General features: G+C 42.5%; 1 protein-coding gene across 9 annotated transcripts; it reads right to left on the bottom strand.

The window, feature by feature from the left end:
• Positions 1 to 24,075: 24,075 nt before the first annotated feature.
• Positions 24,076 to 46,691, bottom strand: LOC147798816 (uncharacterized). 9 transcript variants are annotated; one of them, XM_087138250.1, is made up of 15 exons: positions 46,190 to 46,691; positions 45,519 to 45,931; positions 44,923 to 44,975; positions 44,014 to 44,426; positions 42,786 to 42,838; positions 41,045 to 41,228; positions 36,155 to 36,575; positions 34,949 to 35,001; positions 34,037 to 34,457; positions 32,836 to 32,888; positions 31,925 to 32,345; positions 30,706 to 30,758; positions 28,975 to 29,158; positions 24,944 to 25,079; positions 24,076 to 24,496 (listed from the first exon to the last, which is right to left on the bottom strand). In XM_087138250.1, exons 13-15 carry the CDS (start codon positions 29,081 to 29,083, stop codon positions 24,334 to 24,336), a joined length of 408 nt encoding a protein of 135 aa, XP_086994376.1. In that variant the 5' UTR covers positions 29,084 to 29,158; positions 30,706 to 30,758; positions 31,925 to 32,345; positions 32,836 to 32,888; positions 34,037 to 34,457; positions 34,949 to 35,001; positions 36,155 to 36,575; positions 41,045 to 41,228; positions 42,786 to 42,838; positions 44,014 to 44,426; positions 44,923 to 44,975; positions 45,519 to 45,931; positions 46,190 to 46,691; the 3' UTR covers positions 24,076 to 24,333. The 9 variants fall into 9 exon arrangements, 3 of the variants coding, with proteins under 3 accessions (XP_086994376.1, XP_086994377.1, XP_086994378.1); XR_015425687.1 differs by lacking the exon at positions 24,944 to 25,079 and having other exon boundaries at positions 46,190 to 46,686; XR_015425690.1 differs by lacking the exons at positions 24,076 to 24,496; positions 24,944 to 25,079 and adding an exon at positions 27,740 to 28,827 and having other exon boundaries at positions 46,190 to 46,686.
• Positions 46,692 to 71,378: the final 24,687 nt, after the last annotated feature.

The raw sequence follows: 71,378 nt of genomic DNA, 5'->3' as shown, positions 1-71,378 counted from the left end.
TTGCAAAACAGACAGATTTTCTCTTTTCCAACCAAACGCCACGGCTGCTCAAGCAAAAGTGACCGGAAGTATCTCTCTCCAGTGTGCTAACATTTTTAAGGTCACGCCAGTAACTAGTTCGAGGCATTAAATCACCGTGCCAGCAACCGCAAGTGAACACTACTGACCCACTTAGTGACAAGAGCCTCCAATGTCCCGCGGGGATAAATTATTTGAAGCTGCAATTTGTTTTGCCTCAAATTGATTACTGTGGCGTAAGCGTGTTAGATTTATCCAAAACTTTAATGTATGATTTCTATTATAATACATTAAAGGATGATTTCGGTGCAGATGTGTGTTTTTTATATACTGACACGGATTCTTTATTAGTTCAAATTCAAACCGACAATTTAAACAAGTACTTACGCAAAAAGCGTAAGTTGTTTGACTTTAGTAATTACCCACCCGATCATAAACTTTATGATTCAAAAACTAAAAAGTTCATCGGCAAAATGAAAGATGAATTTGGTGGTCAAACAATTTTGGAGGTCGTTTGCATTAGACCAAAAATGTATTCGATCTTAACGGAAGATCAAAATTTAAAGAAGGCAAAAGGCGTTACTAAAAAGTCGTAACCGAGAAACATTTATTATATGCCGCCTATAAAAGTTGCCTATTTGAGCGGGTGCAACATTTAAAAAAACAGCAGTTATTTAGATCAGATAAACATCAAATGTACACCATCACGCAAAATAAACTAAGCCTGTCACCGCTAGACACAAAGCGTTGTATTGAACCAAACGGCATTAAAACTTTAGCCCACGGACATTACTTAGCGGGTGGTAATTCCGTGTCATCGGGTAGTACTTGAAGCTCTTCTTTGACGAAACTTCTATATTGCCCGTTTAATAAGTAATGTAAGGTGGAGCCCGTTTTTACCCGCTTGCCATTGACTCGTTTGAGTTGACTAGTGCGTTTGTCAATTTGATAAGCGTCTACGGACATGACGGGATCGGTCGATTTTTCTGAAGATAACGCCCTCTTGCTCACCCGGGTAATAAAAATATCTAACTAATACATCCGGAGGTAATTCACGCGACGCGCTTTTAACAGGTGCACTCGGCGCTTGTTTCACTCGGTCTAATTTGACAGCTTCTGCGGGCTCTTTTCAATTAAACGCGTTTTTTCCTCGTTTAACGATTTTATTACTTGAGGCAAACGTTCTACCCATTCCACGTTACGAACGCCTACGTTTAACATTTCTTGAGCATATTGATGAACAAATAAACGCTTGGCCACTGAACGGCTAAACCTTTCGACGATCCCCTGCGACCAATGAATGCCTAGCTCACCCACTTGGATTGTAATTCCGTGTTTTGTCATCAACTTTTTAAACTCACCTTTAAATTCCGAGCCCGAGTCTACCATTATAAATTGAGGCCAAGTCAAGGGCGATCGCTCGTAAATTTTCTTCACGGCTACAGACGTTTGATTGGCGGTTTTACTGGTCAACGGGTCTGCCTCTTTACACCGCGAACCGACGTCTACTATGGTTAAAGCGTATTTAAACCTTTTTCTTTTAACGCGATTTCAGGGTAATTATTATATACCCACTTGATGTGCGTAATTGGGTTTGACCGATTCTGATTGTAACGTCATTGGCCGTGGTACGTAATTTGGTGCGGGTAAATATATTTGCGAAACGGCTTGCTTTTTTAGCCAGTTTTTAATAACTGACTTGTCCGCACCGGTATTTTCGTGTAAATGATCGACGGCGCTTTCACCTTTCCAATATATAATAATTTTGAAAATTCTTGCTCCTTTCCTTCCATTTTTTAAAAGTGAAAGCTTTTTAAAATAAACTTACTTTAAAATAAAATGGCCAGCGCTTTAATGATGGTAGGAGGAGCGATAGTAAACGCTCTGGCATTAACAGGTTCAAAATTTTTGTTTGGTAGTCTGGCAAAAAAGAAAGTAGACAAGGAACGTAAACGTCACGACTTAGCCAAGCACAACTGGCGCAAGTAAAACAAGAGTGGGAGCAAAATCGCCTACATATATTAAACCTTCTAAACGAGCGAATGCACCAAGAGTGCGCGAGTCAACATACATTTGTAAATGTGGACGAAGCATTACGAGCTTACAGTGAATTGACGGATAAACAGTTACCGCCGTTGCCTCCTGAGCCAAAGTTATCCGATTACTACGTACCTTCGGAAGATCAAAAGGTGAGAGAATTGGTGTGGATTTTAGGCGGAACTGCTTTGGTGTTTTTTGTTTTGTTTTTTTTTTGGTGTACCGGTACAGTTTAGTTCATTTTATTTTAAAAGAACTCAAACTCAAAAATGAACCAAGGAAAGGGAGAAGAAATTAAAGATAAGTTGGCCGATATGCAAGCTGACGTAAGTAACATCGTGCAAATGCTTGGTGACATGCGTGCCGACGTAGATCACATTGGTGACATGGTTTTAGAAATCCAGAACGAGACGTTTAGAAAGCGAAATAAATTAATGGAATACGAAGACCTATTTTTTTTGGCGGCGGGTATATCGTTGATCGCGTTTTCTTTCCTAAAAATCGTATATATTAAGAAAAATGTCTCAGCAAAACACTAAAAAACTAAACGCGAGTCGCAGGCTCAAAGTACCTCGCGCGATCAAAGGCGAAAGAGGGGAGGTAGCATCACCCATAATCCGAGTACCATAGCTGCAGGTTACACGTTAAACGTAAAATTCCCAGCGTTGGGCATGGATGACGTAATAGTACCCGGCACGGCAAAGTTGGCTTTTAAACTCGATTTAGACGGAGCATCAGACAATAATCGTACCGTGTATAATAACGTGGCGCGAAATTTAATTTCTAAAATCAACGTCAGCTTACAGGGCAATAAAATCGTGAGTTACCGAGACACGGACGTATTTCATATTTTTAAGGACAATTTGGCTACCTCTGTCACAGACTAAAAATATGGCATACTTCGGTACAGAACGGGAAAACGTGGCCAAGTTATGACTTCGGTGCGGGCGATAAAAACGAAGCTGGGAACAATGGTAACTATAAAGCAATTGCAGAGGTTTTTAAAAATCGATAAGCGATACCATTAGATACGCCGATGTTAACTGATCACGGGCCTTTTTATCCGTCGGGTTTTAAAGAACCTTTGACATATCAATTGACTTTTAAAGGTCACGACAAAGTGATTAACTCGTCAGACACGGCCGCGGAATATGTAATTTCAGATTTGACTTTAGAATATGAAGTCGTCACTAATCGAAATCTGGCTCAAAGTTTGAGACAAAAACATAAAGGCCCCGTTTATTGTAAATTTGACCGAATTCATTCTTGGGAAAAACAAGCGGTCAATAAGTCGGAACGTTATGGAATATCAACATCGATCAAACGATCAAGGCGTTGAAGGCATTTTGATTTTGTTCAAAGATCCAGCAGTTAAAAATCCTCAGCGATTTTATAGCCTGCACGTCACAAAGACGGTCGTCACGGTTGAGGGTAAGCCAAATCAGCTGTATTCGCAGGGACTATTTGAATATCAAAATTGGCTAGAAATTAACAAGTAGTTCGGCGATCATATGTAGCAAGGTATGAGACGGATAGCACCCCCCTGTTTTGTGTTGGTCATTGTCTCGCAGGAATGTGGGGAATTCCTTTCAGACATCTTGGGGGGGATGTGCTAAGTATCAATAGTATGGAATGTGTATAGGGATGGGACATGTTGAGGGGGTACCCCTCGGTCTCATTTCTTGCTGGGTATATCGGGGATTCGGACACCCAGTCGGCTCGCGCGGTGGTGAAAGATTTAATTTTAACCGGGATTGACATGGCTGACTATTTGAAAGATAAATACGGGCTCTGGCTTCATTTCCGGAGCTCTAATGATAACTCAGCCCACGGGTCGGGTCGACCTCTGGGAGGTGGGGGTGATATATCTATACAAATGGAACGTCATGCAGAAACCGCGGGGCCTTTGACGATGTACGTCTTTCTGGTAATGGTTCACAATTAACGGTTGAAGACGGAAATTTCAAGAGCTTGGTGTGTTAGGTTGAGTTTAAAATAAATGAACCAGACGTTTAAATCACTGCATTGTGCCTTGATCGTTGCCGATACTGGCAGCGGTAAGACAAATTGGATATTGGACCTTTTAGGGACAGAGTATAAATTTACTTTTGAAGCGATCGTAATTATTTGACCGACTTTGTCTAAAAATAAGACTTATTTGGAACGTTAATGGATTTGCGCCGACGACGACGTTTATTTATGTGACTTAGACCGGGAGAAGCTCGAATTAAATGAAGCGATCGATTTATATCAGAAAATTTTGGATGGAATAAATACGCAATTTATTATTGACGACTGCGCCTCAGATCCAACTATTAAATATAGGAAAAAATCTAGGAAAAGTAACAGGTGTGCGTTAAGTAAGATGACCTTCAGCGGGCGTCATTATTTACACTCGTGCTGGCTTTTGACACAAAAGTATACTGCCGTTTTAAAAGTCTTCAGGAGTAATACGGCTTGCACAGCTATTTTCTATTGTAAAGATCAATCGTCATTCGATCAAAATGTTGGATGAAAATGACGTGGTGCCCTATGACGACCCCGATCGATTGAAATGGCATTTACGAAATTTTGAAGTTAGTGAGTTAGTCGTGAATACCCGACCGCCCGTGTCGTTGTTTTTGACGTGAATAAAATTTCTAAAATATTTAAAAAAAATTACAATAATTGAAATGGAGAGTAAAATGTGTACCAACTGTAAGAAATTGAAAGAAATTTCTGATTTTTGAGTAAAGATAAATGGCGAAACAAATTTGCTGTGTAATAAGTGTAACGATAGACGCATGGAGAGTCATAATAAAATTAGATGCATTCACGGGCGATTTAGATATCAGTGCAGAATTTGTAACGATCCCATAAAAGTAACAATTTGAGAAACAGACAAAAAATAATCGATTTGACCCCAATCATTTTATAGATACCAATTTTTGCCGTGGATTAATTAAAGATTATCCACTTTGCCCATATGAAGATTGTCAGATTCATATGCAGTTTTAGAACATAAAAATGATCTAGGTACTATAGAGCCGCTAGATAACTCTAAAGGTCACATTAAATCTAATTGCGTAATTTGCTGTCTAAGTTGTAATATCAGAAGAAGATCAAATAAGACTCGCTTTGCAGATAATTTAGATTACTTATTAGTTACTTACCCTTTGCCTAAGCTATGCTAATGCAGCTTAGCTTAAGCATATTTTTATTTTTGTATAAGTAAAACATACTAATGCTACAAATCATTTAACTAGTTATTCAATGAGTTATTGCAGCTAATTTAACTTATTATCCCCGCATGCACAGGACCAGAGAGCTGAACTCAGGGACAGGTGGACACTCGCATTCCAACTTTTGTGTCGATTAGCCTGAGCAGCCGTTTATTGAACTTGACACAGTTCAGGTTGTTCTCGCCCGCAGCTGGTGACGTGAACTGCAAAAATTACATTGCGCACAATCAAAGTATAGCGACTCAGCAATATATGGAAATAGTTCCCGCCCGAAGCTGGTGACGCGGAACTGCAAGCATATCTTACATTGCGTTTCAAGCAAAGTGTAGCTATTCAGCAAAAATTACAGAGATTGTTCCCGCCCGAGCCTGGGGACGCGGAACAGCGGCACATATCAGCAAAAGTACCGGTACTATGGCAATCAGCAAATGTCAGCAATTGTTCCCGCCCGAGCCTGGTGACGCGGAACAGCAACTCATATCAGCAAATGCATAGAGCTATCAGCAAAAACGTATGAAAAGCAATTATCATATCAGCATTTGTTTCCGCCCAAAGCACATGGAGCGGTAAATTAATACTGGAATGTACCTGCTCGGTACAAAGCCTTCGATATGCAAATTCAAACAGCAATACATCTGGCAGAATGCAAAATTACCCAACTTTCATGAACAGATTAGCAAGGATTTACTCCAGCATACAAAAACTTTGGGCCAACCATCAAACGCTGGGATCGGACAGCAATTTCTACGAGATGCGGCCCGACTTGGGCATTGAACTAATGAGCATTTTCAACCACCACTTACAGCTAATTATGTCAAACGGCAGAAATTAGTAGCTGCGAAATGGCTTTTCTTAATTTGGCCCTTCATAATCTAGTGACTCCCCCAACAAAGGAAGGGATCAGGCCTTTCCTTTCGGCACATTCCCATAAGTGTCGTAAATAAGAATACAGTGCCTTTAGAAGTTGTCAAGAATGAGCGAACAACTATCATCAGTCAAATGAAATTCGTCCGCATGAAATAACGCCGCGGACGACCACTGGATCTGGGGGTGCCAAATAAGACGCCCATGAGCGTTTCGAAATAATGAATGAACGTACGCGTTCAGCGAGCGTCGCGAACGCTCGAGGGAACTCTGCTTTAGGGCGTGAGGGTCAGTATGCGGCAGTGCTTCTCTGGTCAAATTGATGCACTACCGTGCTAAAATACTCAGTAAATGTTTGTGTACAAGCCCCAGGTCGTTGGCGCCAAACTGCAGCATGATGACGTCAGGTAAGATCGGAACTGCCGACCACGCTTCCAACAGGAAATCGGAGAACTGGAACATCTGGAGTCTTCGCCGTCCCATCCAGTGGATATAGTCCAGCCGATTAAGACGCTCTCCCCAGGGCGATGACCCCGCCAGCCGAGCACACCAGCACACAGAGACGTCCCCAATGACCCACACAGTTGGCTTGGCAGGGGCCAATTCTCGCAAGAAAAATGAAAAGAAAATCGGAACAAAACACGAGCAAAGTACGTAAGCTAGTACAACATGTAGCGTTCAATGGAAAATAGCTGGGGGAATCCGAATGTAACGTCGGTAAGCCCCAGACTTCCAACGCCCCCAAATTTTAACATCATCCTCAGACACACCTGCCATAGCTGCAGACGTAGCTTCCCCTATGCGAAAAGATTGACAGGTAAATCTGGCGTCATAAAGCCCTATAAACTCAAGGGCACGATGGAGTACCGCGACAAACTGGTAACGCGTGACAGGACGCCCATCGAAATGTGACAAAAACGGGCCACGGGGGGATGTGGAGCAGGCAAGATAGGACAAAGTCGCCCGGACGGGGCACATAATGTTTTGCCGGTTATGCGCTGCTGGGATGGAAACTACATAACCATGGCCATATTGATCTGTTTTCGAGTGACGTAGGATAAGTTCGACCATTAAAGGGGAGTCTTTGACGGTAACATCAGACCGACGCAACGGGCTAGAAGATTGGTGGGATTGGGCAGTAAATTCCCCAAGAGGAAGGAGCCCAAAAAACGCAAGTAAGAAAGCCACTCGGAAAAGGTGAGCCTCGAAATTACTCGAGCAAACGGCCTGCAAGGCTGGGACCATACGACATAAAATATCATAAGTGATAGGGCGCCGTCTGTCGCGACAACTACTACGCCTACGACATCCCTCCAGTAAACGTTTGACCAAAAAATGCTTAGTTAAATCAGGAGAACTCATTAACTGCAAATTGGAGGAGACCCCCGAGACGTAAGAGGTAATCGTTGTGGGGGCATACCCAGATACCGACAGAAATGCAATAAATTGAACCATCTGAAGCAGGGAGGGGGAGTGCGCGGCGTCGAAACCATGGGTTTGACTAAACCATTGAAAAAGATGCCAAGCCCTATGATAAGACAAGTTCGTGCGGCGGGCCACCGCGTCATGCAAAAGACTCTGGACCTCTAACTGAAGACACTCCACAGGTTGTCGGGCAAGGGGGGGTCATATCGCGGTCTGCAGCGGGAGCGAGATGACGAAATCTGGTCACCTGAAAACGTGAAAGAGCATCAGCAATGCCATTATCCAGGCCTGGAACGTGCTGAGATCGAAACTGAATATTGTATGTGAGACATGTCACCAGGAGGCGGCGCACCAAACGCATCATTAAGTGACATTTAGACGTTGGTCTGTTGATGACACGAACTACAGCCTGATTGTCACACCAAAATATCACACGTGTATTATGCAATGGGACAGCCCACTGCTGGACTTTTTACAAGCTCGGGCCATTTCCCTTGACACCAGTGCGCAGCAAAGTACGCCCCAAAACCAATTTCAGCAAAAGAATCAGTGTACATGTACAATTGGTCACTATTGTACGATACCAAATCCGGAAACATTATCGTTCCGCTGAAATGTGACAAAAACTGCTGCCCCGCCAGCGAGTCTGCTCGTGCACCTGAAGTGATGCGAATTTTGTGATGAGGTTTGGAGATACCCCTAGCTAGATCATGCAAACGCCGGAGAAAGGCCCTACCAGGTCTTACCGCCTTACAAACAAAATTGAGATGACCTAGCAGGGACTGAAGATTGCGCAGCGTGATTTTCTTCAGATCGAGCACACTCACAATCGTATTTTGTAAAGCAACTTGCTAATCAGTCGGGATTTGGATCTGTCGAGCAACCGTATCGATCGCTAAACCCAGGAAAGTAAGGTTCGTAGCTGGACCGTCGGTTTCCAACCAAACGCCACGGCTGCTCAAGCAAAAGTGACCGGGAGTAACTCTCTTCAGTGCTACTACCATTTTAAGGTCACGCCAGTGACTAGTTCGAGGCATTAAATCACCTTGCCAGCAACCGCAAGTAAACACTACTGACCCACTTAGTGACAAGAGCCTCCAATGTTCCGCAGTGATAAATTATTTGAAGCTGCAACTTATTTTGCCTCAAATTGATTACACACTTATTTATACTTTAAATATACGTTTAACAAATTTAGTATATTAAAATGGATGACATCAAAAGTATACCCACTGAAAAGTTAAAATAGAATCCACAGAATCAAAACCAAACTTCAAAGACAGACTTTGTTTGATCATAGCATCGGGCGAATCCAAAAAATATTTAGGCAAGGAATATTCCGTCAAAGATATAGAATCGCTAAGTCCCAAGAACAGGAAAAATATTTAATTTATACGAAGTACGTTTTGGGAAAGAAATAGTAGACACGCTTGGTCATGCGATTCTAAGCTTATACGCGCGTCTTTTAGGCATCGATACGCCAGTAGATTTCCTTGGTTTCAATATCGATTTGAACTCAGAAGAAGATTTGACAAAAGATTTAAATAACGATCCAATTATAAGTCAAACCATGGGGCACCTACTAAGCGAACTTTTCTATAAATACGGGGTCTATTTATCGCCACTGACAGCTACGTTAATAACTACAAAACATCTATCAATAAATAAAAACGCTTCTATAATAAAATATGTCGACGGAAGAAGTAACGCCGACTCCAGCACCCAGTAGGTAAAGACACAATTCCAAACAGTAACAAAATTAAAAACCGCAACACGTGCAAAAAGGTAAAAAATTTAGCCGAGCATAACAGAAAGATGAAGCAGCAGCTTGCAAAGATGAAATTAGGCGAAGCGAACGAAGCGAATCCCCCGAGCTCGGGAATAAAATTTCTGAAAAGGTTTCGGAAAATAGAAATTTAATCCTGCGCGGTTTAGCGATTGGCGCAGTAGCGTTATATTTAATTTTTAAAAATAAATCGACGCCTTCAAAAGTTCAAGCACCGCCTTTACAAACTGTTCAACCAAAAATCAAACACCTGAAATTTTAGACATGGAATTAAATTAAAAATGCCTTATATTAAAAATAAGTAACGCTAAATCAATCCGTAGTCTCAGCCATTTCCATGGGTTACGCCATGCTATCGAGTAAGCTTTTTAAAATTAAACCGCCAGATCTAAATAGATTATCCGTCGAAGACGCGTTAAAATTGACCGCGGTGTCAAGCGGTGCGTTGGCTACCCAAGGATGGCTCGTGTCACAGGGCATATTGCCCGCGAGTTTACCAACCGCTTAAAAAAACGTATATTATAAACGTATATTATAAAAAGGGCTAAAGGAGGATTTGATCAAGAGGAATTTGAACCAAACGATATCTCCCCAGAAGAACAAGAAGACGATAAAGAAGATGATACCTTTGGTACAACCTCATTAAATGAACCAAAACCGACATCAGTTAGACCGAAATTGTATATAAGTCCTCGGCCGGTGTATGCCCAAAGGAAACTTATCCGAAAGTCGATAACATTTACAAAAATTACCGTCAAATGGGTAGACTGGAAGTACCAAACAGACTTAATTACAAATTATTTGAATATCAGCCACACAAAGGACTATTTTTCAAAGGCGGGGAAAGATAGACAACAAAGGAAGTGCTATTAACGAGTAAATAGAAAGTTGGTCAATTTGTAACTCTTTAAACGGTAGCCAAACACGCGAGGGAGGCTTGATATTCCGGTACGGCTTTCGTTCAAAATATTTTAGGATTTCAAGATTACGGCAAAAAGATAGAAGGAGCTAGCCAGAGTTTAAAAAAGATTAAACCGTAACAAATCGAGCTAGAGAAATTACCTGCAGCTGCAGATCGAGTTATTGACACAGATCTCACGAGCAATACACAGTCACAAACGGATTTCATGGGAGAAAATAAACAGATACAAACGGATTTCATCGGAGAAAATGAACAGATACAAACGGAAGGATTAATCTATCGCGAGTTAGCTGCTTTAGACGAATCGTTACAAACCGTCAAAAGGGCACTCATTTTGAATCAGGGCAATTAAGATCAGTTAGACGATAAGATTCAACAGATTAAAAATGAATTAGAAGAAGCGACGACGGGTGCGGAAAGAGCTGAACTTACGGAGCAATTAGACGATTTACAAATCGAGAGAAGGAGTTTATTTTGGGTGGGTTTTAAGTTAATCCATTTCACTGTCAAACCAGTCCATGTTATAATAGCGGAAGATACAACGATTCTTCCTCTTTGACCCTCGGGTAATGGCTGAGATGAGCTTCGAGAATGAAGTCTATCGTATATAGGTTCTGTTAGCCCCGTCAAAAAAGTCTTTTAGTTAATTCCCTTCTGGGTCTTGTGGGTTGTACGCAGGAGTGTTTGTTGTCGGTCGAGTTGGGGGATTCCCTTCATAAATTTCATCCAAGGCTTGTCTCTGCCCCTCGAGCAAAGAAACTGATTAGACTTTTTTTTATCGTTGATATCAAAAGCTAAACGATCCCGCATTTCTAATGGTTGTCTTTGGTTTAACTGTGCTTCTAAAGTGATGTTTGAACTAATTCTAAATTGGGAGATACTTCCGTTCTTTCCTCTGAAGGTATTCCACGCGGTCGTTCGGCACGGACCCCGCGTGCCAACCGCCCAAGTTTGTATCCCACTCGATTTCAGTCGCGTTCGTTACGTTAAAATATCCAGCTTCAAACTGAATATTCTTTACTCGGACGGCTTTGTCGCCTTTGATGTTTTTCATGACATCTCTCAATTTAAACGTCTGCTCGCTGTCTGTTAAATAAAAAGTGTGAGTCGCCATTTTATTATATACGTTTTGAAAAAACTTGTTTGGCAAGAGTTAAGTTTTCAAAGGCGTCGTTCCAGTGCTTATCCGACACTTGAAATAAGTCGACTATATAGTGCTGGCACGTATTTTCTGGTTGTGGTGGTGGATTGGCCATTTAGGCAAAGAGCCGGTTAAATGATAAATCTCTTGGTCTGTCATTGTTATTTAGCCCATTTATATAAGGAACGAGTGGCGTGAAAATAACCTCAGTTATTCCGAGGAATAACCGAGGTTCAATTGATTCATAAGTTAATTATTCAAATTTAATCGACTTTTAGTTTCACGCGAGATTCAGACTCAGATCCAGATTCAGATATGTTAAACGCTTGCAACGCCGACTTATTTGAAATTAGTCCGTCGTTTCTAATTTTTAACATTGCCGCCGACACTTTATACCTAACACTGGTACCGCACGACAGTGAACCGTGAGTAGCGTAATATACGTCTTTTGAACAAATAAATGATTGTGCATCGCATCTCTTATTGATAAATTTATCGATATTTGACGAGTCAATGGGGCGCTTTCGGTGATCAAATAGAGAGGATGAGGGATCTATTTTAACGTACATCCGGTGCTTGTCTGTGTAAGGTGGTTTAATCAAGTGATTAATTTATATCAATATAAAAATGCACCATGTGGCATTAAATCGTTTATTAGCGTCGATGACATCTATTATGGAACGAATGGTGCAAGGCCTTATGGAGCGAGCGTCAGATTTAAAGTCGCATGGGCTCATTCAGAGAAAGAAGAAAGTTTTATTATTTCAAACGAAACGGAAGCGCCAGCAGCGACAGTGACACTGACGAAATGGAAAAATATTTGCAACACACTCTACATCCTTATGAGCTAAGGCATTAAAACGCTTAAGATAATGTAAAATTACATGCCGTGCATTGGTACGGAAAAGGACAAATTTGTCTTAAATAAATAGTTACATATCAATAAAGTAAAAACGTATATATACAAAGATGAACAAAGTAGTAATACTCTATAAGCTTAGATCGTGGTTTCAAGACAGTCTCAAGCAATGCATCAAAGATTTCAACGGAAACTTACCACCTCCCAGAAATCGAAATACGCGTCAATATTCCAAAAAAGACTACATCAAAGCGATTCAAGATCACTTCAAAAATGAAACAAATATTACGAGGCGTAAAAAAGAAGACCTCAAACGACTCTTTGAAACGCACGGCTTACAGGACACACCCACTGGGCGAAACAATTGATTTAAAAGACCCGATTATATACGTGCGATCAAGTCTTATTTAGATAATGCCCAAGATTTCACACGAGTCGATCTGACTACAACATCAAGATTTAAAAATAATAGTGTCAATTTTGAATTTAAACCGAGACAAATCGTCGCAGACGTTATGACATTTTACAACTATGACAACAAACTGAATCGCGACAAAATCATATCAAAGTGGAAAGAAATCGGCGCGCGTCGTCAAATTAAAGTTCAATCAACGATGGTTGTAGAGTGTTTTAATCCAGAACGAGGACCCGATGACGACCGAGACAAAAGTTTATAATAGGGCCTATATATTTAATACAGAGTACACCACTGTATCGAGAGTTACCTCGTTAAACCAAATTATGCTTGAGCACAAAGACAACTTTATTGAACAAATTGAGCGTTTTGTTAATAAAGGTTCGGGGTATATCGTTGAAGAAATAAACAGAATTTACATCAACATTATTAGGTATGGAGACATTGGTGGAAGCTGTTTTATCGGACTAGACAAATTTGTTAAAGCCAAAAAGGACAACGACTTATATCAAGCACGACGGTCTTGATTTTACGGGTATCGATTTTCTCACACCGTTGTCGCAGATATCACGCATTGAAAAACAACACGACATCACGATTAATGTGTTTGGATACGAATACCCCGACCCGAAGAAAAATTAGGAATTCGAAGTGAAGAACCTAAAAAGATTAAACAAAGAGAAGGAAAATTTTTAATTGTTTAAAGAATTTGCACCTGGGGAAGCGAGCAAACCTGGCGTGAACATGCTTTATACCACGGGAGAAACGCAAACTGTTGTTGTTGTTGACCCACAATGCTTGCCAAAACCAGTCGTTAAAAGTCACTATTTTGGGGGGTCAAAGACAAATCGAGACTTTTGGGAGCACAAGTCAACAATCATCAAGATAACAAATACATTTTCGATCGTTGCAATTCACACTTTTATAAGCAAGCTGACCTTACCAAACATTTAAAGAGTGTAAAGGCGAAGGAAGTCCCGCTTGTTTGGTTGAAATACCAGAAGCAATGTTATATGAAGAATCTCCCACGGTAGTTTTTAAAAAATTTAGACACAAACCAAAAAACGCCGTTTGTGATTGACGCAGAATTTGAATCGATCTTAGTTAAAACGAGCGACAAATCAAAGCCGCAAAAACACACCCCTTGCGGGTTTTATTACGCGGAAATACGATGCAACAGCCGTAAAACCGCTGAAAAGCTTTCTCGAGGACCAAACGTGAGTCAAGTATTTGTTCAAAGTCTCATGGAAGAAGTCACAAAATTTACGACGTTTGTGCAAATCCCGAGCCTCTCAAACACACCCCCGAACAAGAATGAGAATATCGTTATGCCACAGAGTGTTGGGTATGCAAAAAACACAAAAGTTGCAACAAATACGAATGTTGGTGTAACGAGCCGAGTAAAGTCAACGGTGATGATCGGTGTCTAATAGGTAATAAACGTTTTGCAAAAAAATCCCAATATCAGAGATCACTGTTACGTTACGGTTGTCTTTAGAGGCGCGGCTTATTGCAATTTACAACTCCTAGTGGTACCCGACGAAACGCCGATTCCTGTGATATTCCATAATCTGAAAAACTATGACGCACATTTCATTATACAGGGAGCGGCCACAGTTGCAGGCAATCTTTGCATAAACTTGATTACGTGTATCCCGAAAAAAACAGCGAAAAATGCATTTCGTTTAGCCTTGGTAAACTTCAATTTATAGGCTCGTATCACGTTATGGCATCCTCGTTGGATAACAATATCAAAGCGCGTCCAAAAGACAAACTTTATCATATCAATAAACTCGATAAAAAAGTTTACGTTTACAAAAAGGCATTTATCCTTATGAATACATGGACTCTTTTGAAAAGTTTAACAAAACGCAACTTACACCTCAAGAATCATTTTATAGCTCACTCAAACGGGCGAGCGTTACTGTTGAACAATACTTCCGCGCTCAACAAGTATGAACAACGTTTGGATGTAAAACATTAGGTGATTATCACGATCTGTACATCAAAACAGACACTTTGCTTTTAGAAATTAATGCTCGACAGCAAAGCCATAAAGGTTGAAAAGCTCATTACTACGTTGGCGCCTAAAAAGGAATACGTTGTACGCTATCGATTGCTACAGTTGTATTTACGACTCGGATTAAAGTCAACCAAAGTACACCCTGTGATGCAATTTAGAAAACGGCCTTGGTTACGCATACGTAGTTACATCAAAAAAGAATACAGACCTTCGTAAACGGGCAAAACATCGTATCGATCAAGACTTTTTTTAACTCGCTAATAATGCGGTGTATGGTAAAACAGTGGCAAATGTTCGCAAACGTTGTAACTTTGCAAACGTTTTAATTTAGCTGTAAATAAAAGTCAATAAAAATAATGTTGTAGAAATATGTTCAGGTAGTTATGGAGCTAGTTATAGCACTTCATTTGATGTATTATACCTATGAGTACTGTTGCTTGAAATAAAGTTTAAACAAAATGACGCAAAAAGGGAACAACAAAACGAGGGTCTCAAAACGATACTTGCGCAGCCAACACCAACCCAGGCATCAAACGCGAACCAAGTTGACTTCAAATCTCGACTTTGTTCAATTGTAGCCTCGGGAGATTCTAAAAAGTATTTAGGCAAGGATTTCACCGTTATAGAAATGGAATCTCTACCACCGTCATAACAAGAAAAAATGTATCAACATTATTCAGCTAAATTTGGCAAGGAAGTCGTATCCACAGATGGAGAAAGTTTGTTGTCGTTGTATTTTCGACTTTTGGGGCTTTCGCTTCCGATCGAATTTATGGGTTTAGACGTTACGTTGGATTCGGAAGACACATTAACACCAAATCTGGAACGAGACCCCATAGTTTGAGCATGGGGCAATTTCTCACGGAAGTTTGTTAAAAGTATGGAAGTTACCTTAGTCCGCGAGTTGGCGCATTAATTACAAATAAATCTTTCTTTCAACAAAAAATCGGAACAAAACCTTTCTTGCTTTGTAACAAATAGCAACAAAGATGAGCGAAGCGAAGCAAGCGACAAAGCAAACAAATCGAAGTGAACAAAACGACGAGCGAAGTGATAGCTTTGACCCAAGTGACAGGCAAAACCAAAATTAAAAACCCTAAACAAATTGTGCAAGGTAAAAAACTCGCAGAACACAATCGTAAAATGAAAGAGCAACTTGCCTTGATAAACATATGTCTCTCCTTAGCACATCTCCGTCGAAGGGGGAGCTATAGAATAAAACCAACAAATAGGCTGCATCCAAATTGGTTGTCTAGGGCTAGGTCTAGGTCTTCACTCCATTGGAAATGCGTGGAGACGCGCAAACCCAGCTATAGCTCTGGAGGCCCTTTTCGGGCGAGGCTGAATTTCAATGCATTGCATCACACAGATGAATTGCACAATCACTGACGAAAGCTTAATAATTTAGTTCCTGCCAACTGTTTTTCGAGGTGAGACGTAGCTCATCAAATTTTCTCACCACCCTAACTTCACAGTAAGGGTACGAGGCCGCTGGGCCAACTCAATACTCACCTTTTTCTATTTTTTCTTTTTAAATTCTTTTTTTCATATAAAACTTCTCTTACTTCTCTCATGTTAGCGATCGTGAAATACTGCTCTAACATTTTGTTTGTTCGGAAAATTCATCATACACGAAAATGCGGTCTTGAATTATTACACCAATAGGCCTTTTTATCCCTCCAATGTAATTCTGTTTTTTAAACTGAAGAGGATATATACTTTTCCCTTTTCATGCCAGCCGATCTGTGGGTAATAAATATAAAATTATGGCAAGTTACATGCACCGTAGGAATAATTACTGATTGTTACAATAAATTACGATAGATCAGAGTATCAGTTGAGTAGGAGAGCGCTATCAATCAGTAGTTTAATTTTTCCCAGTGCAAAGACAATGCGCTGATTAAAATCTTTTCCAATTGAATATGCTTGTGAGATAAATCAGAAATTAGTTCATTTTAATAAGTATCATGCAAAACTTGGAATGTTACCATTTATTATCCAATCCTGCCCATCGGATGCATCCCCAACCAAACTGAAGGCTCCAAAATAATATATGCATTTGAAAAAATAAAAAAATTCAACAATTATGATTCTGACAGTACCGAAATGGCACTTTTTGCAAACTGGAAATTCAGTTGTGCGTAAGAAAAAGTTCTCACGACCCAGAAACAGACTTTGGTATTAACATGTCTCTCATTGGCATATCTCCGTCGTACGATGGCGCTACAGAATAAAACACACATATAGGCTTCATCTGAATTTGTTGTCTAGCTATAGCTCTGGATGCCGTTTCGGACGCAGCTGAATTTCAAAGCATTGCATCACACTGATGAATTGCACCATCACTGACGAACGTTTAATAATCTAATTCCTGCCAACTGTTTTTCGAGGTGAGCCGTAGCTCAGTGGATCGAATATGAGACTAAAGCAAATTCTCTCACCACCCTAACTTCCCAGTAAGGGTAAGAGACCGCTGGGCCAACTCGATACTCACCTTTTTCCGTTTTGGTTCTTTTTTAATCTGAAACTTCATATTTATTTTTCTCTTGTTCCAATCGTTTCAAACGACTTAAGCGTTTTCTTTGTAGTGAAAAATTCAAAATACCCTAAAAGGGTATGTTTAAGTTACATCAGTGGCCTTTTTTAACTCTCTGTGTAATTCATTTGTTTAAACTGAAGCGGAATATATACTTTTCACTTTTCATGCCATCCGATCTGTGAATGATAAATGTATAATTATGGCCAGTTACATCCATCCATACTCCTCCAAGTTCAATGCATCTTATCAACAAGTGCTGATTGTTATAATAAATTGCTCTATAGATCAGACCACGAGTAAAGTAGGAAGGCACCATCAATCAGTAGTTTAATTTATCCCAGTCCGAGACAATACACTGATCAACGTCTTGTCCGAGTACAATGCTTGTGAGCAGAATCAGCAATCGGTTGTTCATTTGAATTATAATGGTGCATAACCTTGGAATCTCACCGTTTCATGATTTTCCAACCCTGCCCGCCTCTACCTCCATTGGATCAATCCCCAGCCCTATTTGATGGGTTTCTTTCCAAAATGGCATAACAATTTGAAAAACATGCAAAATTTACACAATTATGAAGGATTGAAGAGCTTTAGCCGTGTACAACGTGTGCCTAAAATTCTTTTCACTATTTTGGCTCATGAAAAATATGTTTTGCTGTCATAACACTGTAGAAACTGACTGCAGGAAACTGAGAGTGGGGAAGCATTTTGAAAAGTACCGAAATGGCACTTATCGCATATTGAAAATTCAGTTGTATGTAGGGAAAAGTTCTCACAACCCAGAAACGGACTTTAATATTAACATGTCTCTCATTGGCACATCTCCGCCGCACGATGGCGCTACAGAATAAAACTCACACATAGGCTGCATCCGAATTTGTTGTCTAGGGCTAGGTCTAGGTATTCACTCCATTGGAAATGCGCGGAGAGGCGCAGACCTAGCTATAGCTCTGGATGCCCGTTTCGGACGCAGCTGAATTTCAAAGCATTGCATCACACTGATGAATTGCACCATCACTGACGAACGTTTAATAATCTAATTCCTGCCAACTGTTTTTCGAGGTGAGCCGTAGCTCAGTGGATCGAATATGAGACTAAAGCAAATTCTCTCACCACCCTAACTTCCCAGTAAGGGTAAGAGACCGCTGGGCCAACTCGATACTCACCTTTTTCCGTTTTGGTTCTTTTTTAATCTGAAACTTCATATTTATTTTTCTCTTGTTCCAATCGTTTCAAACGACTTAAGCGTTTTCTTTGTAGTGAAAAATTCAAAATACCCTAAAAGGGTATGTTTAAGTTACATCAGTGGCCTTTTTTAACTCTCTGTGTAATTCATTTGTTTAAACTGAAGCGGAATATATACTTTTCACTTTTCATGCCATCCGATCTGTGAATGATAAATGTATAATTATGGCCAGTTACATCCATCCATACTCCTCCAAGTTCAATGCATCGTATCAACAAGTGCTGATTGTTATAATAAATTGCTCTATAGATCAGACCACGAGTAAAGTAGGAACGCGCCATCAATCAGTAGTTTAATTTATCCCAGTCCGAGACAATACACTGATCAACGTCTTGTCCGAGTACAATGCTTGTGAGCAGAATCAGCAATCGGTTGTTCATTTGAATTATAATGGTGCATAACCTTGGAATCTCACCGTTTCATGATTTTCCAACCCTGCCCGCCTCTACTTCCATTGGATCAATCTCCAGGCCTATTTGATGGGTTTCTTTCCAAAATGGCATAACAATTTGAAAAACATGCAAAATTTACACAATTATGAAGGATTGAAAAGCTTTAGCCGTGTACAACGTGTGCCTAAAATTCTTTTCACTATTTTGGCTCATGAAAAATATGTTTTGCTGTCATAAAACTGTAGAAACTGACTGCAGGAAACTGAGAGTGGGGAAGCATTTTGAAAAGTACCGAAATGGCACTTATCGCATATTGAAAATTCAGTTGTATGTAGGGAAAAGTTCTCACAACCCAGAAACGGACTTTAATATTAACATGTCTCTCATTGGCACATCTCCGCCGCACGATGGCGCTACAGAATAAAACTCACACATAGGCTGCATCCGAATTTGTTGTCTAGGGCTAGGTCTAGGTATTCACTCCATTGGAAATGCGCGGAGAGGCGCAGACCTAGCTATAGCTCTGGATGCCCGTTTCGGACGCAGCTGAATTTCAAAGCATTGCATCACACTGATGAATTGCACCATCACTGACGAACGTTTAATAATCTAATTCCTGCCAACTGTTTTTCGAGGTGAGCCGTAGCTCAGTGGATCGAATATGAGACTAAAGCAAATTCTCTCACCACCCTAACTTCCCAGTAAGGGTAAGAGACCGCTGGGCCAACTCGATACTCACCTTTTTCCGTTTTGGTTCTTTTTTAATCTGAAACTTCATATTTATTTTTCTCTTGTTCCAATCGTTTCAAACGACTTAAGCGTTTTCTTTGTAGTGAAAAATTCAAAATACCCTAAAAGGGTATGTTTAAGTTACATCAGTGGCCTTTTTTAACTCTCTGTGTAATTCATTTGTTTAAACTGAAGCGGAATATATACTTTTCACTTTTCATGCCATCCGATCTGTGAATGATAAATGTATAATTATGGCCAGTTACATCCATCCATACTCCTCCAAGTTCAATGCATCGTATCAACAAGTGCTGATTGTTATAATAAATTGCTCTATAGATCAGACCACGAGTAAAGTAGGAACGCGCCATCAATCAGTAGTTTAATTTATCCCAGTCCGAGACAATACACTGATCAACGTCTTGTCCGAGTACAATGCTTGTGAGCAGAATCAGCAATCGGTTGTTCATTTGAATTATAATGGTGCATAACCTTGGAATCTCACCGTTTCATGATTTTCCAACCCTGCCCGCCTCTACTTCCATTGGATCAATCTCCAGGCCTATTTGATGGGTTTCTTTCCAAAATGGCATAACAATTTGAAAAACATGCAAAATTTACACAATTATGAAGGATTGAAAAGCTTTAGCCGTGTACAACGTGTGCCTAAAATTCTTTTCACTATTTTGGCTCATGAAAAATATGTTTTGCTGTCATAAAACTGTAGAAACTGACTGCAGGAAACTGAGAGTGGGGAAGCATTTTGAAAAGTACCGAAATGGCACTTATCGCATATTGAAAATTCAGTTGTATGTAGGGAAAAGTTCTCACAACCCAGAAACGGACTTTAATATTAACATGTCTCTCATTGGCACATCTCCGCCGCACGATGGCGCTACAGAATAAAACTCACACATAGGCTGCATCCGAATTTGTTGTCTAGGGCTAGGTCTAGGTATTCACTCCATTGGAAATGCGCGGAGAGGCGCAGACCTAGCTATAGCTCTGGATGCCCGTTTCGGACGCAGCTGAATTTCAAAGCATTGCATCACACTGATGAATTGCACCATCACTGACGAACGTTTAATAATCTAATTCCTGCCAACTGTTTTTCGAGGTGAGCCGTAGCTCAGTGGATCGAATATGAGACTAAAGCAAATTCTCTCACCACCCTAACTTCCCAGTAAGGGTAAGAGACCGCTGGGCCAACTCGATACTCACCTTTTTCCGTTTTGGTTCTTTTTTAATCTGAAACTTCATATTTATTTTTCTCTTGTTCCAATCGTTTCAAACGACTTAAGCGTTTTCTTTGTAGTGAAAAATTCAAAATACCCTAAAAGGGTATGTTTAAGTTACATCAGTGGCCTTTTTTAACTCTCTGTGTAATTCATTTGTTTAAACTGAAGCGGAATATATACTTTTCACTTTTCATGCCATCCGATCTGTGAATGATAAATGTATAATTATGGCCAGTTACATCCATCCATACTCCTCCAAGTTCAATGCATCGTATCAACAAGTGCTGATTGTTATAATAAATTGCTCTATAGATCAGACCACGAGTAAAGTAGGAACGCGCCATCAATCAGTAGTTTAATTTATCCCAGTCCGAGACAATACACTGATCAACGTCTTGTCCGAGTACAATGCTTGTGAGCAGAATCAGCAATCGGTTGTTCATTTGAATTATAATGGTGCATAACCTTGGAATCTCACCGTTTCATGATTTTCCAACCCTGCCCGCCTCTACTTCCATTGGATCAATCCCCAGCCCTATTTGATGGGTTTCTTTCCAAAATGGCATAACAATTTGAAAAACATGCAAAATTTACACAATTATGAAGGATTGAAGAGCTTTAGCCGTGTACAACGTGTGCCTAAAATTCTTTTCACTATTTTGGCTCATGAAAAATATGTTTTGCTGTCATAAAACTGTAGAAACTGACTGCAGGAAACTGAGAGTGGGGAAGCATTTTGAAAAGTACCGAAATGGCACTTATCGCATATTGAAAATTCAGTCGTATGTAGGGAAAAGTTCTCACAACCAAGAAACGGACATTGATATTAACATGTCTCTCATTGGCACATCTCCGTCGCACGATGGCGCTACAGAGTAAAACTCACACATAGGCTGCATCCGAATTTGTTGTCTAGGTCTAGGTCTTCATTCCGTTGGAAATGCGCGGAGACGCGCAGACCTAGCTATAGCTCCGGAGGCCCGTTTCGGACGCGGCTGAATGTCAATGCATTGCATCACCGTGAATTTGCACCATCACTGACGAACGTTTAATAATCTAATTCCTGCCAAGTGTTTGTCGAGGTGAGCCGTAGCTCAGTGGATCGAATATGAGACTAAAGCAAATTCTCTCACCACCCTAACTTCACAGTAAGGGTACGAGACCGCTGGGCCAACTCGATACTCACCTGTTTCTTTTAATAATTTTTCCTTTTTATCAATTTCCGACAAACTTATTATTCGATCTTTCGTGTTTCCAATTTTGAAAAACTGCTTTTTCTCTGTAGTAAAATTCACAAATCTCCAACACTAAATTTGTACACCAGTAGCCTTTTTTTGTACCTCCTTCAGTGTCATTTATTTATCCTATTGAAATAGGCTAAATGCTTTTCAATTTTCATCACATCCGATCCGTAAATTATGATTGTAGATTTATACATATTTACAGTACAAAGATACTGCAGAGATCAAAGCTTTGTCCAAGTAAAAATGGTTGTGAAATCCAAAATTGACTGTTCATTTTGAAAATATTCGTAAACTTGGAATCTTACCGTGAATTATACACCCTTGCCCATGCCAGCTTCGGTAAGTTCCATCCCCAGCCCCAATTATTTCAATTGTGTCCAGGGAAAAGTTCTCACTACCCAGGAGACCAGCTTTGATAAAATAATGTTTCTCATTGGCACATCTTCGTCGTGGGATGGCGCTACAGAATAAACCCAACAGGGTGCACCGCTAAAAATAAATTCCCATAGACAGCAGTGATAACTCCACATACTTCACAAATATTTAAAAAATACTCACAACTCTCACAGGTGTTCAGGTTGCACAGCAAAATGATGTTCCACATGTCCTCTTTCATTTTCCTTTCAATTTTCGGGGGGGGGTTGACTCATGAATTTTTGAGAAATTTTCACTAGAAGCAGACCACCCGTAAAATGCAGAAAATATCCCTGTCCAGAAAAGTAACCATTTTGAAAACCCCTCCCTCGACAAAATGGCTCAAATAGTGCCACTTTCAAACCCGATTGCATCCAAATCGCTCGGAATTGAAAGCCTTGAGTCCGGCCCAGAGGTCCAGTCTCATATTTCTTCATTTCCTCAGTTCCATGGCTCTCAGGACCCTCTAATATAGAATATTTTCAGTGTATAACTTTTATTAATGAGCTCGGCGGACATATTTCTGGCCTAAATACGAGGGTGCACCCTTTAATAGCGGGCAACTTTCACATTGTGACACAACAACACTCTTAAGAGAATCAGAATATACCCAAAATCATTATGTAAAAAAAAAAATGAAAAATATTGCCCCTGGGAGAAACCGCAGGGGTAAACGCATAAGGGTATAGCTATGCCATTTTGCACGATTCCAATAGGAAAACAGCATGCCTGTGTGCATGCCTTGTGCATCTTGAGGGTGCTTATTTCCTTCCTTCCCTCACCAAACTAGACAAAATTTCCCTCTTTAACACAAACATTCTATTTTGCGATCAATCTGGGCTGTGTTGTGTTGTGGATATGCCCACTTTGGGGCAGATCCTGAGTGGAAAGGAGGAGGGTTCTAATTATAAGTTTATACGCACAGTTGGACTTTGGAAAGTGTATGTAGGCCTTTCTGTATGTTACAGATGATAATGTGACATCAGCCTCAGTGGTATTTTGGCTATTTCTCAATTTAGTGCAAAAAAGAAACGCCAACAGAAGAGCAACAGCTGTACACAATGGACACTGATGCTATCCATTGGTGTACGTAAAATCATACTGAAATCAGAGGATTCACTGCTAAGTGTCACGGTTAATCCATGGTCGTGGCTGCCCAATTCCATAAAACTACAAGCTGAGCCCTGCCCCCACCACAGTCTAGCCACAATTGTACCAGCTGGGTTACTGACCTACATGTATCTTCCACCCCCCCACATATACACCACACCCACACCCTAATAAAATAAAAGAAATCTAACTCCATGTCATGCTTGTAAAGTATAATTGATGTGCTCTCTGTTCATTAGTATGGGGTTTGACAGTGAGTCTGTGTGGCCACATGCATTTTGTCAGATGCTCATCACACACAGGAGAAAATTTATCAGACTTGCACAGCCAACTAGTTCTGTAGCAATACTGGGTTGATTGGAATGTGCAGTCTGCAAATGGAGCAAAGGCTGGTGTCAGAATGGCCACAATTTGTCCCTGCCAAACTTACAGTCCATTTCAGATGAACTCACCAACAGTCTATATGAGGCAAACACAGGAGTAAATAGGAAGTAGTTGTTGCTAGAGATGAGTCTTCAAGGACCACTCCGATGCAGTGCTGACAATTTAAGGATGTCACGGCGCTGCTCCGTCCCGATGTTGCCGAGACGATTTCTCCAGACAAACTCGAGTGCCAGAGTCCAACGGACAGTCAGGAGGGTACGAGCAGCATGCCGGTTTGTTAAAACAAACCCTCTGCAGTGGACTTACATGTAGTTACAATGCTGTCCTCATGCACAAGTACACCACAGAGCGAGGAAATCCTGATTCTGATGGCCGGCCCATGTTGATGCCGACTGAGAAAGGTTGGGGTTTCTACAACACAGAGTTTCAACCGCTGATGGAAGGAGGTTCTTATCAGCAATGGACACAACTGTCCCTTCAAGGAATGTCCTGGAAATACATCAACAAATGTCGTGAACATGATGAAACTTTCTCAAAAATGGGCACAAGCAACCAGATCAAGAGCAATCGTGCAAAACCTACGTGAAGTGCAGGGTTGCAGGAAAGACGCCGCTTGCTGTGGCCAATGATAAAGTCAAGCATCCTTTTGGCAAGGCAACTGTCAAAATTGTACACCTTATTAGGCTGCAGACAAATTTTAGTTCAGTCATGTCAGTCTTAATGCACTGTGTGTTTTAACTTTCACCCCCCCCCCCGACATGCTGCCCGCCCTCTATATCCATTACTCAGACACCCTCGATAGAAACGACATTAAATTGACTGTACACAGACCATCTGTACCGATGGTCGGTGTACAAACCAGAATGGACCAATAAGGAAACAGCGCCCATGGCTTGTGACTGCCAGAACTTAGCCAATAAGAGTGCACATGCTCACCTTGCTCCACACCCACAGTGGCCTTCAAGATCCAGAATTACAAGCACATAAACAGTGGGATGACCACAGGGTTTTACAGCGCTGTGACAGCAGGTGGTTTCGTGATTTACCACTGCACTGACCTTCAAGGCGGTGGCTGGGTTTGTCAAGCACCAAAACATTAATTAAAACATAAAGTCAGCAATAGTAAGGAAAAAGGAAGAACAGTGCAGTGGGGAAAATTTGCAAACTGCCTGGTGGAAGTCGCAGCAAAACGAAATATAGTAGTGCACGCTTATTAAATTGGCTTTTAGGCAACGATATTGAAAACTCAGCTCCCCGAGATTGTATGCCTGCGTGCGCTTTCAATTTTTGAACTGGACAGTGTATTGTATGACGGAACTGAACCATTGCGAACTAGTATACTCTTTTGATTCCACTGGGCAACTCAATATGAGAATCCAGAAAGACTGATAAAAATTATGTTGATTTAATATTTCGTTCTTTATTCGGAACATCTTAAGGAACAACTTTAGATGTTCTGTTGTTTTTCACTCTGTTGAGATATCTGAATATTATCAGTTGATCATCTACTGGTTTCCACTAGGCACGTACTGGGCTAATTATACACATGTCCATGTACCGTACAACTGTACAATCACAGTAAAAATTGTCCCGAAGACAGTGCTGAAACAATGAAGTCAATGTGAACCGCTTTACCAAAATGTCCCCGGTGTTTTTCATGTGTATGAGCTGATTTTTTGTGAGGGTTCTATAGCCCCGTTTTGTCCCGGCCTGTCCATCATATTCCTGTATTTTAATGGGGCTGGATCCGCCCGTCGAGAATACCCACTTGGCTGTTTCCTTGACAGAGAATGGACCTATGTACTGATCTTTATGATGACATTTACACATGTACATTTGTGCTTTCCTATGGTGCTCAGTGGACTGTGCCCCCCCCCAACCTCGCCAGCTTGGAGGAAAAGTGGGATGCGAGAAGGGAAAAAGGGGTGCAGGAGCCAATTTGCGTGTGGGGAGTATTCGGTATTGTCGGGTCAAAAGCGGGGTTCAATAACGGAAAAGAGGGGTGCGAAAAGGAAAAAAGTGGGGTGCGAGAAGGGAAAGGAGGGTGCAGACGCGAATTTGCAGTGTGTTGAGCTTTTGCCGAGTCAAAAGCGGGGTGCAAGAGCGGAAAAGAGGGGTGCGAAAAGGGAAAAAGTGGGGCATGGAAGAAAAGTTGCAGTGTGTTGACCCTTCAGTTTTGTCGAGTAAACAGCGGGTTGCGAGAAGGGCAAAGAGGGGTGTGAAAAGAAAAAAAGGGGGCAAGGGAGCGAATTTGCAGTGGGGGGAGGACTCAGTGTTGGCGAGTCAAAAGCGGGTGCCAGAACAGAAAAGAGGGGTGCGAGAAGGGAAAAGAGGGGTGCGAGAAGGGAAAAATTGGGTGCGAGAAGGGAAACGAGGCATGAGAGAAGGGAAAAGTGGGGTGCGAGAAGGGAAAAGAGGGGTGCGAAAAGGCAAAAAGTGGGGTGCGAGAAGGGAAAAGAGGGGTGCGAAAAAGCAAAAAGTGGGGCATGGAAGCAAATTTGCAGTGTGTTGACCCTTCAGTTTTGTTGAGTAAAAAGCGGGTTGCGAGAAGGGCAAAAGAGGGGTGCAATAAGGTAAAAGTGGGGTGCGGGAAGGGAAAAGCGAGGTGCGGACGTGGATTTGCAGTGTGGGGAGTATTCAGTTTTGTCGAGTCAAAAGCAGAGTGGGAGAGCGGAAAAGAGGGGTGCGAAAAGGGAAAAGTGGGGTGCGAGAAGAAAAAAGAAGGGTGCGAAAAGAAAACAGTGGGGCACGGCAGCAAATTTGCAGTGTACAGAATATTCGGTTTTGTCGAGTAAAAAGAGGGCTCAAGAATGGAAAAGAGGGGTGCGAGAAGGGAAAAGTTAGGTGCGAGAAGGGAAACCAGGCGTGAGAGAAGGGAAAAGTGGGGTGCGAAAAGGTAAAAAGTGGCGCATGGAAGCAAATTTGCAGTGTGTTGACCCTTCAGTTTTGTTGAGTAAAAAGCGGGTTGCGAGAAGGGCAAAGAAGGTGCAAAAGAAAAAGGGGGGCAAGGGAGCGAATTTGCAGTGTGGGGAGCACTCAGTTTTGACGAGTAAAAAGTGGGCTGCGAGAACAGAAAAGAGGGGTGCGAAAAGGGAAAAGTGGGCTGCGAGAACGGAAAAGAGGGGTGCGAAAAAGGAAAAGTGGGGTGCGAGAAGAGAAAAGAGGGGTGCAAAAAGAAAAAAGGGGGCAAGGGAGCGAATTTGCAGTGTGGGAGTATTCAGTTTTGTCGAGTCAAAAGCGGGTGCGAGAACGGAAAAGAGGGGTGCGAGAAGGGAAAAGAGGGGTGCGAGAAGGGAAAAGTGGCATACAGGAGTGAATTTCCTGGGTACAGAGTATTCAGTTTTGTCGAGTCAAAAGCGGGGTGCGAGAGCGGAAAAGAGGGGTGCGAAAAGGGAAAAGTGGGGTGCGAGAAGAAAAAAGAGGGGTGCGAAAAGAAAACAGTGGGGCAGGGGAGCAAATTTGCAGTGTACAGAGTATTCAGTTTTGTCAAGTAGAAAGCGGGCTGCGAGAACGGAAAAGAGGGGTGTGAGAAGGGAAAAGTTGGGTCCGAGAAGGGAAAAGATGGGTATGAAAAGGAAAAAGTGGGGTGTGAGAAGGGAAAGAAGAGAAGAGAGAAGAGAAGAGGGGTGAAAAAAGAAAAAATGGGGGCAGGGCAGTGAAATTGCAGTGTATTGAGCCTCCAGTTTTGTCGAGTCAAAAGAAGGGTGCGAGAATGGAAAAGTGGGGGTGCGCGAGAAGGGAAAATCGCAAGAAGGGGAAAGTGTGTGCAAGAAGGCAAAAGTGGAGCGTGAGAAGGGAAAAGTGGGATGCAGGCACGAATTTGTAGTGTTTTGAGTCTTGTTAAGTCAAAAGCGGGGTGCGAGAGGGGAAGGGAAGGGGTGCGGGCGCAATTTGCAGCATATTGTGTCTTCACGTTTGTCGAGAAAAAGAACAATTAAAGGGACTGCGTGCGGTACTATCTTTTAAGCGGGCGGTTGTTGGTCTGTCAGTTAGTCATTTTTTTGCTTTGTTGGATCGTTACCTTCGTTGTTGCTACTTAATGTTACCCAAATACATACCCAAAACATCAATCCTGAGAGTTTTCAACAGCGATAGCTTTTCTGTTTTTTTTTTTTAGTTTTCCTTTTCTTCCTCTGCCAATGAACGCCACTCCTCGCAAATGTTTTGATTTGCAGCTGTAAAATTCAACATACTCGCTGGAGCTTGTTGCAAAATAAATAAGCAGATCGAGTACATGTATTTTGATTAAGGCGACTTTAAGCCTTGGTCTTGAGATTTTGTTTTATTGGATTGATGTGTTACGGGTTTACATTAATGAGACGGCAAACAGTGCTTTTCAAGCATCATCGTCAATGTCAAATGGATTTCTTAATGAACTAAATTTTATAGCCATATTGTTGCTCGATCAAACTTCAATGTTATTATATTTTAGAATCACATTTTTTATGACATGTGTACGTTTATTACCATCTGTTTCTTCTCTCTGTGATGTCACCGGGGATCCTTATTGTACTTACATGTAGCTTGAGATGACACAACTATCCACCTTAAAGGAATTCTTTCATCTGGCAACGTGCTACCTCTCCATACCCTTCCACCAAGGCGTCTTATCTCAAAAGATACTGTATCCTGGGAAGCACTCAGCTTGCCAGCAAGGACGAACATTTGGTTAGCTAGAATGCTCTTTGTCTGCGTTGCGTCTTCATTTCCAGTGCCATCTTAAGATACTTGATCTTCGGCCATACTCAAAGGTCGGTTTTCTCCATCGCTGTGACTCTCTTCATCAACATCACACATTGTCAGATGATCTTCAACAAACTCTTCAAAAGCCACAACAATTTCAGATGGACAAAGACATCTCCACTGCCATTCGAAGAGAGCTTGCAAAACTGTGGGTCTGTTTTTACCGCCACCTCTCAAAGTGTGTTGATAAAAATATGTCATGTTTAAGTAATGCTGGTACTCACCGGCTTCTGTCGCTAGCCTCATCATGGAATGAAAAGGGAAATTCTCCAACAGTATTGGCACAACGTCGATGAGTTTCATCCTATATGAAGTTAGGTTACATGGGACCATTATGTTAAGCACATCAAACTCCCCAAGCCGTCCTCCTTGCTCACCCAGATATCGCCTCCAGGTTGGGCCGTGTATCTTTGAGAAAGAAAAGATTGGTCATCCTTACCTCTTTCGGGCGATGAAGTTTCATGCCATTAAGAACCTGCGAGTTGTTGATGCAAGTGAGGCCTATCAGACAGGTTTGCTTCCTTCTTAACTTGCAAAGTCTGCGCCCTCAAGCCTTTGTGTACTTTGCTTTACGCTCATCGCCAATGCCAAACAAAAGTCTTCCTTCCCCCAATTGTGCACTCTTGCTACTATGTTAGCGATTTCTTGCCACTGTGTTAGCGATTTTTTGTGAGTAGACTCATTTTCTAAGAGTTCTGAAAGCCTTTGTCTGTCCTTGTTTTTGAGATCGGGCTTCGCGGGATATCTGAACGAGCTTGAGTGTCACGGAGGATAGAGCACATATGCCTCCCGGTGCAATTCTACCCGTTTTGCTCAGGCTGACCAGCTTCTTTTTGTTTATTTCTACCTCCTTGTCTTGAAGTGCATTATTATGACCTATGTCCACCTCATCATCTTCATCACTCACTTCAACTCTGACCGCACATTCGCCATCAACCCCATCACCAACGGGAGGAAATACTCCTATCACTAAAGTATCAGAGACTGAACACACTGGCCTCTTATTTATGCAATTTTGTCTAACAATTTGTGCCTTTCTCTCTTCATTCACAACAACCTCGCGATCTTTAAGTGGAGCTCCACCAAATAGAAAGGCAAGAAAGGCCTCAATGGACAAAGCTTTCCTGTAATTGCCAGATTTGATAATATGGTTCTGAACATCAAGTTTTTGTTTAGCCAGAAAGTTTTCGAACGGACCCCAACCCTTGTCCCAGAAAACGATGAGCTTTCTCGGAGTCAATAAAAACTGTATCATTGACTAGATCTGTAAGCCCCGACGTTCTCTTGCCAGAAAGGAAACGACAGCGCATGTTAGAGTACTGGTTTCTTGTGTTGTCTACATGTACATGTACACCATTTATTATACACCCAATAGACCTCTACATAATTTGGGAAGTATAACCTGCAGATAGCTTTCCCAGACGAATATGATAATACACATGCCCAATGCCCAACCACCGCTTTGAAAAGCTTGGAAGGTCAATCAGTGGTCAATCACAAAACCACATGCTGTCACAGCGCTCACTTGTAAAACCCTGTGGTCAGCCACTGTTTATGTGCTTGTAATTCTTGAGCGGGAAGGCCAACGGGTGTGGAGCATGCAAGGTGAGCATGTGCACTCTTATTGGCTACGTTCTGGCAGTACACAAGCCATGGGCACTGTTTCCTTATTGGTCCATTCTGGTTTCTACACGGACCATCGGTACCGATGGTCCGTGTACAATCAATTTAATGTCGCTTCTATCGAGAGTGTCTGAGTATCAGCAGTCAAAATTAAATTCTCCCAAGCAGAAAATTGGGATTTACTTGATTTTATCTCACTACAAACATATGTGTCTGTTTTCCATCTCAATAATTATATAAATAAACCAGCCAGGAAAAAAAATGACTGCAAGCTGAAACTAGAATGATCCGAATGACTCAACGTTTTCCATATTGTATGATGGTTCACTTACCGGTAAACATTTACTCCACTGTGCTTGTTTTTTCTGCTCTTGTCAATAAAAACCTGGAATTCAAAAGTACAGAGTGCAAATTATTTTGTGTTCTGTTAGATTTTGCTTAAATTTAATCTAAATGTGCCAACAGCAGCAAAAAACACCTTTATCAATCCCCATCAAAACAAAATGGCCGCCACCATTCTCTGGATCTATAATAGCGGGAAACTTTCACATTGTGACACAACAGCACTCTTAAGAGAATCAGAATACATCCAAAGTCACTATATAAAAAAAAACATCCAAAGTCCGATTATGTAAATTTAAAAAAAAATTGAAAAATATTGCCCCTGGGAGAAACCGCAGGGGTAAACGCATAAGGGTATAGCTATGCCATTTTGCACGATTCCAATAGGAAAACAGCATGTCTGTGTGCATGCCTTGTGCATCTTGAGGGTGCTTATTTCTTTCCTTCACTCACCAAATCTAGACAAAATTTCCCTCTTTAACACTATTTTGCGGTCACTCTGGGCTCATTGTGTTGTGGATATGCCCACTTTGGGGCGGATCCTGAGTGGAAAGGAGGAGGGTTCTAATTATAAGTTGATACGCACAGTTGGACTTTGGAAAGTGTATGTAGGACTTTCTGTATGTTACAGATGACAATGTGACATCAGCCTCTGTGGTATTTTGGCTATTTCTCAATTTAGTGCAACAAAGAAACACCAACAGAAGATCAACAGCTGTACACAATGGACACTGATGCTATCCATTGGTGTACGTAAAATCATACTAAAATTGGAGGATTCAGTACTGAATGTCAGGGTTAATCCCTGGTCTTGGTTGCCCAATTCCATAAAACTACAAGCCGAGCCCTGCCCCAACCACAGCCTAGCCACAATTGTACTAGCTGGGTTACTGACCTATCTTCCACCCCCCCCCCACATACACACCACACCCACACCCTAATAAAATAAAAGAAATCTAACTCCATGTCATGCTTGTAAAGTATATTTGATGTGCTCTGTGTTCATTAGTATGGGGTTTGACAGTGAGTCTATGTGGCCACATGCATGCTCACACACAGGAGAAAATTTATCAGACTTGCACAGCCAACTAGTTCTGCAGCAATACTGGGTTGATTGGAATGTGCAGTCTGCAAATGGAGCAAAGGCTGGTGTCAGAATGGCCACAAATTGTCCCTGCCAAACTTACAGTCCATTTCAGAGGAACTCACCAACAGTCTATATAAGGCAAACACAGGAGTAAATAGGAAGTAGTTGTTGCTAGAGATGAGTCTTCAAGGACCACTCCGATGCAGTGCTGACAATTTAAGGATGTCACGCTGCTCCGTCCCGATGTTGCCGAGACGATTTCTCTAGATAAACTCGAGTGCCAGAGTCCAACGGACAGTCAGGAGGGTACGAGCAGCATGCCGGTTTGTTGACGTCAAACCCTCTGCAGTGGACTTAGTTGCAATGCTGTCCTCATGCATACATGCACATGTACACCACAGAGCGAGGAAATCCTGATTCTGATGGCCGGCCCACGTTGATGCCGACTGAGAAATATTGGGGTTTCTACAACATAGAATTTCAATCGCTGATGGAAGGAGGCTCTTATCAGCAATGGACACAACTATCCCTTCAAGGAATGTCCTGCAAATACATCAACAAATGTCGTGAACATGATGAAACTGTCACAAAAATGGGCACATGCAACCAGATCAAGAGCAATCGTGCAAAACCTACGAAGTGCAGGGTTGCAGGAAAGACGCTGCTTGTTGTGGCCAATGACAAAGTCAAGCATCTTTTTGACAAGCCAACCGTCAAAATTGTCCGCCTGATTAGGCTGCAGACAAATTTTAGTTCAGTCATGTCAGTCTTAATGCACTTGTGTGTTTTAACTTTCACCCCCGACATGCTGCCCGCCCTCTATATCCTCGACTTCATCAGCAGTCAAAATTAAATTCTCCCAAGCAGAAAATTGGGATTTACTTGATTTTATCTCACTACAAAAATACGTATCTGTTTTCCATCTCAATAATTATATAAATAAACCGGCCAGAAAGAAAGAAATGAGAGCAAGCAGAAACTAGAATGATTCGAATGACTCAACGTTTTCCATAGTGTATGATGGTTCACTTACTGGTAAACATTTACTCCACTGTGCTTGTTTTTTCTGCTCTTGTCAATAAAAACCTGGAATTCAAAAGTACAGAGTGCGAATTATTTTGTGTTCTGTTAGATTTTGCTTCAATTTAATCTCAATGCACCAACAGCAGCAAAAAATACCTTTTTAAATCCCCATCAAAACAAAATCTCTGGATCCATAATAGCGGGCAACTTTTACATTGTGACACAACAGCACTCTTAAGAGAATCAGAATATATCCAAAGTCATTATGTAAATTTAAAAAAAAATTGAAAAATATTGCCCCAGGGAGAAACCGCAGGGGTAAACGCATAAGGGTATGGCTATGCCATTTTGCACGATTCGAATAGGAAAACAGCATGTCTGTGTGCATGCCTTGTGCATCTTGAGGGTGCTTATTTCTTTCCTTCACTCACCAAATCTAGACAAAATTTCCCTCTTTAACACAAACATTCTATTTTGCGGTCAATCTGGGCTCATTGTGTTGTGGATATGCCCACTTTGGGGGCGGATCCTGGGTGGAAAGGGGGAGGGTTCTAATTATAAGTGTATACGCACAGTTGGACTTTGGAAAGTGTATGTAGGCCTTTCTGTATGTTACAGATGATAATGTGACATCAGCCTCTGTGGTATTTTGGCTATTTCTCAATTTAGTGCAACAAAGAAACACCAACAGAAGATCAACAGCTGTACACAATGGACACTGATGCTATGCATTGGTGTATGTAAAATCATACTGAAATCGGAGGATTCAGTACTAAATGTCAGGGTTAATCCCTGGTCGTGGCTGCCCAATTCCATAAAACTACAAGCCGAGTCCTACCCCCACCACAGCCTGGCCACAATTGTACTAGCTGGGTTACTGACCTATCTTCCACCACCCCCCCATACACACCACACCCACACCCAAATAAAATAAAAGAAATCTAACTCGATGTCATGCTTGTAAAGTATACTGAATTGATGTGCTCTGAGTTCATTATTATGGGGTTTGACAGTGAGTCTATGTGGCCACATGCATTTTGTCAGATGCTCATCACACACAGGAGAAAATTTATCAGACTTGCACAGCCAACTAGTTCTGCAGCAATACTGGGTTGATTGGAATGTGTAGTCTGCAAATGGAGCAAAGGCTGGTGTCAGAATGGCCACAAATTGTCCCTGCCAAACTTACAGTCCATTTCAGAGGAACTCACCAACAGTCTATATAAGGCAAACACAGGAGTAAATAGGAAGTAGTGTTTGCTAGAGATGAGTCTTCAAGGACCACTCCAATGCAGTCATGACAATTTAAGGATGTCACGCTACTCCGTCCCGATGTTGCCGAGACGATTTCTCTAGACAAACTCGAGTGCCAGAGTCCAACGGACAGTCAGGAGGGTACGAGCAGCATGCCGGTTTGTTGACGTCAAACCCTCTGCAGTGGACTTAGTTGCAATGCTGTCCTCATGCATACATGCACATGTACACCACAGAGCGAGGAAATCCTGATTCTGATGGCCGGCCCACGTTGATGCCGACTGAGAAATGTTGGGGTTTGTACAACATAGAATTTCCACAGCTGATGGAAGGAGGCTCTTATCAGCAATGGACGCAACTGTCCCTTCAGGGAATGTCCTGCAAATACATCAACAAATGTCGTGAACATGGTGAAACTGTCACAAAAATGGGCACATGCAACCAGATCAAGAGCAATCGTGCAAAACCTACGAAGTGCAGGGTTGCAGGAAAGATGCTGCTTGTTGTGGCCAATGACAAAGTCAAGCATCTTTTTGACAAGTGAACCGTCAAAATTGTCTGCCTGATTAGGCTGCAGACAAATTTTAGTTCAGTCATGTCAGTCTTAATGCACTGTGTGTGTTTTAACTTTCACCCCCGACATGCTGCCTGCCCTCTATATCCTTGACTTCATCAGCAGTCAAAATTAAATTCTCCCAAGCGGAAAATTGGGATTTACTTGATTTTATCTCACTACAAAAATATGTATCTGTTTTCCATCTCAATAATTATATAAATAAACCAGCCAGAAAGAAAGAAATGAGAGCAAGCAGAAACTAGAAGGATTCGAATGACTCAACGTTTTCCATAGTGTATGATGGTTCACTTACCGGTAAACATTTACTCCACTGTGCTTGTTTTTTCTGCTCTTGTCAATAAAAACCTGGAATTCAAAAATAGAGAGTGCAAATTATTTTGTGTTCTGTTAAATTTTGCTTCAATTTAATCTCGATGTGCCGAAAAAGCAGCAAAAAACACCTTTTTAAATCCCCATCAAAACAAAATTGCCACCACCATTCTCTGGGTCAATAATAGCGGGCAACTTTCACATTGTGACACAACAGCACTCTTAAGAGAATCAGAATATATCCAAAGTCCTTATGTACAAAAAAAAAATTGAAAAATATTGCCCGTGGGAGAAAGCGCAGGGGTAAAGGCATTAGGGTATGGCTATGCCATTTTGCATGATTCGAATAGGAAAACTGCATGCCTATGTGCATGCCTTGTGCATCTTGAGGGTGCTTATTTCTTTCCTTCCCTCACCAAATCTAGACAAACTTTCCCTCTTTAATACTATTTTGCGGTCAATCTGGGCTCATTGTGTTGTGGATATGCCCACTTTGGGGGCGGATCCTGGGTGGAAAGGGGAGGGTTCTAATTATAAGTTTATTCGCACAGTTGGACTTTGGAAAGTGTATGTAGGCCTTTCTGTATGTTACAGATGACAATGTGACATCAGCCTCTGTGGTATTTTGGCTATTTCTCAATTTATTGCAAAAAAGAAACACCAACAGAAGAGCAACAGCTGTCCACAATGGACACTGATGCTATGCATTGGTGTACGTAAAATCATACTGAAATCAGAGGATTCACTGCTAAGTGTCACGGTTAATCCATGGTCGTGGCTGCCCAATTCCATAAAACTACAAGCTGAGCCCTGCCCCCACCACAGTCTAGCCACAATTGTACCAGCTGGGTTACTGACCTACATGTATCTTCCACCCCCCCCACATATACACCACACCCACACCCTAATAAAATAAAAGAAATCTAACTCCATGTCATGCTTGTAAAGTATAATTGATGTGCTCTGTGTTCATTAGTATGGGGTTTGACAGTGAGTCTGTGTGGCCACATGCATTTTGTCAGATGCTCATCACACACAGGAGAAAATTTATCAGACTTGCACAGCCAACTAGTTCTGTAGCAATACTGGGTTGATTGGAATGTGCAGTCTGCAAATGGAGCAAAGGCTGGTGTCAGAATGGCCACAATTTGTCCCTGCCAAACTTACAGTCCATTTCAGATGAACTCACCAACAGTCTATATGAGGCAAACACAGGAGTAAATAGGAAGTAGTTGTTGCTAGAGATGAGTCTTCAAGGACCACTCCGATGCAGTGCTGACAATTTAAGGATGTCACGGCGCTGCTCCGTCCCGATGTTGCCGAGACGATTTCTCCAGACAAACTCGAGTGCCAGAGTCCAACGGACAGTCAGGAGGGTACGAGCAGCATGCCGGTTTGTTAAAACAAACCCTCTGCAGTGGACTTACATGTAGTTGCAATGCTGTCCTCATGCACAAGTACACCACAGAGCGAGGAAATCCTGATTCTGATGGCCGGCCCATGTTGATGCCGACTGAGAAAGGTTGGGGTTTCTACAACACAGAGTTTCAACCGCTGATGGAAGGAGGTTCTTATCAGCAATGGACACAACTGTCCCTTCAAGGAATGTCCTGGAAATACATCAACAAATGTCGTGAACATGATGAAACTTTCTCAAAAATGGGCACAAGCAACCAGATCAAGAGCAATCGTGCAAAACCTACGTGAAGTGCAGGGTTGCAGGAAAGACGCCGCTTGCTGTGGCCAATGATAAAGTCAAGCATCCTTTTGGCAAGGCAACTGTCAAAATTGTACACCTTATTAAGCTGCAGACAAATTTTAGTTCAGTCATGTCCGTCTTAATGCACTGTGTGTGTTTTAACTTTCACCCCCCCCGACATGCTGCCCGCCCTCTATATCCATTACTCAGACACCCTCGATAGAAACGACATTAAATTGACTGTACACAGACCATCTGTACCGATGGTCCGTGTACAAACCAGAATGGACCAATAAGGAAACAGCGCCCATGGCTTGTGACTGCCAGAACTTAGCCAATAAGAGTGCACATGCTCACCTTGCTCCACACCCACAGTGGCCTTCAAGATCCAGAATTACAAGCACATAAACAGTGGGATGACCACAGGGTTTTACAGCGCTGTGACAGCATGTGGTTTCGTGATTTACCACTGCACTGACCTTCAAGGCGGTGGCTGGGTTTGTCAAGCACCAAAACATTAATTAAAACATAAAGTCAGCAATAGTAAGGAAAAAGGAAGAACAGTGCAGTGGGGAAAATTTGCAAACTGCCTGGTGGAAGTCGCAGCAAAATGAAATATAGTAGTGCACGCTTATTAAATTGGCTTTTAGGCAACGATATTGAAAACTCAGCTCCCCGAGATTGTATGCCTGCGTGCGCTTTCAATTTTTGAACTGGACAGTGTATTGTATGACGGAACTGAACCATTGCGAACTAGTATACTCTTTTGATTCCACTGGGCAACTCAATATGAGAATCCAGAAAGACTGATAAAAATTATGTTGATTTAATATTTCGTTCTTTATTCGGAACATCTTAAGGAACAACTTTAGATGTTCTGTTGTTTTTCACTCTGTTGAGATATCTGAATATTATCAGTTGATCATCTACTGGTTTCCACTAGGCACGTACTGGGCTAATTATACACATGTCCATGTACCGTACAACTGTACAATCACAGTAAAAATTGTCCCGAAGACAGTGCTGAAACAATGAAGTCAATGTGAACCGCTTTACCAAAATGTCCCCGGTGTTTTTCATGTGTATGAGCTGATTTTTTGTGAGGGTTCTATAGCCCCGTTTTGTCCCGGCCTGTCCATCATATTCCTGTATTTTAATGGGGCTGGATCCGCCCGTCGAGAATACCCACTTGGCTGTTTCCTTGACAGAGAATGGACCTATGTACTGATCTTTATGATGACATTTACACATGTACATTTGTGCTTTCCTATGGTGCTCAGTGGACTGTGCCCCCCCCCCAACCTCGCCAGCTTGGAGGAAAAGTGGGATGCGAGAAGGGAAAAAGGGGTGCAGGAGCCAATTTGCGTGTGGGGAGTATTCGGTATTGTCGGGTCAAAAGCGGGGTTCAATAACGGAAAAGAGGGGTGCGAAAAGGAAAAAAGTGGGGTGCGAGAAGGGAAAGGAGGGTGCAGACGCAAATTTGCAGTGTGTTGAGCTTTTGCCGAGTCAAAAGCGGGGTGCAAGAGCGGAAAAGAGGGGTGCGAAAAGGGAAAAGTGGGGTGCAAGAAGGGAAAAGAGGGGTGCGAAAAGGAAAAAAGTGGGGCATGGAAGAAAATTTGCAGTGTGTTGACCCTTCAGTTTGGTCGAGTAAACAGTGAGTTGTGAGAAGTGTAAAGATGGGTGTGAAGAGAAAAAAGAGGGCAAGGGAGCGAATTTGCAGTGTGGGGAGCACTCAGTTTTGTCGAGTCAAAAGCGGGTGCCAGAACAGAAAAGAGGGGTGCGAGAAGGGAAAAGAGGGGTGCGAGAAGGGAAAAATTGGGTGCGAGAAGGGAAACGAGGCATGAGAGAAGGGAAAAGTGGGGTGCGAGAAGGGAAAAGAGGGGTGCGAAAAGGCAAAAAGTGGGGTGCGAGAAGGGAAAAGAGGGGTGCGAAAAGGCAAAAAGTGGGGCATGGAAGCAAATTTGCAGTGTGTTGATCCTTCAGTTTTGTTGAGTAAAAAGCGGGTTGCGAGAAGGGCAAAAGAGGGGTGCAATAAGGTAAAAGTGGGGTGCGGGAAGGGAAAAGCGAGGTGCGGATGTGGATTTGCAGAGTGGGGAGTATTCAGTTTTGTCGAGTCAAAAGCAGAGTGCGAGAGCGGAAAAGAGGGGTGCGAAAAGGGAAAAGTGGGGTGCGAGAAGAAAAAAGAAGGGTGCGAAAAGAAAACAGTGGGGCACGGCAGCAAATTTGCAGTGTACAGAATATTCGGTTTTGTCGAGTAAAAAGAGGGCTCAAGAATGGAAAAGAGGGGTGCGAGAAGGGAAAAGTGGGGTGCGAAAAGGTAAAAAGTGGGGCATGGAAGCAAATTTGCAGTGTGTTGACCCTTCAGTTTTGTTGAGTAAAAAGCGGGTTGCGAGAAGGGCAAAGAAGGTGCAAAAGAAAAAGGGGGGCAAGGGAGCGAATTTGCAGTGTGGGGAGCACTCAGTTTTGACGAGTAAAAAGTGGGCTGCGAGAACAGAAAAGAGGGGTGCGAAAAGGGAAAAGTGGGCTGCGAGAACGGAAAAGAGGGGTGCGAAAAAGGAAAAGTGGGGTGCGAGAAGAGAAAAGAGGGGTGCAAAAAGAAAAAAGGGGGCAAGGGAGCGAATTTGCAGTGTGGGAGTATTCAGTTTTGTCGAGTCAAAAGCGGGTGCGAGAACGGAAAAGAGGGGTGCGAGAAGGGAAAAGAGGGGTGCGAGAAGGGAAAAGTGGCATACAGGAGTGAATTTCCTGGGTACAGAGTATTCAGTTTTGTCGAGTCAAAAGCGGGGTGCGAGAGCGGAAAAGAGGGGTGCGAAAAGGGAAAAGTGGGGTGCGAGAAGAAAAAAGAGGGGTGCGAAAAGAAAACAGTGGGGCAGGGGAGCAAATTTGCAGTGTACAGAGTATTCAGTTTTGTCGAGTAGAAAGCGGGCTGCGAGAACGGAAAAGAGGGGTGTGAGAAGGGAAAAGTTGGGTCCGAGAAGGGAAAAGAGGGTTACGAAAAGGAAAAAGTGGCGTGTGAGAAGAGAAAGAAGAGAAGAGAGAAGAGAAGAGGGGTGAAAAAAGAAAAAATGGGGGCAAGGCAGTGAATTTGCAGTGTATTGAGCCTCCAGTTTTGTCGAGTCAAAAGAAGGGTGCGAGAATGGAAAAGTGGGGTGCGCGAGAAGGGAAAATCGCAAGAAGGGGAAAGTGTGTGCAAGAAGGCAAAAGTGGAGCGTGAGAAGGGAAAAGTGGGATGCAGGCACGAATTTGTAGTGTTTTGAGTCTTGTTAAGTCAAAAGCGGGGTGCGAGAGGGGAAGGGAAGGGGTGCGGGCGCAATTTGCAGCATATTGTGTCTTCACGTTTGTCGAGAAAAAGAACAATTAAAGGGACTGCGTGCGGTACTATCTTTTAAGCGGGCGGTTGTTGGTCTGTCAGTTAGTCATTTTTTTGCTTTGTTGGATTGTTACCTTCGTTGTTGCTACTTAATGTTACCCAAATACATACCCAAAACATCAATCCTGAGAGTTTTCAACAGCGATAGCTTTTCTGTTTTTTTTTTTAGTTTTCCTTTTCTTCCTCTGCCAATGAACGCCACTCCTCGCAAATGTTTTGATTTGCAGCTGTAAAATTCAACATACTCGCTGGAGCTTGTTGCAAAATAAATAAGCAGATCGAGTACATGTATTTTGATTTAGGCGACTTTAAGCCTTGGTCTTGAGATTTTGTTTTATTGGATTGATGTGTTACGGGTTTACATTAATGAGACGGCAAACAGTGCTTTTCAAGCATCATCGTCAATGTCAAATGGATTTCTTAATGAACTAAATTTTATAGCCATATTGTTGCTCGATCAAACTTCAATGTTATTATATTTTAGAATCACATTTTTTATGACATGTGTACGTTTATTACCATCTGTTTCTTCTCTCTGTGATGTCACCGGGGATCCTTATTGTACTTAGCTTGAGATGACACAACTATCCACCTTAAAGGAATTCTTTCATCTGGCAACGTGCTACCTCTCCATACCCTTCCACCAAGGCGTCTTATCTCAAAAGATACTGTATCCTGGGAAGCACTCAGCTTGCCAGCAAGGACGAACATTTGGTTAGCTAGAATGCTCTTTGTCTGCGTTGCGTCTTCATTTCCAGTGCCATCTTAAGATACTTGATCTTCGGCCATACTCAAAGGTCGGTTTTCTCCATCGCTGTGACTCTCTTCATCAACATCACACATTGTCAGATGATCTTCAACAAACTCTTCAAAAGCCACAACAATTTCAGATGGACAAAGACATCTCCACTGCCATTCGAAGAGAGCTTGCAAAACTGTGGGTCTGTTTTTACCGCCACCTCTCAAAGTGTGTTGATAAAAATATGTCATGTTTAAGTAATGCTGGTACTCACCGGCTTCTGTCGCTAGCCTCATCATGGAATGAAAAGGGAAATTCTCCAACAGTATTGGCACAACGTCGATGAGTTTCATCCTATATGAAGTTAGGTTACATGGGACCATTATGTTAAGCACATCAAACTCCCCAAGCCGTCCTCCTTGCTCACCCAGATATCGCCTCCAGGTTGGGCCGTGTATCTTTGAGAAAGAAAAGATTGGTCATCCTTACCTCTTTTGGGCGATGAAGTTTCATGCCATTAAGAACCTGCGAGTTGTTGATGCAAGTGAGGCCTATCAGAAGGTTTGCTTCCTTCTTAACTTGCAAAGTCTGCGCCCTCAAGCCTTTGTGTACTTTGCTTTACGCTCATCGCCAATGCCAAACAAAAGTCTTCCTTCCCCCAATTGTGCACTCTTGCTACTATGTTAGCGATTTCTTGCCACTGTGTTAGCGATTTTTTGTGAGTAGACTCATTTTCTAAGAGTTCTGAAAGCCTTTGTCTGTCCTTGTTTTTGAGATCGGGCTTCGCGGGATATCTGAACGAGCTTGAGTGTCACGGAGGATAGAGCACATATGCCTCCCGGTGCAATTCTGCCCGTTTTGCTCAGGCTGACCAGCTTCTTTTTGTTTATTTCTACCTCCTTGTCTTGAAGTGCATTATTATGACCTATGTCCACCTCATCATCTTCATCACTCACTTCAACTCTGACCGCACATTCGCCATCAACCCCATCACCAACGGGAGGAAATACTCCTATCACTAAAGTATCAGAGACTGAACACACTGGCCTCTTATTTATGCAATTTTGTCTAACAATTTGTGCCTTTCTCTCTTCGTTCACAACCTCGCGATCTTTAAGTGGAGCTCCACCAAATAGAAAGGCAAGAAAGGCCTCAATGGACAAAGCTTTCCTGTAATTGCCAGATTTGATAATATGGTTCTGAACATCAAGTTTTTGTTTAGCCAGAAAGTTTTCGAACGGACCCCAACCCTTGTCCCAGAAAACGATGAGCTTTCTCGGAGTCAATAAAAACTGTATCATTGACTAGATCTGTAAGCCCCGACGTTCTCTTGCCAGAAAGGAAACGACAGCGCATGTTAGAGTACTGGTTTCTTGTTTTGTCTACATGTACATGTACACCATTTATTATACACCCAATAGACCTCTACATAATTTGGGAAGTATAACCTGCAGATAGCTTTCCCAGACGAATATGAAAATACACATGCCCAATGCCCAACCACCGCTTTGAAAAGCTTGGAAGGTCAATCAGTGGTCAATCACAAAACCACATGCTGTCACAGCGCTCACTCGTAAAACCCTGTGGTCAGCCACTGTTTATGTGCTTGTAATTCTTGAGCGGGGAGGCCAACGGGTGTGGAGCATGCAAGGTGAGCATGTGCACTCTTATTGGCTACGTTCTAGCAGTACACAAGCCATGGGCGCTGTTTCCTTATTGGTCCATTCTGGTTTCTACACGGACCATCGGTACCGATGGTCCGTGTACAATCAATTTAATGTCGCTTCTATCGAGAGTGTCCGAGTATATCCTCGACTTTATCAGCAGTCAAAATTAAATTCTCCCAAGCAGAAAATTGGGATTTACTTGATTTTATCTCACTACAAACATATGTGTCTGTTTTCCATCTCAATAATTATATAAATAAACCAGCCAGGAAAAAAAATGACTGCAAGCTGAAACTAGAATGATTCAAATGACTCAACGTTTTCCATATTGTATGATGGTTCACTTACCGGTAAACATTTACTCCACTGTGCTTGTTTTTTCTGCTCTTGTCAATAAAAACCTGGAATTCAAAAGTACAGAGTGCAAATTATTTTGTGTTCTGTTAGATTTTGCTTAAATTTAATCTAAATGTGCCAACAGCAGCAAAAAACACCTTTATCAATCCCCATCAAAACAAAATGGCAGCCACCATTCTCTGGATCTATAATAGCGGGCAACTTTCACATTGTGACACAACAGCACTCTTAAGAGAATCAGAATACATCCAAAGTCACTATATAAAAAAAAAACATCCAAAGTCATTATGTGAATTTTAAAAAAAATTGAAAAATATTGCCCCTGGGAGAAACCGCAGGGGTAAACGCATAAGGGTATAGCTATGCCATTTTGCACGATTCCAATAGGAAAACAGCATGTCTGTGTGCATGCCTTGTGCATCTTGAGGGTGCTTATTTCTTTCCTTCCCTCACCAAATCTAGACAAACTTTCCCTCTTTAACACAAACATTCTATTTTGCGGTCAATCTGGGCTCACTGTGTTGTGGATATGCCCACTTTGGGGGCGGATCCTGAGTGGAAAGGAGGAGGGTTCTAATTATAAGTTGATACGCACAGTTGGACTTTGGAAAGTGTATGTAGGACTTTCTGTATGTGACAGATGATAATGTGACATCAGCCTCAGTGGTATTTTGGCTATTTCTCAATTTAGTGCAACAAAGAAACACCAACAGAAGATCAATAGCTGTACACAATGGACACTGATGCTATGCATTGGTGTATGTAAAATCATACTGAAATCAGAGGATTCAATACTAAATGTCAGGGTTAATCCCTGGTCGTGGCTGCCCAGTTCCATAAAACTACAAGCCAAGCCCTGCCCCCACCACAGCCTAGCCACATTTGTACTAGCTGGGTTACTGACCTATCTTCCAACCCCCCTACATACACACCACACCCACACCCTAATAAAATAAAAGAAATCTAACTCCATGTCATGCTTGTAAAGTATATTTGACGTGCTCTGTGTTCATTAGTATGGGGTTTGACAGTGAGTCTGTGTGGCCACACGCATTTTGTCAGATGCTCACACACAGGAGAAAATTTATCAGACTTGCACAGCCAACTAGTACTGGGTTGATTGGAATGTGCAGTCTCAGTGCAAATGGAGCAAAGGCTGGTGTCAGAATGGCCACAAATTGTCCCTGCCAAACTTACAGTCCATTTCAGAGGAACTCACCAACAGTCTATATAAGGCAAACACAGGAGTAAATAGGAAGTAGTTGTTGCTAGAGATGAGTCTTCAAGGACCAGTCCAATGCAGTGCTGACAATTTAAGGATGTCACGCTGCTCCGTCCCGATGTTGCCGAGACGATTTCTCTAGACAAACTCGAGTGCCAGAGTCCAACGGACAGTCAGGAGGGTACGAGCAGTTTGTTGACTTCAAACCCTCTGCAGTGGACTTAGTTGCAATGCTGTCCTCATGCATACATGCACATGTACACCACAGAGCGAGGAAATCCTGATTCTGATGGCCGGCCCACGTTGATGCCGACTGAGAAATATTGGGGTTTCTACAACATAGAATTTCAACCGCTGATGGAAGGAGGCTCTTATCAGCAATGGACACAACTGTCCCTTCAAGGAATGTCCTGCAAATACATCAACAAATGTCGTGAACATGATGAAACTGTCACAAAAATGGGCACATGTAACCAGATCAAGAGCAATCGTGCAAAATCTACGTGAAGTGCAGGGTTGCAGGGAAGACGCTGCTTGTTGTGGCCAATGACAAAGTCAAGCATCCTTTTGACAAGCCAACCGTCAAAATTGTCCGCCTTATTAGGCTGCAGACAAATTTTAGTTCAGTCATGTCAGTCTTAATGCACTGTGTGTGTTTTAACTTTCATCCCCGACATGCTGCCCGCCCTCTATATCCTTGACTTCATCAGTCAAAATTAAATTCTCCCAAGCAGAAAATTGGGATTTACTTGATTTTATCTCACTACAAAAATATGTATCTGTTTTCCATCTCAATAATCATATAAATAAACCAGCCAGAAAGAAAGAAATGAGAGCAACTTGAAGCAGAAACTAGATTGATTCGAATGACTCAACGATTTCCATAGTGTATGATGGTTCACTTACCGGTAAACATTTACTCCACTGTGCTTGTTTTTTCTGCTCTTGTCAATAAAAACCTGCAACAAAGAAACACCAACAGAAGATCAATAGCTGTACACAATGGACACTGATGCTATGCATTGGTGTTTGTAAAATCATACTGAAATCAGAGGATTCAGTACTAAATGTCAGGGTTAATCCCTGGTCGTGGCTGCCCAGTTCCATAAAACTACAAGCCGAGTCCTACCCCCACCACAGCCTGGCCACAATTGTACTAGCTGGGTTACTGACCTATCTTCCACCACCCCCCCATACACACCACACCCACACCCAAATAAAATAAAAGAAATCTAACTCGATGTCATGCTTGTAAAGTATACTGAATTGATGTGCTCTGAGTTCATTATTATGGGGTTTGACAGTGAATCTGTGTGGCCACATGCATTTTGTCAGATGCTCATCACACACAGGAGAAAATTTATCAGACTTGCACAGCCAACTAGTTCTGCAGCAATACTGGGTTGATTGGAATGTGCAGTCTGCAAATGGAGCAAAGGCTGGTGTCAGAATGGCCACAAATTGTCCCTGCCAAACTTACAGTCCATTTCAGAGGAACTCACCAACAGTCTATATAAGGCAAACACAGGTGTAAATAGGAAGTAGTTGTTGCTAGAGATGAGTCTTCAAGGACCAGTCCAATGCAGTGCTGACAATTTAAGGATGTCACGCTGCTCCGTCCCGATGTTGCCGAGACGATTTCTCTAGACAAACTCGAGTGCCAGAGTCCAACGGACAGTCAGGAGGGTACGAGCAGTTTGTTGACTTCAAACCCTCTGCAGTGGACTTAGTTGCAATGCTGTCCTCATGCATACATGCACATGTACACCACAGAGCGAGGAAATCCTGATTCTGATGGCCGGGACACGTTGATGCCGACTGCGAAATGTTGGGGTTTGTACAACACAGAATTTCAACCGCTGATGGAAGGAGGCTCTTATCAGCCATGGACACAACTGTCCCTTCAAGGAATGTCCTGCAAATATATACATCAACAAATATCGTGAACATTGTGAAACTGTCATAAAAATGGGCACATGCAACCAGATCAAGAGCAATCTTCAATTTAATCTCGATGTGCCGAAAAAGCAGCAAAAAACCCCTTTTTAAATCCCCATCAAAACAAAATGGCCGCCACCATTCTCTGGATCTATAGGGTGCACCACTAAAAATAAATTCCCATAGACAGCAATGATAAATCCCCATACTTCACAAATATTTTTAAAATACTCACAACTCTCACAGGTGTTCAGGCTGCACAGCAAAATGATGTTCCACATGTCCTCTTTCATTTTCCTTTCAATTTTCGGGGGGTTGACTCATGAATTTTTGAGAAATTTTCACCAGAATCAGACCACCCTTAAAATGCAAAAAAAAATGTCCCTGTCCAGAAAAGTAGCCATTTTGAAAAACCCTCCCTCCCAAAATGGCTCAAATAGTGCCACTTTCAAACCCGACTGCATCCAAATTGCTCAGAATTGGAAGCCTTGAGTCCGGCCCAGAGGTTCAGTCTCATATTTCTTCAATTCCTCAGTTCCATGGCTCTCGGGACCCTCTAATATAGAATTTCTTCTGTGTATGACTTTTATTAATGAGCTCGGCGGACATATTTCTGGCCTAAATACAAGGGTGCACCCTTCAATCAAAGTCAAAGTGTTGAGTCAGCCAGTTAAATTGCACCATCACTAGCGAATGTTTAAGAATCTAATTCCTGCCAACTGTTTTTCGAGGTGAGCCGTAGCTCTGTGGATCCGTCGAATATGAGACTAAAGCAAATTCTCTCACCACCTTGACTTCACAGTAAGGGTACGAGACCGCTGGGCCAACTCAATACTCATCTCTTTCTGTTTTGGTTCTTTTTTAATCTGGAACTTCATATTTATTTTTCTCTTGTTCAAATCTTTTAAAACTACTAAAGCGTTTTCTTTGTTGTGAAAATTCAAAATAAACTCAAAAAGAGTATGTTTAAATTACCTCAGTAGCCCTTTTTACCCTCTGTGTAATTCAGTAGTTTAATAATTTATCCCAGTCCGAGACAATGCACTGATCAACGTCTTGTCCGAGTACAATGCTTGTGAGCAGAATCAGCAATTGATTGTTAATTTGATTCATAACTGTGCATAACCTTGGAATCTCACCGTTTCATGATTATCCAACCCTACCCGCCTCTACTTCCATCGGATCAATCCCCAGCCCCATTTTAAGGGTTTCTTTCCAAAATGGCATATCTATTTGAAAACATGCAAAATTTACACAATTATGAAGGATTGAAGAGCTTTAGCCGTGTACAATGTGTCCGTAAACTTCTTTTCACAATTTTGACTCATGCCATAAAACTGTAGACACTGACTGCAGGAAACTGAGAGAGGGAAGCATTCTGAAAAGTACCGAAATGGCACTTATCGCATATTGAAAATTCAGTTGTGTGTAGGGAAAAGTTCTCACGACCCAGAAGCGGACATACATTTACTACGTCCTGTCCTCGGGATTTCTTATTTCTTTTCCTTTTTAATGTTATAACAGATTGACGCGGCGACTGCGAATGGCCTAAAACAAACTACCCAGCTCTGAGCTTTTACAGCACTTTTCGCTTCACTATCAGCCAAAAACTTTTCATACCTTACGTAAAACATACGGTGCTCTCACACTTATGACGAGACAATCATTTTCTTTTTATGTATAGGCCAGGAGAGTTAATCATTCTCGGGGGCTTACCCGCCCTGCCTTTGTTCGAGAGAAGCCACCCATCGAAGAATCGACCAGGCCACAATGCGCTGTCCCTTTTGTTCTAAACGGCCAAAAAACTAATTTGCAAAATATTTGCGCAACCATTTCCAAAGCTCCTGCCAAAACGTTAAGAGGATGGTAGAAATGTGGTCCGCCGAGTGTTACGCAACATCTTCATTCTCACATTGTGTGTAACTCCCATTCACCGAGGGAGTCTTTTCGTTGAGTATCACGTGGTCGTCGATCGGCACAATGCGCGAAATTTGAAGTATCTGCATTAACACGTTGAAAAGGGTGGTCGCCCACAGGTCTGCTGTGCATTGTGTTAAAACTGCACGCCTCTTGATTCAGGCTAGCTAACCAGGCTTTACGTGCATTTGGTTTCCAGTACATAGTCGTTTTGTCAGGTTTTCGCCAGGTTTTCTCCTGATACGGCGGTTTCCTCTAAAACGGGACCTTCTTCCTAACTCTGTAATTTGATGCTAATAAACGTTGGCCCGAATAGCCCAAGTAGCTGAAAGTGCCATTGGATTTGAAATACAACACTCAGCAGGCTCAGCGGTAGTGATTTCCAACCTGCATGCTGCTGGTCGTGATGTTCGAGGTTTGTGGGTGTGTATATATAGATGGATACTCAGTGCAGGTGAGCTGATAACAAAAACATGACATCTTTCCATGAAAATGTGTTGAACTTTTAGGGACCGAGTGGGAAGTCGGAAACTCGCAGTTATTACAGCTAATACAACAAGATGTGCCGTTCCTTGCCCTTTAGACTTTTTTGTTCTTATTTTGCAGATACTGACTGGATGTGCGACTGCCCGATGACTAAGTTGAGTAGTTTATTTTTTTTTTTTTGTTCCGGGTAGCAGGGGTAGATCTTGCTACCCTCAGGAAGTGATCGGCCCTGCCCTTGCGAGATCACGTTTGTCCTGTTATCTGTTGTCTGCGTTTTGTGAGTCCTTCGTTTAATTAGGTGCTTATTTTTTGGCTATTTAATTCCTCTGAAATTGTTGTTTTTTCGTGTTTAATTCCTCTAAAATTGTTGTTTTTTCATGTTTAAACTTGCGCTTTAGTCTTTTTTGTTTTTCTGCAGATACTGACTGGATGTGCGACTGCCTGGCTGACTGGATGTGCGACTGCCCGATGACTAAGTTGAGTAGTTTATCTTTTTTTTTTTGTTCCGGGTAGCAGGGGTAGATCTTGCTACCCTCAGGAAGTGATCGGCCCTGCCCTTGCGAGATCACGTTTGTCCTGTTATCTGTTGTCTGCGTTTTATGAGTCCTTCGTTTAATTAGGTGCTTATTTTTTGGCTATTTAATTCCTCTGAAATTGTTGTTTTTTCATGTTTAATTCCTCTAAAATTGTTGTGTTTTCATGTTTAAACTTGCGCTTTAGTCTTTTTTGTTTTTCTGCAGATACTGACTGGATGTGCGACTGCCTGGCTGACTGGATGTGCGACTGCCCGATGACTAAGTTGAGTAGTGTATCTTTTTTTTTGTTGCGGGTAGCAGGGGTAGCTCTTGCTACCCTCAGGAAGTGATCGGCCCTGCCCTTGCGAGATCACGTTTGTCCTGTTATCTGTTGTCTGCGTTTTGTGAGTCCTTCCTTCCTTCCTTCCTTCCTTCTTTCCTTCCTGTCCCTCCTTCCTTCCTGTCCCTCCTTCCTTCCTGTCCCTCCTTCCTTCCTGTCCCTCCTTCCTTCCTGTCCCTCCTTCCTTCCTGTCCCTCCTTCCTTCCTTCCTGTCCCTCCTTCCTTCCTTCCTGTCCCTCCTTCTTTCCTTCCTGTCCCTCCCTCTTTCCTTCCTGTCCCTCCCTCCTTCCTGTCCCTCTTAACTTCCTGTCCCTCCTTCCTTCCTGTCCCTCCTTCCTTCCTGTCCCTCCTTCCTTCCTGTCCCTCCTTCCTTCCTTCCTGTCCCTCCTTCCTTCCTGTCCCTCCTTCCTTCCTGTCCCTCCTTCCTTCCTGTCCCTCCTTCCTTCCTGTCCCTCCTTCCTTCCTTCCTGTCCCTCCTTCCTTCCTTCCTGTCCTTCCTTCCTTCCTTCCTGTCCCTCCTTCCTTCCTTCCTGTCCCTCCTTCCTTCAATCCTGTCCCTCCTTCCTTCCTTCCTGTCCCTCCTTCCTTCCTTCCTGTCCCTCCTTCCTTCCTTCCTGTCCCTCTTTCCTTCCTTCCTGTCCCTCCTTCCTTCCTTCCTGTCCCTCCTTCCTTCCTTCCTGTCCTTCCTTCCTTCCTGTCCCTCCTTCCTTCCTGTCCCTCCTTCCTTCCTGTCCCTTCTTCCTTCCTTCCTGTCCCTCCTTCCTTCCTTCCTGTCCCTCCTTTCTTCTTTCCTGTCCCTCCTTCCTTCCTGTCCCTCCTTCCTTCCTGTCCCTCCTTCCTTCCTGTCCCTCCTTCCTTCCTGTCCCTCCTTCCTTCCTGTCCCTCCGTTCTTCCTGTCCATCCTTCCTTCCTGTCCCTCCTTCCTTCCTGTCCCTCCTTCCTTCCTGTCCCTCCTTCCTTCCTGTCCCTCCTTCCTTCCTGTCCCTGCTTCCTTCCTGTCCCTCCTTCCTTCCTGTCCCTCCTTCCTTCCTTCCTTCCTTCCTGTCCCTCCTTCCTTCCTTCCTGTCCCTCCTTCCTTCCTTCCTTCCTTCCTTCCTTCCTTCCTTCCTGTCCTTCCTTCCTTCCTGTCCCTCCTTCCTTCCTGTCCCTCCTTCCTTCCTTCCTGTCCCTCCTTCCTTCCTGTCCCTCCTTCCTTCCTGTCCCTCCTTCCTTCCTTCCTGTCCCTCTTTCCTTCCTGTCCCTCCTTCCTTCCTACCTCTCCCTCCTTCATTCCTTCCTCTCCCTCCTTCCTTCCTTCCTGTCCCTCCTTTCTTCCTGTCCCTCTTTCCTTCCTTCCTTTCCCTCCTTCCTTCTTTCCTGTCCCTCCTTCCTTCCTTCCTGTCCCTCCTTCCTTCCTTCCTGTCCCTCCTTCCTTCTTTCCTGTCCCTCCTTCCTTCCTGTCCCTCCTTCCTTCCTGTCCCTTGCGAGATCACGTTTGTCCTGTTATCTGTTGTCTGCGTTTTGTGAGTCCTTCGTTTAATTAGGTGCTTATTTTTTGGCTATTTAATTCCTCTGAAATTGTTGTTTTTTCGTGTTTAATTCCTCTAAAATTGTTGTTTTTTCATGTTTAAACTTGCGCTTTAGTCTTTTTTGTTTTTCTGCAGATACTGACTGGATGTGCGACTGCCTGGCTGACTGGATGTGCGACTGCCCGATGACTAAGTTGAGTAGTTTATCTTTTTTTTTTTGTTCCGGGTAGCAGGGGTAGATCTTGCTACCCTCAGGAAGTGATCGGCCCTGCCCTTGCGAGATCACGTTTGTCCTGTTATCTGTTGTCTGCGTTTTATGAGTCCTTCGTTTAATTAGGTGCTTATTTTTTGGCTATTTAATTCCTCTGAAATTGTTGTTTTTTCATGTTTAATTCCTCTAAAATTGTTGTGTTTTCATGTTTATACTTGCGCCTTTAGTCTTTTTTGTTTTCTGCAGATACTGACTGGATGGTGCGACTGCCTGGCTGACTGGATGTGCGACTGCCCGATGACTAAGTTGAGTAGTTTATCTTTTTTTTTGTTGCGGGTAGCAGGGGTAGCTCTTGCTACCCTCAGGAAGTGATCGGCCCTGCCCTTGCGAGATCACGTTTGTCCTGTTATCTGTTGTCTGCGTTTTGTGAGTCCTTCCTTCCTTCCTTCCTTCCTTCTTTCCTTCCTGTCCCTCCTTCCTTCCTGTCCCTCCTTCCTTCCTGCCCCCCCTTCCTTCCTGTCCCCCCTTCCTTCCTGTCCCTCCTTCCTTCCTCTCCCTCCTTCCTTCCTTCCTGTCCCTCCTTCCTTCCTTCCTGTCCCTCCTTCTTTCCTTCCTGTCCCTCCCTCTTTCCTTCCTGTCCCTCCCTCCTTCCTGTCCTCTTAACTTCCTGTCCCTCCTTCCTTCCTGTCCCTCCTTCCTTCCTGTCCCTCCTTCCTTCCTGTCCCTCCTTCCTTCCTTCCGGTCCCTCCTTCCTTCCTGTCCCTCCTTCCTTCCTGTCCCTCCTTCCTTCCTGTCCCTCCTTCCTTCCTGTCCCTCCTTCCTTCCTTCCTGCCCCTCCTTCCTTCCTTCCTGTCCCTCCTTCCTTCCTTCCTGTCCCTCCTTCCTTCTTTCCTGTCCCTCCTTCCTTCAATCCTGTCCCTCCTTCCTTCCTTCCTGTCCCTCCTTCCTTCCTTCCTGTCCCCTCCTTCCTTCCTTCCTGTCCCTCTTTCCTTCCTGTCCTGTCCCTCCTTCCTTCCGTCCTGTCCCTCCTTCCTTCCTTCCTGTCCTTCCTTCCTTCCGGTCCCTCCTTCCTTCCTGTCCCTCCTTCCTTCCTGTCATTCCTTCCTTCCTTCCTGTCCCTCCTTCCTTCCTTCCTGTCCCTCCTTTCTTCTTTCCTGTCCCTCCTTCTTTCCTGTCCCTCCTTCCTTCCTGTCCCTCCTTCCTTCCTGTCCCTCCTTCCTTCCTGTCCCTCCTTCCTTCCTGTCCCTCCGTTCTTCCTGTCCCTCCTTCCTTCCTGTCCCTCCTTCCTTCCTGTCCCTCCTTCCTTCCTGTCCCTCCTTCCTTCCTGTCCCTCCTTCCTTCCTGTCCCTCCTTCCTTCCGGTCCCTCCTTCCCTTCCTGTCCCTCCTTCCTTCCTTCCTTCCTTCCTTCCTGTCCCTCCTTCTTCCTTCCTGTCCCTCCTTCCTTCCTTCCTTCCTTCCTTCCTTCCTTCCTTCCTTCCTTCCTTCCTGTCCATCCTTCCTTCCTTCCTGTCCCTCCTTCCTTCCTGTCCCTCCTTCCTTCCTTCCTGTCCCTCCTTCCTTCCTGTCCCTCCTTCCTTCCTGTCCCTCCTTCCTTCCTTCCTGTCCCTCCTTCCTTCCTGTCCCCTCCTTCCTTCCTGTCCGTCCTTCCTTCCTTCCTGTCCCTCCTTCCTTCCTTCCTGTCCCTCCTTCCTTCCTTCCTGTCCCTCCTTCCTTCCTTCCTGTCCCTCTTTCCTTCCTTCCTGTCCCTCCTTCCTTCTTTCCTGTCCCTCCTTCCTTCCTTCCTGTCCCTCCTTCCTTCCTTCCTGTCCCTCCTTCCTTCCTTCCTGTCCCTCCTTCCTTCCTGTCCCTCCTTCCTTCCTGTCCCTTGCGAGATCATGTTTGTCCTGTTATCTGTTGTCTGCGTTTTGTGAGTCCTTCGTTTAATTAGGTGCTTATTTTTTGGCTATTTAATTCCTCTGGTATTGTTGTTTTTTCATGTTTAATTCCTCTAAAATTGTTGTTTTTTCATGTTTAAACTTGCGCTTTAGTCTTTTTTGTTTTTCTGCAGATACTGACTGGATGTGCGACTGCCTGGCTGACTGGATGTGCGACTGCCCGATGACTAAGTTGAGTAGTTTATCTTTTTTTTTTTGGGTTCCGGGTAGCAGGGGTAGCTCTTGCTACCCTCAGGAAGTGATCGGCCCTGCCCTTGCGAGATCACGTTTGTCCTGTTATCTGTTGTCTGCGTTTTGTGAGTCCTTCGTTTAATTAGGTGCTTATTTTTTGGCTATTTAATTCCTCTGGTATTGTTGTTTTTTCATGTTTAATTCCTCTAAAATTGTTGTTTTTTTCATGTTTAAATTTGCGCTTTAGTCTTTTTGGTTTTTCTGCAGATACTGACTGGATGTGCGACTGCCTGGCTGACTGGATGTGCGACTGCCCGATGACTAAGTTGAGTAGTTTATCTTTTTTTTTTGTTGTTGCGGGTAGCAGGGGTAGCTCTTGCTACCCTCAGGATGTGATCGGCCCTGCCCTTGCGAGATCACGTTTGTCCTGTTATCTGTTGTCTGCGTTTTGTGAGTCCTTCGTTTAATTAGGTGCTTATTTTTTGGCTATTTAATTCCTCTGGTATTGTTGTTTTTTCATGTTTAATTCCTCTAAAATTGTTGTTTTTTCATGTTTAAACTTGCGCTTTAGTCTTTTTTGTTTTTCTGCAGATACTGACTGGATGTGCGACTGCCTGGCTGACTGGATGTGCGACTGCCCGATGACTAAGTTGAGTAGTTTATCTTTTTTTTGTTGCGGGTAGCAGGGGTAGCTCTTGCTACCCTCAGGAAGTGATCAGCCCTGCCCTTGCGAGATCACGTTTGTCCTGTTATCTGTTGTCTGCGTTTTGTGAGTCCTTCGTTTAATTAGGTGCTTATTTTTTGGCAATTTAATTCCTCTAAAATTGTTGTTTTTTCATGTTTAAACTTGCGCTTTAGTCTTTTTTGTTTTTCTGCAGATACTGACTGGATGTGCGACTGCCTGGCTGACTGGATGTGCGACTGCCCGATGACTAAGTTGAGTAGTTTATCTTTTTTTGGGGGGTTCCGGGTAGCAGGGGTAGCTCTTGCTACCCTCAGGAAGTGATCGGCCCTGCCCTTGCGAGATCACGTTTGTCCTGTTATCTGTTGTCTGCGTTTTGTGAGTCCTTCGTTTAATTAGGTGCTTATTTTTTGGCTATTTAATTCCTCTGGTATTGTTGTTTTTTCATGTTTAATTCCTCTAAAATTGTTGTTTTTTCATGTTTAAACTTGCGCTTTAGTCTTTTTTGTTTTTCTGCAGATACTGACTGGATGTGCGACTGCCTGGCTGACTGGATGTGCGACTGCCCGATGACTAAGTTGAGTAGTTTATCTTTTTTTTTTGTTGTTGCGGGTAGCAGGGGTAGCTCTTGCTACCCTCAGGAAGTGATCGGCCCTGCCCTTGCGAGATCACGTTTGTCCTGTTATCTGTTGTCTGCGTTTTGTGAGTCCTTCGTTTAATTAGGTGCTTATTTTTTGGCTATTTAATTCCTCTGGTATTGTTGTTTTTTCATGTTTAATTCCTCTAAAATTGTTGTTTTTTCATGTTTAAACTTGCGCTTTAGTCTTTTTGGTTTTTCTGCAGATACTGACTGGATGTGCGACTGCCTGGCTGACTGGATGTGCGACTGCCCGATGACTAAGTTGAGTAGTTTATCTTTTTTTTTTGTTGTTGCGGGTAGCAGGGGTAGCTCTTGCTACCCTCAGGAAGTGATCGGCCCTGCCCTTGCGAGATCACGTTTGTCCTGTTATCTGTTGTCTGCGTTTTGTGAGTCCTTCGTTTAATTAGGTGCTTATTTTTTGGCTATTTAATTCCTCTGGTATTGTTGTTTTTTCATGTTTAATTCCTCTAAAATTGTTGTTTTTTCATGTTTAAACTTGCGCTTTAGTCTTTTTTGTTTTTCTGCAGATACTGACTGGATGTGCGACTGCCTGGCTGACTGGATGTGCGACTGCCCGATGACTAAGTTGAGTAGTTTATCTTTTTTTTGTTGCGGGTAGCAGGGGTAGCTCTTGCTACCCTCAGGAAGTGATCAGCCCTGCCCTTGCGAGATCACGTTTGTCCTGTTATCTGTTGTCTGCGTTTTGTGAGTCCTTCGTTTAATTAGGTGCTTATTTTTTGGCAATTTAATTCCTCTGAAATTGTTGTTTTTTCATGTTTAATTCCTCTAAAATTGTTGTTTTTTCATGTTTAAACTTGCGCTTTAGTCTTTTTTGTTTTTCTGCAGATACTGACTGGATGTGCGACTGCCTGGCTGACTGGATGTGCGACTGCCCGATGACTAAGTTGAGTAGTTTATCTTTTTTTGGGGGGTTCCGGGTAGCAGGGGTAGCTCTTGCTACCCTCAGGAAGTGATCGGCCCTGCCCTTGCGAGATCACGTTTGTCCTGTTATCTGTTGTCTGCGTTTTGTGAGTCCTTCGTTTAATTAGGTGCTTATTTTTTGGCTATTTAATTCCTCTGGTATTGTTGTTTTTTCATGTTTAATTCCTCTAAAATTGTTGTTTTTTCATGTTTAAACTTGCGCTTTAGTCTTTTTGGTTTTTCTGCAGATACTGACTGGATGTGCGACTGCCTGGCTGACTGGATGTGCGACTGCCCGATGACTAAGTTGAGTAGTTTATCTTTTTTTTTGTTGTTGCGGGTAGCAGGGGTAGCTCTTGCTACCCTCAGGAAGTGATCGGCCCTGCCCTTGCGAGATCACGTTTGTCCTGTTATCTGTTGTCTGCGTTTTGTGAGTCCTTCGTTTAATTAGGTGCTTATTTTTTGGCTATTTAATTCCTCTGGTATTGTTGTTTTTTCATGTTTAATTCCTCTAAAATTGTTGTTTTTTCATGTTTAAACTTGCGCTTTAGTCTTTTTTGTTTTTCTGCAGATACTGACTGGATGTGCGACTGCCTGGCTGACTGGATGTGCGACTGCCCGATGACTAAGTTGAGTAGTTTATCTTTTTTTTGTTGCGGGTAGCAGGGGTAGCTCTTGCTACCCTCAGGAAGTGATCGGCCCTGCCCTTGCGAGATCACGTTTGTCCTGTTATCTGTTGTCTGCGTTTTGTGAGTCCTTCGTTTAATTAGGTGCTTATTTTTTGGCTATTTAATTCCTCTGGTATTGTTGTTTTTTCATGTTTAAACTTGCGCTTTAGTCTTTTTTGTTTTTCTGCAGATACTGACTGGATGTGCGACTGCCTGGCTGACTGGATGTGCGACTGCCCGATGACTAAGTTGAGTAGTTTATCTTTTTTTTGTTGCGGGTAGCAGGGGTAGCTCTTGCTACCCTCAGGAAGTGATCAGCCCTGCCCTTGCGAGATCACGTTTGTCCTGTTATCTGTTGTCTGCGTTTTGTGAGTCCTTCGTTTAATTAGGTGCTTATTTTTTGGCAATTTAATTCCTCTGAAATTGTTGTTTTTTCATGTTTAATTCCTCTAAAATTGTTGTTTTTTCATGTTTAAACTTGCGCTTTAGTCTTTTTTTGTTTTCTGCAGATACTGACTGGATGTGCGACTGCCTGGCTGACTGGATGTGCGACTGCCCGATGACTAAGTTGAGTAGTTTATCTTTTTTGGGGTGGTTCCGGGTAGCAGGGGTAGCTCTTGCTACCCTCTGGAAGTGATCCTCCCTGCCCTTGCGAGATCACGTTTGTCCTGTTATCTGTTGTCTGCGTTTTGTGAGTCCTTCGTTTAATTAGGTGCTTATTTTCTGGCTATTTAATTCCTCTGGTATTGTTGTTTTTTCATGTTTAATTCCTCTAAAATTGTTGTTTTTTCATGTTTAAACTTGCGCTTTAGTCTTTTTGGTTTTTCTGCAGATACTGACTGGATGTGCGACTGCCTGGCTGACTGGATGTGCGACTGCCCGATGACTAAGTTGAGTAGTTTATCTTTTTTTTTTGTTGTTGCGGGTAGCAGGGGTAGCTCTTGCTACCCTCAGGAAGTGATCGGCCCTGCCCTTGCGAGATCACGTTTGTCCTGTTATCTGTTGTCTGCGTTTTGTGAGTCCTTCGTTTAATTAGGTGCTTATTTTTTGGCTATTTAATTCCTCTGGTATTGTTGTTTTTTCATGTTTAATTCCTCTAAAATTGTTGTTTTTTCATGTTTAAACTTGCGCTTTAGTCTTTTTTGTTTTTCTGCAGATACTGACTGGATGTGCGACTGCCTGGCTGACTGGATGTGCGACTGCCCGATGACTAAGTTGAGTAGTTTATCTTTTTTTTGTTGCGGGTAGCAGGGGTAGCTCTTGCTACCCTCAGGAAGTGATCAGCCCTGCCCTTGCGAGATCACGTTTGTCCTGTTATCTGTTGTCTGCGTTTTGTGAGTCCTTCGTTTAATTAGGTGCTTATTTTTTGGCAATTTAATTCCTCTGAAATTGTTGTTTTTTCATGTTTAATTCCTCTAAAATTGTTGTTTTTTCATGTTTAAACTTGCGCTTTAGTCTTTTTTGTTTTTCTGCAGATACTGACTGGATGTGCGACTGCCTGGCTGACTGGATGTGCGACTGCCCGATGACTAAGTTGAGTAGTTTATCTTTTTTTTTGGGTTCCGGGTAGCAGGGGTAGCTCTTGCTACCCTCAGGAAGTGATCGGCCCTGCCCTTGCGAGATCACGTTTGTCCTGTTATCTGTTGTCTGCGTTTTGTGAGTCCTTCGTTTAATTAGGTGCTTATTTTTTGGCTATTTAATTCCTCTGGTATTGTTGTTTTTTCATGTTTAATTCCTCTAAAATTGTTGTTTTTTCATGTTTTAAACTTGCGCTGTAGTCTTTTTGGTTTTTCTGCAGATACTGACTGGATGTGCGACTGCCTGGCTGACTGGATGTGCGACTGCCCGATGACTAAGTTGAGTAGTTTATCTTTTTTTTTTTTTGTTGCGGGTAGCAGTGGTAGCTCTTGCTACCCTCAGGAAGTGATCGGCCCTGCCCTTGCGAGATCACGTTTGTCCTGTTATCTGTTGTCTGCGTTTTGTGAGTCCTTCGTTTAATTAGGTGCTTATTTTTTGGCTATTTAATTCCTCTGGTATTGTTGTTTTTTCATGTTTAATTCCTCTAAATTTGTTGTTTTTTCATGTTTAAACTTGCGCTTTAGTCCTTTTTGTTTTTCTGCAGATACTGACTGGATGTGCGACTGCCTGGCTGACTGGATGTGCGACTGCCCGATGACTAAGTTGAGTAGTTTATCTTTTTTTTGTTGCGGGTAGCAGGGGTAGCTCTTACTACCCTCAGGAAGTGATCGGCCCTGCCCTTGCAAGATCACGTTTGTCCTGTTATCTGTTGTCTGCGTTTTGTGAGTCCTTCGTTTAATTAGGTGCTTATTTTTTGGCTATTTAATTCCTCTGGTATTGTTGTTTTTTCATGTTTAATTCCTCTAAAATTGTTGTTTTTTCATGTTTAAACTTGCGCTTTAGTCTTTTTTGTTTTTCTGCAGATACTGACTGGATGTGCGACTGCCTGGCTGACTGGATGTGCGACTGCCCGATGACTAAGTTGAGTAGTTTATCTTTTTTTTTTGTTGCGGGTAGCAGGGGTAGCTCTTGCTACCTCAGGAAGTGATCGGCCCTGCCCTTGCGAGATCACGTTTGTCCTGTTATCTGTTGTCTGCGTTTTGTGAGTCCTTCGTGTAATTAGGTGCTTATTTTTCGGCAATTTAATTCCTCTGAAATGGTTGTTTTTTCATGTTTAATTCCTCTAAAATTGTTGTTTTTTCATGTTTAAACTTGCGCTTTAGTCTTTTTTGTTTTTCTGCAGATACTGACTGGATGTGCGACTGCCTGGCTGACTGGATGTGCGACTGCCCGATGACTAAGTTGAGTAGTTTATCTTTTTGTTTTTGTTCCGGGTAGCAGGGGTAGATCTTGCTACCCTCAGGAAGTGATCGGCCCTGCCCTTGCGAGATCACGTTTGTCCTGTTATCTGTTGTCTGCGTTTTGTGAGTCCTTCGTTTAATTAGGTGCTTATTTTTTGGCTATTTAATTCCTCTGAAATTGTTGTTTTTTCATGTTTAATTCCTCTAAAATTGTTGTTTTTTTCATGTTTAAACTTGCGCTTTAGTCTTTTTTGTTTTTCTGCAGATACTGACTGGATGTGCGACTGCCTGGCTGACTGGATGTGCGACTGCCCGATGACTAAGTTGAGTAGTTTATCTTTTTTTGGGGGGTTCCGGGTAGCAGGGGTAGCTCTTGCTACCCTCAGGAAGTGATCGGCCCTGCCCTTGCGAGATCACGTTTGTCCTGTTATCTGTTGTCTGCGTTTTGTGAGTCCTTCGTTTAATTAGGTGCTTATTTTTTGGCTATTTAATTCCTCTGGTATTGTTGTTTTTTCATGTTTAATTCCTCTAAAATTGTTGTTTTTTCATGTTTAAACTTGCGCTTTAGTCTTTTTGGTTTTTCTGCAGATACTGACTGGATGTGCGACTGCCTGGCTGACTGGATGTGCGACTGCCCGATGACTAAGTTGAGTAGTTTATCTTTTTTTTTTGTTGTTGCGGGTAGCAGGGGTAGCTCTTGCTACCCTCAGGAAGTGATCGGCCCTGCCCTTGCGAGATCACGTTTGTCCTGTTATCTGTTGTCTGCGTTTTGTGAGTCCTTCGTTTAATTAGGTGCTTATTTTTTGGCTATTTAATTCCTCTGGTATTGTTGTTTTTTCATGTTTAATTCCTCTAAAATTGTTGTTTTTTCATGTTTAAACTTGCGCTTTAGTCTTTTTGGTTTTTCTGCAGATACTGACTGGATGTGCGACTGCCTGGCTGACTGGATGTGCGACTGCCCGATGACTAAGTTGAGTAGTTTATCTTTTTTTTTTGTTGTTGCGGGTAGCAGGGGTAGCTCTTGCTACCCTCAGGAAGTGATCGGCCCTGCCCTTGCGAGATCACGTTTGTCCTGTTATCTGTTGTCTGCGTTTTGTGAGTCCTTCGTTTAATTAGGTGCTTATTTTTTGGCTATTTAATTCCTCTGGTATTGTTGTTTTTTCATGTTTAATTCCTCTAAAATTGTTGTTTTTTCATGTTTAAACTTGCGCTTTAGTCTTTTTGGTTTTTCTGCAGATACTGACTGGATGTGCGACTGCCTGGCTGACTGGATGTGCGACTGCCCGATGACTAAGTTGAGTAGTTTATCTTTTTTTTGGTGCGGGTAGAAGGGGTACCTCTTGCTACCCTCAGGAAGTGATCAGCCCTGCCCTTGCGAGATCACGTTTGTCCTGTTATCTGTTGTCTGCGTTTTGTGAGTCCTTCGTTTAATTAGGTGCTTATTTTTTGGCAATTTAATTCCTCTGAAATTGTTGTTTTTTCATGTTTAATTCCTCTAAAATTGTTGTTTTTTCATGTTTAAACTTGCGCTTTAGTCTTTTTTGTTTTTCTGCAGATACTGACTGGATGTGCGACTGCCTGGCTGACTGGATGTGCGACTGCCCGATGACTAAGTTGAGTAGTTTATCTTTTTTAGGGGGGTTTCGGGTAGCAGGGGTAGCTCTTGCTACCCTCAGGAAGTGATCGGCCCTGCCCTTGCGAGATCACGTTTGTCCTGTTATCTGTTGTCTGCGTTTTGTGAGTCCTTCGTTTAATTAGGTGCTTATTTTTTGGCTATTTAATTCCTCTGGTATTGTTGTTTTTTCATGTTTAATTCCTCTAAAATTGTTGTTTTTTCATGTTTAAACTTGCGCTTTAGTCTTTTTGGTTTTTCTGCAGATACTGACTGGATGTGCGACTGCCTGGCTGACTGGATGTGCGACTGCCCGATGACTAAGTTGAGTAGTTTATCTTTTTTTTTTGTTGTTGCGGGTAGCAGGGGTAGCTCTTGCTACCCTCAGGAAGTGATCGGCCCTGCCCTTGCGAGATCACGTTTGTCCTGTTATCTGTTGTCTGCGTTTTGTGAGTCCTTCGTTTAATTAGGTGCTTATTTTTTGGCTATTTAATTCCTCTGGTATTGTTGTTTTTTCATGTTTAATTCCTCTAAAATTGTTGTTTTTTCATGTTTAAACTTGCGCTTTAGTCTTTTTTGTTTTTCTGCAGATACTGACTGGATGTGCGACTGCCTGGCTGACTGGATGTGCGACTGCCCGATGACTAAGTTGAGTAGTTTATCTTTTTTTTGTTGCGGGTAGCAGGGGTAGCTCTTGCTACCCTCAGGAAGTGATCGGCCCTGCCCTTGCGAGATCACGTTTGTCCTGTTATCTGTTGTCTGCGTTTTGTGAGTCCTTCGTTTAATTAGGTGCTTATTTTTTGGCTATTTAATTCCTCTGGTATTGTTGTTTTTTCATGTTTAATTCCTCTAAAATTGTTGTTTTTTCATGTTTAAACTTGCGCTTTAGTCTTTTTGGTTTTTCTGCAGATACTGACTGGATGTGCGACTGCCTGGCTGACTGGATGTGCGACTGCCCGATGACTAAGTTGAGTAGTTTATCTTTTTTTTGTTGCGGGTAGCAGGGGTAGCTCTTGCTACCCTCAGGAAGTGATCAGCCCTGCCCTTGCGAGATCACGTTTGTCCTGTTATCTGTTGTCTGCGTTTTGTGAGTCCTTCGTTTAATTAGGTGCTTATTTTTTGGCAATTTAATTCCTCTGAAATTGTTGTTTTTTCATGTTTAATTCCTCTAAAATTGTTGTTTTTTCATGTTTAAACTTGCGCTTTAGTCTTTTTTGTTTTTCTGCAGATACTGACTGGATGTGCGACTGCCTGGCTGACTGGATGTGCGACTGCCCGATGACTAAGTTGAGTAGTTTATCTTTTTTGGGGGGGTTCCGGGTAGCAGGGGTAGCTCTTGCTACCCTCAGGAAGTGATCGGCCCTGCCCTTGCGAGATCACGTTTGTCCTGTTATCTGTTGTCTGCGTTTTGTGAGTCCTTCGTTTAATTAGGTGCTTATTTTCTGGCTATTTAATTCCTCTGGTATTGTTGTTTTTTCATGTTTAATTCCTCTAAAATTGTTGTTTTTTCATGTTTAAACTTGCGCTTTAGTCTTTTTTGTTTTTCTGCAGATACTGACTGGATGTGCGACTGCCTGGCTGACTGGATGTGCGACTGCCCGATGACTAAGTTGAGTAGTTTATCTTTTTTTTTTGTTGCGGGTAGCAGGGGTAGCTCTTGCTACCTCAGGAAGTGATCGGCCCTGCCCTTGCGAGATCACGTTTGTCCTGTTATCTGTTGTCTGCGTTTTGTGAGTCCTTCGTGTAATTAGGTGCTTATTTTTCGGCAATTTAATTCCTCTGAAATGGTTGTTTTTTCATGTTTAATTCCTCTAAAATTGTTGTTTTTTCATGTTTAAACTTGCGCTTTAGTCTTTTTTGTTTTTCTGCAGATACTGACTGGATGTGCGACTGCCTGGCTGACTGGATGTGCGACTGCCCGATGACTAAGTTGAGTAGTTTATCTTTTTGTTTTTGTTCCGGGTAGCAGGGGTAGATCTTGCTACCCTCAGGAAGTGATCGGCCCTGCCCTTGCGAGATCACGTTTGTCCTGTTATCTGTTGTCTGCGTTTTGTGAGTCCTTCGTTTAATTAGGTGCTTATTTTTTGGCTATTTAATTCCTCTGAAATTGTTGTTTTTTCATGTTTAATTCCTCTAAAATTGTTGTTTTTTCATGTTTAAACTTGCGCTTTAGTCTTTTTTGTTTTTCTGCAGATACTGACTGGATGTGCGACTGCCTGGCTGACTGGATGTGCGACTGCCCGATGACTAAGTTGAGTAGTTTATCTTTTTTTGGGGGGTTCCGGGTAGCAGGGGTAGCTCTTGCTACCCTCAGGAAGTGATCGGCCCTGCCCTTGCGAGATCACGTTTGTCCTGTTATCTGTTGTCTGCGTTTTGTGAGTCCTTCGTTTAATTAGGTGCTTATTTTTTGGCTATTTAATTCCTCTGGTATTGTTGTTTTTTCATGTTTAATTCCTCTAAAATTGTTGTTTTTTCATGTTTAAACTTGCGCTTTAGTCTTTTTGGTTTTTCTGCAGATACTGACTGGATGTGCGACTGCCTGGCTGACTGGATGTGCGACTGCCCGATGACTAAGTTGAGTAGTTTATCTTTTTTTTTTGTTGTTGCGGGTAGCAGGGGTAGCTCTTGCTACCCTCAGGAAGTGATCGGCCCTGCCCTTGCGAGATCACGTTTGTCCTGTTATCTGTTGTCTGCGTTTTGTGAGTCCTTCGTTTAATTAGGTGCTTATTTTTTGGCTATTTAATTCCTCTGGTATTGTTGTTTTTTCATGTTTAATTCCTCTAAAATTGTTGTTTTTTCATGTTTAAACTTGCGCTTTAGTCTTTTTGGTTTTTCTGCAGATACTGACTGGATGTGCGACTGCCTGGCTGACTGGATGTGCGACTGCCCGATGACTAAGTTGAGTAGTTTATCTTTTTTTTTTGTTGTTGCGGGTAGCAGGGGTAGCTCTTGCTACCCTCAGGAAGTGATCGGCCCTGCCCTTGCGAGATCACGTTTGTCCTGTTATCTGTTGTCTGCGTTTTGTGAGTCCTTCGTTTAATTAGGTGCTTATTTTTTGGCTATTTAATTCCTCTGGTATTGTTGTTTTTTCATGTTTAATTCCTCTAAAATTGTTGTTTTTTCATGTTTAAACTTGCGCTTTAGTCTTTTTGGTTTTTCTGCAGATACTGACTGGATGTGCGACTGCCTGGCTGACTGGATGTGCGACTGCCCGATGACTAAGTTGAGTAGTTTATCTTTTTTTTGTTGCGGGTAGCAGGGGTAGCTCTTGCTACCCTCAGGAAGTGATCAGCCCTGCCCTTGCGAGATCACGTTTGTCCTGTTATCTGTTGTCTGCGTTTTGTGAGTCCTTCGTTTAATTAGGTGCTTATTTTTTGGCAATTTAATTCCTCTGAAATTGTTGTTTTTTCATGTTTAATTCCTCTAAAATTGTTGTTTTTTCATGTTTAAACTTGCGCTTTAGTCTTTTTTGTTTTTCTGCAGATACTGACTGGATGTGCGACTGCCTGGCTGACTGGATGTGCGACTGCCCGATGACTAAGTTGAGTAGTTTATCTTTTTTGGGGGGGTTCCGGGTAGCAGGGGTAGCTCTTGCTACCCTCAGGAAGTGATCGGCCCTGCCCTTGCGAGATCACGTTTGTCCTGTTATCTGTTGTCTGCGTTTTGTGAGTCCTTCGTTTAATTAGGTGCTTATTTTTTGGCTATTTAATTCCTCTGGTATTGTTGTTTTTTCATGTTTAATTCCTCTAAAATTGTTGTTTTTTCATGTTTAAACTTGCGCTTTAGTCTTTTTGGTTTTTCTGCAGATACTGACTGGATGTGCGACTGCCTGGCTGACTGGATGTGCGACTGCCCGATGACTAAGTTGAGTAGTTTATCTTTTTTTTTTGTTGTTGCGGGTAGCAGGGGTAGCTCTTGCTACCCTCAGGAAGTGATCGGCCCTGCCCTTGCGAGATCACGTTTGTCCTGTTATCTGTTGTCTGCGTTTTGTGAGTCCTTCGTTTAATTAGGTGCTTATTTTTTGGCTATTTAATTCCTCTGGTATTGTTGTTTTTTCATGTTTAATTCCTCTAAAATTGTTGTTTTTTCATGTTTAAACTTGCGCTTTAGTCTTTTTTGTTTTTCTGCAGATACTGACTGGATGTGCGACTGCCTGGCTGACTGGATGTGCGACTGCCCGATGACTAAGTTGAGTAGTTTATCTTTTTTTTGTTGCGGGTAGCAGGGGTAGCTCTTGCTACCCTCAGGAAGTGATCGGCCCTGCCCTTGCGAGATCACGTTTGTCCTGTTATCTGTTGTCTGCGTTTTGTGAGTCCTTCGTTTAATTAGGTGCTTATTTTTTGGCTATTTAATTCCTCTGGTATTGTTGTTTTTTCATGTTTAATTCCTCTAAAATTGTTGTTTTTTCATGTTTAAACTTGCGCTTTAGTCTTTTTGGTTTTTCTGCAGATACTGACTGGATGTGCGACTGCCTGGCTGACTGGATGTGCGACTGCCCGATGACTAAGTTGAGTAGTTTATCTTTTTTTTGTTGCGGGTAGCAGGGGTAGCTCTTGCTACCCTCAGGAAGTGATCAGCCCTGCCCTTGCGAGATCACGTTTGTCCTGTTATCTGTTGTCTGCGTTTTGTGAGTCCTTCGTTTAATTAGGTGCTTATTTTTTGGCAATTTAATTCCTCTGAAATTGTTGTTTTTTCATGTTTAATTCCTCTAAAATTGTTGTTTTTTCATGTTTAAACTTGCGCTTTAGTCTTTTTTGTTTTTCTGCAGATACTGACTGGATGTGCGACTGCCTGGCTGACTGGATGTGCGACTGCCCGATGACTAAGTTGAGTAGTTTATCTTTTTTGGGGGGGTTCCGGGTAGCAGGGGTAGCTCTTGCTACCCTCAGGAAGTGATCGGCCCTGCCCTTGCGAGATCACGTTTGTCCTGTTATCTGTTGTCTGCGTTTTGTGAGTCCTTCGTTTAATTAGGTGCTTATTTTCTGGCTATTTAATTCCTCTGGTATTGTTGTTTTTTCATGTTTAATTCCTCTAAAATTGTTGTTTTTTCATGTTTAAACTTGCGCTTTAGTCTTTTTGGTTTTTCTGCAGATACTGACTGGATGTGCGACTGCCTGGCTGACTGGATGTGCGACTGCCCGATGACTAAGTTGAGTAGTTTATCTTTTTTTTTTGTTGTTGCGGGTAGCAGGGGTAGCTCTTGCTACCCTCAGGAAGTGATCGGCCCTGCCCTTGCGAGATCACGTTTGTCCTGTTATCTGTTGTCTGCGTTTTGTGAGTCCTTCGTTTAATTAGGTGCTTATTTTTTGGCTATTTAATTCCTCTGGTATTGTTGTTTTTTTCATGTTTAATTCCTCTAAAATTGTTGTTTTTTCATGTTTAAACTTGCGCTTTAGTCTTTTTTGTTTTTCTGCAGATACTGACTGGATGTGCGACTGCCTGGCTGACTGGATGTGCGACTGCCCGATGACTAAGTTGAGTAGTTTATCTTTTTTTTGTTGCGGGTAGCAGGGGTAGCTCTTGCTACCCTCAGGAAGTGATCAGCCCTGCCCTTGCGAGATCACGTTTGTCCTGTTATCTGTTGTCTGCGTTTTGTGAGTCCTTCGTTTAATTAGGTGCTTATTTTTTGGCAATTTAATTCCTCTGAAATTGTTGTTTTTTCATGTTTAATTCCTCTAAAATTGTTGTTTTTTCATGTTTAAACTTGCGCTTTAGTCTTTTTGGTTTTTCTGCAGATACTGACTGGATGTGCGACTGCCTGGCTGACTGGATGTGCGACTGCCCGATGACTAAGTTGAGTAGTTTATCTTTTTTTTTTGGGTTCCGGGTAGCAGGGGTAGCTCTTGCTACCCTCAGGAAGTGATCGGCCCTGCCCTTACGAGATCACGTTTGTCCTGTTATCTGTTGTCTGCGTTTTGTGAGTCCTTCGTTTAATTAGGTGCTTATTTTTTGGCTATTTAATTCCTCTGGTATTGTTGTTTTTTCATGTTTAATTCCTCTAAAATTGTTGTTTTTTCATGTTTAAACTTGCGCTTTAGTCTTTTTGGTTTTTCTGCAGATACTGACTGGATGTGCGACTGCCTGGCTGACTGGATGTGCGACTGCCCGATGACTAAGTTGAGTAGTTTATCTTTTTTTTTTGTTGTTGCGGGTAGCAGTGGTAGCTCTTGCTACCCTCAGGAAGTGATCGGCCCTGCCCTTGCGAGATCACGTTTGTCCTGTTATCTGTTGTCTGCGTTTTGTGAGTCCTTCGTTTAATTAGGTGCTTATTTTTTGGCTATTTAATTCCTCTGGTATTGTTGTTTTTTCATGTTTAATTCCTCTAAATTTGTTGTTTTTTCATGTTTAAACTTGCGCTTTAGTCTTTTTGGTTTTTCTGCAGATACTGACTGGATGTGCGACTGCCTGGCTGACTGGATGTGCGACTGCCCGATGACTAAGTTGAGTAGTTTATCTTTTTTTTGTTGCGGGTAGCAGGGGTAGCTCTTGCTACCCTCAGGAAGTGATCAGCCCTGCCCTTGCGAGATCACGTTTGTCCTGTTATCTGTTGTCTGCGTTTTGTGAGTCCTTCGTTTAATTAGGTGCTTATTTTTTGGCAATTTAATTCCTCTGAAATTGTTGTTTTTTCATGTTTAATTCCTCTAAAATTGTTGTTTTTTCATGTTTAAACTTGCGCTTTAGTCTTTTTTGTTTTTCTGCAGATACTGACTGGATGTGCGACTGCCTGGCTGACTGGATGTGCGACTGCCCGATGACTAAGTTGAGTAGTTTATCTTTTTTGGGGGGGTTCCGGGTAGCAGGGGTAGCTCTTGCTACCCTCAGGAAGTGATCGGCCCTGCCCTTGCGAGATCACGTTTGTCCTGTTATCTGTTGTCTGCGTTTTGTGAGTCCTTCGTTTAATTAGGTGCTTATTTTCTGGCTATTTAATTCCTCTGGTATTGTTGTTTTTTCATGTTTAATTCCTCTAAAATTGTTGTTTTTTCATGTTTAAACTTGCGCTTTAGTCTTTTTGGTTTTTCTGCAGATACTGACTGGATGTGCGACTGCCTGGCTGACTGGATGTGCGACTGCCCGATGACTAAGTTGAGTAGTTTATCTTTTTTTTTTGTTGTTGCGGGTAGCAGGGGTAGCTCTTGCTACCCTCAGGAAGTGATCGGCCCTGCCCTTGCGAGATCACGTTTGTCCTGTTATCTGTTGTCTGCGTTTTGTGAGTCCTTCGTTTAATTAGGTGCTTATTTTTTGGCTATTTAATTCCTCTGGTATTGTTGTTTTTTCATGTTTAATTCCTCTAAAATTGTTGTTTTTTCATGTTTAAACTTGCGCTTTAGTCTTTTTTGTTTTTCTGCAGATACTGACTGGATGTGCGACTGCCTGGCTGACTGGATGTGCGACTGCCCGATGACTAAGTTGAGTAGTTTATCTTTTTTTTGTTGCGGGTAGCAGGGGTAGCTCTTGCTACCCTCAGGAAGTGATCAGCCCTGCCCTTGCGAGATCACGTTTGTCCTGTTATCTGTTGTCTGCGTTTTGTGAGTCCTTCGTTTAATTAGGTGCTTATTTTTTGGCAATTTAATTCCTCTGAAATTGTTGTTTTTTCATGTTTAATTCCTCTAAAATTGTTGTTTTTTCATGTTTAAACTTGCGCTTTAGTCTTTTTGGTTTTTCTGCAGATACTGACTGGATGTGCGACTGCCTGGCTGACTGGATGTGCGACTGCCCGATGACTAAGTTGAGTAGTTTATCTTTTTTTTTTGGGTTCCGGGTAGCAGGGGTAGCTCTTGCTACCCTCAGGAAGTGATCGGCCCTGCCCTTACGAGATCACGTTTGTCCTGTTATCTGTTGTCTGCGTTTTGTGAGTCCTTCGTTTAATTAGGTGCTTATTTTTTGGCTATTTAATTCCTCTGGTATTGTTGTTTTTTCATGTTTAATTCCTCTAAAATTGTTGTTTTTTCATGTTTAAACTTGCGCTTTAGTCTTTTTGGTTTTTCTGCAGATACTGACTGGATGTGCGACTGCCTGGCTGACTGGATGTGCGACTGCCCGATGACTAAGTTGAGTAGTTTATCTTTTTTTTTTGTTGTTGCGGGTAGCAGTGGTAGCTCTTGCTACCCTCAGGAAGTGATCGGCCCTGCCCTTGCGAGATCACGTTTGTCCTGTTATCTGTTGTCTGCGTTTTGTGAGTCCTTCGTTTAATTAGGTGCTTATTTTTTGGCTATTTAATTCCTCTGGTATTGTTGTTTTTTCATGTTTAATTCCTCTAAATTTGTTGTTTTTTCATGTTTAAACTTGCGCTTTAGTCCTTTTTGTTTTTCTGCAGATACTGACTGGATGTGCGACTGCCTGGCTGACTGGATGTGCGACTGCCCGATGACTAAGTTGAGTAGTTTATCTTTTTTTTTTTTTGTTGCGGGTAGCAGGGGTAGCTCTTACTACCCTCAGGAAGTGATCGGCCCTGCCCTTGCAAGATCACGTTTGTCCTGTTATCTGTTGTCTGCGTTTTGTGAGTCCTTCGTTTAATTAGGTGCTTATTTTTTGGCTATTTAATTCCTCTGGTATTGTTGTTTTTTCATGTTTAATTCCTCTAAAATTGTTGTTTTTTCATGTTTAAACTTGCGCTTTAGTCTTTTTTGTTTTTCTGCAGATACTGACTGGATGTGCGACTGCCTGGCTGACTGGATGTGCGACTGCCCGATGACTAAGTTGAGTAGTTTATCTTTTTTTTTTGTTGCGGGTAGCAGGGGTAGCTCTTGCTACCTCAGGAAGTGATCGGCCCTGCCCTTGCGAGATCACGTTTGTCCTGTTATCTGTTGTCTGCGTTTTGTGAGTCCTTCGTGTAATTAGGTGCTTATTTTTCGGCAATTTAATTCCTCTGAAATGGGTTGTTTTTTCATGTTTAATTCCTCAAAAATTGTTGTTTTTTCATGTTTAACCTTCCGCTTTAGTCTTTTTGGTTTTTCTGCAGATACTGACTGGATGTGCGACTGGCTGGCTGACTGGATGTGCGACTGCCCGATGACTAAGTTGAGTAGTTTATCTTTTTGTTTTTGTTTCCGGGTAGCAGGGGTAGATCTTGCTACCCTCAGGAAGTGATCGGCCCTGCCCTTGCGAGATCACGTTTGTCCTGTTATCTGTTGTCTGCGTTTTGTGAGTCCTTCGTTTAATTAGGTGCTTATTTTTTGGCTATTTAATTCCTCTGAAATTGTTGTTTTTTCATGTTTAATTCCTCTAAAATTGTTGTTTTTTCATGTTTAAACTTGCGCTTTAGTCTTTTTTGTTTTTCTGCAGATACTGACTGGATGTGCGACTGCCTGGCTGACTGGATGTGCGACTGCCCGATGACTAAGTTGAGTAGTTTATCTTTTTTGGGGGGGTTCCGGGTAGCAGGGGTAGCTCTTGCTACCCTCAGGAAGTGATCGGCCCTGCCCTTGCGAGATCACGTTTGTCCTGTTATCTGTTGTCTGCGTTTTGTGAGTCCTTCGTTTAATTAGGTGCTTATTTTTTGGCAATTTAATTCCTCTGAAATTGTTGTTTTTTCATGTTTAATTCCTCTAAAATTGTTGTTTTTTCATGTTTAATTCCTCTAAAATTGTTGTTTTTTCATGTTTAAACTTGCGCTTTAGTCTTTTTTGTTTTTCTGCAGATACTGACTGGATGTGCGACTGCCTGGCTGACTGGATGTGCGACTGCCCGATGACTAAGTTGAGTAGTTTATCTTTTTTTTTTTTTTGTTCCAGGTAGCAGGGGTAGCTCTTGCTACCCTCAGGAAGTGATCGGCCCTGCCCTTGCGAGATCACGTTTGTCCTGTTATCTGTTGTCTGCGTTTTGTGAGTCCTTCGTTTAATTAGGTGCTTATTTTTTGGCTATTTAATTCCTCTGGTATTGTTGTTTTTTCATGTTTAATTCCTCTAAAATTGTGTTTTTTTCATGTTTAAACTTGCGCTTTAGTCTTTTTGGTTTTTCTGCAGATACTGACTGGATGTGCGACTGCCTGGCTGACTGGATGTGCGACTGCCCGATGACTAAGTTGAGTAGTGTATCTTTTTTTTTTGTTGCGGGTAGCAGGGGTAGCTCTTGCTACCCTCAGGAAGTGATCGGCCCTGCCCTTGCGAGATCACGTTTGTCCCGTTATCTGTTGTCTGCGTTTTGTGAGTCCTTCGTGTAATTAGGTGCTTATTTTTCGGCAATTTAATTCCTCTGAAATTGTTGTTTTTTTATGTTTAATTCCTCTAAAATTGTTGTTTTTTCATGTTTAAACTTGCGCTTTAGTCTTTTTTGTTTTTCTGCAGATACTGACTGGATGTGCGACTGCCTGGCTGACTGGATGTGCAACTGCCCGATGACTAAGTTGAGTAGTTTATCTTTTTTTTTTTGTTCCGGGTAGCAGGGGTAGATCTTGCTACCCTCAGGAAGTGATCGGCCCTGCCCTTGCAAGATCACGTTTGTCCTGTTATCTGTTGTCTGCGTTTTGTGAGTCCTTCGTTTAATTAGGTGCTTATTTTTTGGCTATTTAATTCCTCTGAAATTGTTGTTTTTTCATGATTAATTCCTCTAAAATTGTTGTTTTTTCATGTTTAAACTTGCGCTTTAGTCTTTTTTGTTTTTCTGCAGATACTGACTGGATGTGCGACTGCCTGGCTGACTGGATGTGCGACTGCCCGATGACTAAGTTGAGTAGTTTATATATTTTTTTTTTTTTTGTTCCAGGTAGCAGGGGTAGCTCTTGCTACCCTCAGGAAGTGATCGGCCCTGCCCTTGCGAGATCACGTTTGTCCTGTTATCTGTTGTCTGCGTTTTGTGAGTCCTTCGTTTAATTAGGTGCTTATTTTTTGGCTATTTAATTCCTCTGGTATTGTTTTTTTTTCATGTTTAATTCCTCTAAAATTGTTGTGTTTTCATGTTTAAACTTGCGCTTTAGTCTTTTTTGTTTTTCTGCAGATACTGACTGGATGTGCGACTGCCTGGCTGACTGGATGTGCGACTGCCCGATGACTAAGTTGAGTAG

The sequence above is a fragment of the Acanthaster planci genome, linkage group LG06 (assembly GCF_054643075.1).
Source record: "Acanthaster planci isolate LZ-2023a linkage group LG06, COTS_SCS, whole genome shotgun sequence".
Lineage (NCBI taxonomy): Eukaryota > Metazoa > Echinodermata > Asteroidea > Valvatida > Acanthasteridae > Acanthaster > Acanthaster planci.
Note: the sequence above shows the minus strand (reverse complement) of the source record. Positions and strands in the feature narration are given on the sequence as shown.

Coding starts and splice junctions, on each gene's coding strand:
- LOC147798816 (XM_087138250.1), bottom strand. CDS start 29,083: ATGGTCCCATGTAACCTAACTTCATATAGGATGAAACTCATCGACGTT. Junction 25,080..28,974: donor GAGGCTAGCGACAGAAGCCG/GTGAGTACCAGC, acceptor TGACAAACCCAG/CCACCGCCTTGAAGGTCAGT. Junction 24,497..24,943: donor CACTGTGGGTGTGGAGCAAG/GTGAGCATGTGC, acceptor ATGTATTTCCAG/GACATTCCTTGAAGGGACAG.